The sequence below is a fragment of the Solanum pennellii genome, chromosome 1 (genome assembly GCF_001406875.1).
Source record: "Solanum pennellii chromosome 1, SPENNV200".
In the NCBI taxonomy this organism is placed as follows: Eukaryota; Viridiplantae; Streptophyta; class Magnoliopsida; order Solanales; family Solanaceae; genus Solanum; species Solanum pennellii.
Window position 1 is genome coordinate 5,700,982 of NC_028637.1, and position 72,089 is coordinate 5,773,070.

Genomic DNA, 72,089 nt, shown 5'->3' on the forward strand with positions numbered 1-72,089 from the left:
CCAACATTTACCAATAGTTCAACTATAATTAACAAAAATAATGCGGAAGATCCAAAACTTATTAATGTAACCAAGTAAATAAGCTTCTAAAGTTTAACACTTATTATCCCCAAAATCTGGAAGTCATCACATCAAGAACATCTATCCTCAAATTACCAAGTCTAAGAGTATTTAAGAAACCAAAATAAGTAAAAAGATGGTCCATGTTCGAAATTCAAAGACATCAAGGCGTGAATGAGAGAATCCAGCACGAGCTAGAAATAATAGCTCACCCTGAACTCTGATGTGCTGGAGACTGGCTAGATCTGAGGGAGAGTCGAAGTCGATGGTACACTTGCTGCATTTCATAAAAGGAAAACAAAGAAAAAAACAAGTAGGGCTCAGTACGAGGCAACATGTACTGAGTAAGTATCATCGGTCAACCCAAAATAGTAACTAATATACAATAAATAATAGTATGAACTCAACTATAGCACTTAACAGGTGATAAACAACAAACAACATGAACAAGTATCAACAACATCAAGTAAGCTCGTAATAAGTCAATGATATCAAGATCACACATGAGGACTCATGCCTCCAAACCAAACCATTTTGGGAGTTGAGTTCTTTGAGATTGAGTACCTTCCATTAATTCAACATGTTTTTCCTTTAATATTATCGTGTCGGAACGTGACACTCCGATCCAAGAATACCGTGCCGGAACGTGACACTCCGATCCAAGAATATTGTGTCGGAACGTGACACTCCGATCCAAGAATACCGTGTTGGAACGTGACACTCCGATCCAATTATACTATTAATTTATCCTTTAGTATCACCGCTTTCAATTCATTGTTATATTATTTTCATCAAGCCTTCTTTATTCAAGGCATCACTCCGATAGAGAGGGTTAGAGAATATAAATTCTACGGTCTCAGGATTTCAGACCAATCACAAACCACACAACCAAATCACACAATCACACAGGCAAGTACATAGAGAACTCCACAATATCATTCAAGGCATATCAATCACTATTAAGAGTTTACTATCAAATAGCATAAACCATAACCTACCTCACCGAAGAACCGAAATCAAGCAAGCTACCTCTCCAATGCCTTTGCTTTCCTCAATGCCTATGAATCTTTTCAATCTGAAGTCTAAGTCGCTTGCTTTCTTCTTTCGTTCACGCTCTTTTTACCCTAATTATCATATAATCAATTATAAAAAAAATGATAAAAGTAACCCACTATTTATTTCACTATTATCTTCTTTAACCACCAACTAAATAAATTATTAAAATTACCCCACTAATTTCATAATTATAATTATGAATAGTCCAAAGCACCCATTTAAAATTTAGTGGAAGTCCGACTAAGTGTGGGGTTACGCAGCTTGTGACGGTCCGTCGTATCTATGACGGTCCGTCCTGCAGGTTCGTCATGAAGTTCAGAGAAGTATTCCCAGTACCCAGATTCCAAGAGTTGAAGTGTTTTGGAACAAAGACCCTCGACGGACCGTTGTGCCTATGACGGTTCGTCATAATTGCCGTCGAGGGTAATGAACAGAGCAGCAGAAGAAATTGTACAAGTATGGGACGACGGAGTCCATCACTGTCCGTCGTGACCATGACGGTCCGTCGTGACGGTCCGTCGCGTGGTCCGTCGACCCAGTAAGTATTTATCAAAAATAATTCTACTGCTCAAACCGACTAAATGGGCTGTTACAAAAACACAACTTTAGATACAATTTTTTTGTTACTTAGGTGTCAATATACAAAAAATTATTTGTTTAAGTAAATTTTTTATTCACGTAATTGTATATAGTATATTGCATGTTTAGTAGACACATGTTTTAGTTATTTCTATATATCTTCCATTATTTATTTGTATATTCCTTTAGTTATTGTATGTGTTTGTAGATTTGATTAGTTTATACAAACTTTAAGTTATGTATAATGAATAATATACTAAGTTTTAATAGTGGTAATAGTGGATAGTATATTAAAGGCTCCATATTATTTTTGTTTTTGTATACATATACAAAAAGTAATTGTATTTAGTTATAGAGATGGGAAAATTTCATATATAATTATAATTTGTATATTTTAGTAGTTATATACAAATTATTGAAGTTAGTATATATTAAGTTTATATATTATTGTAGTATATACAAAGTCATTTAGACAGTTGTATATATTGACATGTTTAAGTACTATATTCATGTACACATACTAATATACAAAAAAGGTAAGTTTGTATATATATACAAAAGAAACGCAATTACAAATGTATATTTTATTTATACTTTTTTTTGTTATGTATACAAAAAATGTATTTATATGTATTGGAAGGGGGAAGCCCTGAATCCTATAGTACACCCTGACACCCATGTCAGTGTGTATAACCATTCGTTTATTGTTTTCTTCAACCTTGTACTCAATCTTCAAAATCTTATTATTCATATCAACACCAATCTATGTGGCAATAGTAGTATGAAACTCAAGAAACGTTGATTGTTCCTTAAAAACTACTCCTTTATAGTATAATAAATGTACCTATTTGTATCGTCCCATTTTCCAGAATGCATAACCAAAATAGCAAATGAGGCCATTATCTATAGAGATTTGTTTTTCTGTAGAATTTTCAAACAAAATTTTATTTCAAATCATTCGCAGAAATCATATATACAATTAATACAACACTTTTATACAATCAGATTAATGACAAACTTATGTTTACACTGATCTTCTTTCTAATATATAAATACTACATCAAAAAAAGGTATATAATTGTATCCTATGAATTTTCTTCTTAAAAATTTATATATTTTTGAAACCAGTTTTTAAAAGAAAAACACTTACATTATGGCTATATACAATTATCACCACACTAATGAATGCACATACATCCAAATTTATAAATCCAATAGAACATTGTATAATTATTGCAATAATAAACATGAATTTTCATCCAATGAACGATTACCTGTATTCGATTATACAGAAAAACAAAAAAAATGGATGAACTGTGGTTTCGTCAAACCGCAGAAACAAGTTTATCTTGTCTTTCAATTGCTGTATACTTCTTATTTTTAAAAAAAAAGAATTTGAACGTTTACCTTAAATTATGGCATTATCGAAATTTATTGTTAGCTTATTTAACGCTTCAGTTACAAATCACTTTTTCTAAAATAAAATTGTATAAATAAAAAACAAAAGAAACGTTATATACAAAATTAAAGATACCTAAATAACTAAACTATACTCATAGAATGTAATTAGGTAAACTATACCCATATAATGTTATTTAATCAATAAAATTTGCCATATATGAAATTTTCCCTAATTTTTATACCTTGGCGCAACAGATAAGGGGCATGGAGATGATGTTGGGCCTGAATTTAGTATATGAACCCCAAACACCAAGTTTGGCTAAATGGACCGAGAGGTTCTTGTCAGAAAAAATTGTTAAAATGATCATTTCACAGCATGGTGTTCTTGAGTTCCTTCTATGAAAATATGCGATGGCGGATCCAAAATTTAACGTTATAGTTTTTAAATTGATAGAGTGAATTTTGAAATGTATGTGCAACTCTATATATACTTAGCTTCCAGTATGCGCACACACTTAACTTGATGCGGTAATGAATTATGCAGAACTCTGAATTTATTATATTAAATCCAATATTGAAAATAAATATTATATTGAAAATATCGTCTTTATTTTAGACGATATATATACACCAATGGATACATTCTTTACCTCACATTTTATTTATATGTCATACTTTTCATTTAATGTATCTCAAAAAATATCATACTTTCTGTTTTAATTTATCTAAGACAAGATCATACTTTTTTTTGTTTAGAAACACTTAAGATTTTCATTATGAACTCTTGGGTGATGAATATGTAAAATTGTATCTCACATTAGATACCAAGTTGAATTTAAATGCAAGTTTTATGAATATGTAAAATTGTATCTCACATTAGATATCAAGTTGAATTTAAATGCAAGTTTTCTTAAGAATACTCCTTGTATTAGGAGAGTTGTTCAAATCAAACACTATCAATACTATCTTTAAGACTTTAACTAGTAATTGTGGACTAACATATTAAGTTAGATGTCTATCGAAACCAAATGATAAATCCAAGAAAAATATACTTACTAATCTGAGTAAATTATTTATGTTGGCATCTAATTAATAAAGCAGTCTATGAAGAAGAATACTATAGTTTTGAAAGTGTTGTTAATGAGGTATAAGTTTTTTTCAAGTCACTCAATTACGTTTTGTCTCAGACAAAGAGTTATAGAGTATCCATAAATTGCAAATAGTAAATTAAAGATAAATTGTTGCCATGAAGCACACATAAAATATGTGTGTGTTTTATTCTCGAATAAAGTAACCTAACACCTCGAGTACAATAAGGAGATTAAATTTGTAAAAAAAAAACACAATGAATTATGTGATCTCATATTTCTTTTCATTAAAGTTAATGTTTTTTCAGTCTATTTCATTTTTCCTCTTGTCAATTTGTTCGTTCGTCTTTCTTTTCGATTTGGTTCATTTAAAAAAGAATGTTTTTTTTCTTTTTGTCACCTCTTTAATTCTAATGTTTCACATGACATATTTAAGATTACAAAACTAAAAGTTATTTTGATAAGTTTTTACGTATCTTTAGTTTAAGATTACATGATTAAAAAATATCTTTCATTTTTACTTTTTTTGGACTATGTACCAAGTTAAAAACATAAATAAATTGAAACATAAGAAGTACTATTTTGTACCAAAAATATATTTTATTTATATCGTATATTAACAATATAAAAAAGATATACATTTTCTATATATATTTTTTTTAATTAATGGCTATTTATATCAAAAAAAAAATTGAAAAACAACTATATCATTACTATGCTCTTTCTGAATTTGTTGCAGAAAATTCAACGATGAGGCCAACACTGATGGTCTTAGTCTACGAATATATAATATATCCCAATCTCTAGAATGGGGATTAATTAATTTGAAGCTCTAATTAGTGTTAGTGATCACACATACCTTTAATCATAAAATATATGCACTTACTTAACACACCTACCTTTAATATTGACTGTTAAACTTCCTCTCTTTGTTTCCTTTTTTTATGTGACAAACAGGAAAATGCTTTTCAAAATATATAGAGATACGGAGTTAGGTGGGGTTCGTGTGAACTTGATAGTTTTTCATAGATTTTGTATTTATATTAGAAAATTAAATAAATATATATATGTATATTAAATTATCAATCTCTAACACAATTGATTGATGATTCAGTTTAAAAAAGAGACTGTGAAAAATCTTTTCACGTTAGAGTTGTGGATTTGAAACCCCATCTCTTCTTTTATATTTTTGTAAAGAAAAGTTGAATCCCAAAATTTTACTCATGACTCCTCTATCTATATATATATATATATCAAAATATATACCTCATTTAACAACCGACAGTACTAGAAAAAAATGTGTATCTCATTTTCATAATTTTATGTTATCTTATTTATATTTACTTCAACTACTCTTCAAATAATATATAAAAAGTCTTAAGGAAAATACATTATTATTTGGTACTTTGCTTTAAATGTGTTGTGCCTAGTTCATAAACAAAAGAATGGAGATCAAACATAATATGTATGTTTGCAGCAAATAAAAGAAATGCACATTTTTATAACATGCCTAATAAAAATAATTGCATCTACGATTCTACGTAGTTCATATTTTCACATTACGCTCACATTGTACTACTAATAAGATTCGAATACACGAGCATTGGCTAATTCAAAACGTTTAAATTACTAGGATACAATAGTTTGTTATATCAAAAAAATTCAAAATATTTTATTTAATCACTTTATATATTATTTATTTGTAAATATAATAATTTTTTCCGACAACACATGTCCAACTGAACACCTTGAGTACCTAGTAACCTAGACTTCGATTCTGTCTAGAAAATACATGTGGAAAAGTAAAAGATTAATTAGAGTGAATTTTCCTTTAAAATTACTAGAAAAGAATCTGTCAACTGAGATGTTTTAGCTTGGACATTTTATTAAAGAAAATTATTCATTTCTAGAAAATTGATAATACTTTAATTAATTTACCCTTAAGCAAATATTCTTAAAAAGAAATTAGAACTTTTTAAATATTTTTAAATTATGTAAAAATTTATTTATTTAAATAAGGGCAAAAGTGAGAGAAAAATTCAACACCTTTTTACTTTTCTAAACATCATTTATTTTATTATAAAATAAAAATATCACTTATTTTAAAACGTGCGAGTATCATATTACTATGGAAATTGAAGGAGTATCTTAAGGTTTGACAAAATAAAATAGTCGAACAAAACTATAAAATTCAACTATGATTTAAAAAAGGAAAAAGAGTCTGAAAAATATTGCAATTTTGGTCGAAATTATTGTTATAATATCAAATTTTATGGTGGACCTTTTACCTCTACACTATTTAATATTGTAGTGTGTATTAAAGGTATATATGTGCCCACATATGGACACGTTACTAGTTATAATGATGAAATATTTATAATGTCCGTGTGCGCATATATATAGCTTTAAAATACACTACAATATTATATAGTACAAAAATTAAAGATTCTTTTAAAAGTCCACTATTATTACAGGGGATAATGCACAAGTATCCCCTCAACCTATGCCCGAAATCTCAGAGACACACTTATACTATACTAAGGTCCTGTTACCCCCTGAACTTATTTAAATAATTGTCTACCCCTTTTCGACCTACGTGGCACTATCTTATGGATCCAACGCTGGTTGACTTTTTTTTTCAAGCTAGTACCACGTAAGCCGAAAAGGGGTAGAAAATTACTTATAAAATAAGTTCAGGAATAATAGAACCTTAGTATAGTATAAATGTGTTTCTGAAATTTCGAACATAGGTTGAGAGAGTACTTATACATTTTCCCTTATTACAATAATATAATTTTACTTAAAATTCAGATATACTTCATACTTTTTTTCTCCTTAAAAAAGGAACAACTAAGAGGACTATTTGTAAGCAACTCGTATTAGTAGTCCAAATATTCGACTACAAATACATTGCGCACACAAAGAAAATACGTAGTAACTATCTTGTGATAAAAGCTACTATATATTGATAACGATGGGGACTATTTTGAGGCAAAATTGAACGCGTTAAGTGCAATCACATCATCAATTTTTGTAATATTGGTCATTTTCAATTTTGTATCTTATTATTTATTTTGAAGAAAATATAATTTTTAAAATTTATGATCTCAAATAAAGCTTAGATATTTATGTAGTTGTAAATCATTTTATTAGGGGAGAAAGAACTTTTTTTAAAGTTAAACTATTTCTAATTAGGGCTACTTTCTAATTAAAAAGAATAAAGATATATGATACACTATTCAGATATATTAAGAAGGAATTTAAGATTGTGAATGTCACATAAATTAAGATGGACAATAATAAAATATACCATTAAAAATTTACAATGGTAATTCTCATAGATATTTGGCTAAAATCACTCAAAAAAATAGGTAATGTATTCATATGATAAAATTAGTATGTGTTCCACTATTCCATCTTGTATTTTTTCAGTGAGCTGATTTGATGGAAAATTTTATATTTGAAACAATCTTATTTCACAACATAATTTTTTCACAAATTACAATCAAAAGATATTTATTTCTAATAGTGAAAAGAATTAAGTTACATTTAAAACTAAACTATAACTTATTTATGTCAATTTCATGTCTTTATAACTCAAATAGGTTTCACACTACCAACAAATTTCTTCATTAACCAATTCAATAATTCTTCTTCTTTATTCTTCCTAATTTTAATGACTAATAAAAATTAAAAATAGTAGCTAGAATAAGTCTACCTCGGTTGCTTCTTATTCTAATTTTAAAAAAAATAATGATATATGATACACTTTTCAGATATATTAAGAAGGAAATTAAGGTTGTAAACCTCACATAAATTAAGATGGATGTGTTAAAAATACGTAAATAAAGAGAATAGTTTTTGGTTAATTTTCTGTGTATTGCTCTTGTGAAAATACTATTACATTTATACAGGTAAGATGGAAAGAAATACGGAACCAGATAAGGAAAATGGTTGTACAGAATATATTACTAACATAATTAGTCTATTTTGTTCCTATAATTATTTTGCTAAATATGGATATTTTCTACACTCCCCCTCAAGTTGTGCACTCGGATTTCCAATGCTCAACTTGCGCAAGACATTGCTGAAAGCTTCAGTACTAACAGCCTTGGTTAGGATGTCTGCCAATTGATCTTTTGATCGAACAAATGGAAGTTTGATAACCTTGTCTTCTAACTTGTCTTTGATGAAGTGTCGATCAACCTCAACATGTTTTGTTCTGTCATGTTGGACAGGATTTCCAGAAATACTTATTGCTGCTTTGTTGTCGCAAAATAACTTGCAGGCTGTTTTCTGAGGAAAACCGAGTTCATTTAGCAGTTTCCTAATCCATAGGATTTCAGTTATTCCTTTCACAATTCCTCTGAATTCAGCTTCCGCACTTGACAGGGCTACAACCTTTTGCTTCTTGCTTCTCCAAGTGACCAGATTCCCTCCTACCAAGGTGAAGTATCCAGAAGTGGATTTCCTTTCATCTCGGTCTCCGGCCCAATCTGCATCGGTGTAGGCAGTTATATCGAGGCTATCATTTTTCCCGAAGTAGATCCCGGTGCTGCTTGTACCCTTTAGATATCTCAGAATCCTCATTACTGCTGTCATGTGATGTATTTGGGGTAGATGCATGAATCTACTCACTATCCCCACTGCATATGCAATATCTGGTCTTGTGTGGGCTAGATAAATGAGTTTCCCAACAATCTTCTGATATTGTTCTTTGTCAGTTGCCTTTGCCCCTTCTATGACCTGAAGACCATGATTTGCTATAATTGGAGTGTCAGCCGGTTTACTCCCTAACATTCCTGTTTCAGTTAAAAGATCAAGAATATACTTTCGTTGGTGAATAAAGATCCCTTGCGTGGATCTTAAGACTTCTATACCAAGAAAGTACTTTAAGTTTCCTAGATCTTTCATCTCAAATTCCTGAAACAACTTCCCCTTTAAGGTAACAATTTCTTCTTCATCATTTCCGGTGATGATCATATCATCTACATATATAATTAGACAGGTGATTTTCTGATTTGCCCCTTTTATGAATAAAGTATGATCAGAATTACTCTGTCTGTACCCAAATTTCTTCATAGCCTTAGTGAACCTTCCAAACCAAGCTCTTGGAGACTGCTTTAAGCCATACAGGGCTTTCTTCAATTTACATCCTTCTCCATCTTTAAAGTCATGAGAATATCCTGGAGGGGGTTCCATATAGACTTCTTCTTCAATGCTTCCATGGAGGAAGGCATTTTTAACATCGAACTGATACAAGGGCCAATCTTTGTTTGCTGCTACAGAGAACAATACCCGTATTGTGTCTATCTTGGCTACTGGGGAAAAAGTCTCTGAATAGTCGATCCCAAAGGTCTGAGTGTAACCCTTGGCCACCAATCTTGCCTTGTACCTTTCAATGGTTCCATCTGCCCGGTGCTTAATGGAGAATACCCATCTACACCCTACCTTCTTCTTCCCTTTGGGTAGAATACATTTTTCCCATGTGTGATTCTTTTCCAAGGCAACATATTCATTTTCCATGGCTTGTCTCCACTTCTCATCTTCAAAAGCTTCTTCCACGGTTCTGGGAATGTTTGTTGAGTACAGGGAGGTAGTGAAGGCAACAGCTGTGTTGGACAAGTTTTCATTGCTGATTCTTTCTATGGGGTATCTGGACCGTTGATCTTCATATTCCGGGTCATACCTTTTGGGAGGAACACCTCTCGTGCTTCTGTGAGGAAGCTCATATCTGTTTTGACAATTATCACTAGACACAGAGTCAGTAGGAACAGTACACAATTCAGAATTTACCTCAACTGATGTTGACTCAGGGTGCTCAGTGGTTGTCATTGGAGTGGTTTGAGGAGAGGGAGCTGATACAGATGTTTCAGAGTTGACGTCGGTGGTATTGCTTACTTGCGTTGGAGGATCAAGGTCCATCATTTCTGGATATATTAACCAGCTAAGGTCATCATTCGTAGTCTCCCCCTGAGGACCAGGCTGGGTATAGTAATAGGAGTGTTCAAAAAACTCGCAGTCAAGGCTGGTGTAGATTTTGTTTTGAATGGGATCATAGCATCGGTACCCTTTTTGAGTAACCCCATACCCAATAAAAACACATTTGATGGCTCGTGGTTCAAGTTTATTTCTGATTCTTTTTGGGAGATGAACATAGACAACACATCCGAACACCCGTGGAGGTAGAGAATGATAGGAAGGGATGGACACATGGGAAGAAAGAGTGTCAAGAGGAGTTTGGTATGCAAGAGGTTTGGTAGGTAGTCGGTTGGTTAGATATGTGGCTGTGGCAATGGCTTCTGGCCAAAAATGGACAGGGACATGGGATTCTAACATAATGGCTCTAGTAATCTCAAGAAGGGTTCGGTTTTTCCGTTCAGCTATCCCGTTTTGTTGAGGAGTATCCGGACAGGTAGTCTGGTGAATGAGGCCATGATCAGAAATAAATTGTTTCATATCTAAGTTTATGTATTCTCCTCCGTTATCAGATCGAAGAATTTGAGGTTGGGCAGCAAATTGGGTACAGATCATGTTGTAGAAATTTATAAACACATCATATACTTCAGATTTATTTTTTAGAAAATAAACCCAACTCATACGGGTGCAATCATCCACAAACAAAACAAAATAGGAATATTTATAAAAGGCAAATTCAGGTGCAGGACCCCAGACATCAGAATGAATTAAGGTAAATGGCTTAGAAACATGAGTCGAACTGGGAGAATAAGAGTGTTTATGACTTTTTGCAAGTACACATGCTTCACAATCCAAAACAAAATCAATGTCCTTAAAAGAGGGAAATAATCGTTTAAGATAACTTAAAGACGGATGACCTAGCCGTCGGTGCCACATCCAGATCTGATATTCCGGCGACCCTTGAGCAAGCAAAGCGTTACCCTGTTGAGTCACCTCGTTCACATAGTATAGACCTCCTCGTTCAATACCACGACCAATGATCCGCCCCGTCTGAGCATCCTGTACAATACAATCAGAGGAAGTCATTAGAATTGTACAGTTTAGTTCCTTGGTTAATTGACTAACAGATAAAAGTTTGTGGGTAAGACTTGGAATTAAAAGACAATTTTTTAAATGGATTTCTGATGTAATATCTACATCTCCGGCCTGAGTAATTGGAATAAACTCCCCATTTGCAGTTTGGATCTTAGTACGGGTAGTTGATGTGGAGGAAAGAAAATCGGATGGGTCGTATGACATAGTGTCCGTGGCCCCACAGTCAAAAATCCAATCGGACTTATTGCACATGAGACCCACACTTTGTTTTTCCTTGGGTTTTTTGTATAATTGGGCTTCTGATTTTTTGGGCTTTTGATTAACAAGGGCTAAAGGGTCTGATTTTTTTAGGGCTTCTTGTTTTCCCTCATTTTCATTTCTAGAGGACGGCTCCTCTAGAATTTTCTCTCTTCTTCTTCCCGTCGATTCCTCTGTCTCCATCCATGGTTCACCAGAAACTTTGGTGAACCCATCCTTGCCACTCGTACCTGTTCGCCTGTCAGTAACACTGGTTGACGAAGCCTCGCTGGTACCTGTTCGCCTGTTGGTAACAGTGGTTGACGAAGCCTCGCTGGTCGGTTCTCCTTCTCCGATGGCGGCGTTAGCCTTGCCGCCGGTCTTTGTTACCTTGGTGGCGGCTTTACGCTGTCTCAGGTCCTCCCACCATTCCGGGTAGCCGATGAGCTTAAAACATCCTTCCTTGGTGTGTTTGGTTCCTCCGCAGTGGCTGCATTTGAGGTGAGTTTTGTCCTCTCGCCGGAATGATGAATCTGACCGGCTAAATGAAGAATCTGACCGGCGTTGAGTGACAAGACCACTTCCGATCTCTGAGGGACCTCGTTCCAGTGATGAGTTGCCGGTCATTATGCCACGACGAGCAATTTCTCGTCTGATGGTGGCATATGCGGCATCAATGGTTGGAAGGGGATCTAAATTCAGGATGTCTCGCTTTTCTTTGTCAAGTGAATCATTCACACCAGCCAGAAACTGGTACAGCCTTTGTCGTTGTATAAATGAGTTGAACAGTGTGATGTCTTCTGCGCATTTCATTGGGTTCGGCATTCGTCTATCGATTTCTTTCCAGAGGGTATTTAATTTGCTGAAATACACCTCTATCGTGTCTATCCCTTGTTTCATAGAGGTTGCCTTTGTGTTCAGATCATAGATCTGCAATTCATCTCTGCCGCTACTGAGTAGAGTTTCGATGCCTTTCCATAAATCTCGGGCAGTTTTGTAGTCCAAGAACTGATTCACGAGATCTCCGTCAATATTCTCGATGATCCATGAAATGACCATCGAATCTTTTTGAGCCCATTGCTGGTATTCTGGATCGTCTGGTGAAATGGGGTTGACGATGATGTGATTGAGTCTTCCCCGGCCACCAATTGCTATCTGCATCAGTTTACACCATTTGGTGTAATTGGTGAAGTTCAATTTTTCCGCGACTCGCACTGTTTGTGAAGTCCCTGGTTCGATGTTGGTTGAATTTTTGTTGAGTGTTTGGAACATTTGAAACAGTTGTTGCATATGTTCCATAGAAATAAGCTGGTTTGGATTTTCTGGTGGGTTTTCCGATGGGTCTTCCATTTCGGTAGATCCCGGTAGATGATGAGTACGAAAAACCGTCGAAGATCGACCTTACGGCTCTGATACCATGTTAAAAATACGTAAATAAAGAGAATAGTTTTTGTGTTAATTTTCTGTGTATTGCTCTTGTGAAAATACTATTACATTTATACAGGTAAGATGGAAAGAAATACGGAACCAGATAAGGAAAATGGTTGTACAGAATATATTACTAACATAATTAGTCTATTTTGTTCCTATAATTATTTTGCTAAATATGGATATTTTCTACAGGATGATAATAAAATATGCCATTAAAAATTTACATTGGTGATTTTCATAGATATTTGGCTAAAATCCATGAAAAAAGTAGGTGATGTTTTCATACAAAAAAATTAGAAAGTGTTCCACTATTTCAATCAGAATCCACCATTCATTTTCTCAGTGAACTGTATTGATCAAAAAAATTATATTTGAAGAAAATCTTATTTTTCAACATGATTTTTTCACGAATTACAATAAAATAAAATTTTTATTTCTAATAGTGAAAAGAATTAAGTTACATTCTAAAACTAAATAACTTATTTATGTCAATTTTATGTCTTTATAACTCAAATAGGGTTCACACTCACAACTATAGCTTCCTTGAAATTTCTTCATTAACCAATTGAATAATTCTTCTTCTATATTCTTCCTAATTTCAATGACTAATAAAAATTTAAAATAGTAGCTAGAATAAGTCTACATCGGTTCTATATTTTATAACAACACAATTTCCTATCCTTTTGGAGCCCACACAATTAATAACCTATGATTTAAATATCAAATACTACATTTCCCTTTATATGATATAATTTAAATCGACATAAAATTAAATAAAAATAAAAAATTTAGAATCTATAATCTTAAATATGTCATAGTACTTTTAGAACTATAAAATTGTTCAAAAAATCTAGAAAATAGAAAGACAAAATGAAATTTTGCTTGTTGACTATTATAAGTAATTATTTCTGAATATAAAAATACATTATTATTTTTTAAACGATATAATAAAGAAATAATACCCCATAAACCGTTCAACGAGTGGAGTAACAAACACCAAACCAAATTACTAGTACTATATACTATAATATCCACAAATCTATATACATATATAATATAACATCATGCCCCCACAAGTTGTAATTTTAAACACATTCTTTTCAAAATTTCAACAACATATATCATCCTCTTTTCTATCTATCGATCTAATAATCACTTTAGCAACAATACAAGAAACTATCAAACAAATAAAATCTTTCCCCTTATAATTATCTAATATATGGACATATTCCACAAAGCCAAGGTTGTAACACTCAAGAGCCATATAGATAAGTACTTAGTAGCCGATGATGATCAAGAAACCACCCGTCAAAGCCGGCGCAACGACTCGTCGAGTCGAAAGTCATGATGGCTAGTTGAGCTTGTTAGCGGAACTAGCCACCTTATTCGACTCAAGAGTTGTTATAGTGGCAAATACCTCATGGCTTCTGAAGAACCATTTCTACTTGGCATGACAGGTAATAAAGTGATTCAAAGTTATAGTAATAATGATTTGAGAATCGAATGGGAACCAATAAGAGACGGATTTCAAGTAAAGTTAAAGGCTTTTGGTGGGACGTTTTTACGGGCGAATGGAGGTATGCCACCGTGGACGAATTCGGTTACACATGATAGTCCGTACACCGGTTCGACACATAATTGGATTTTGTGGAACGTGGAAATAGTCGATGTATCGGGAAACGAAATATCGATGATAGGTTATTCATCAGTATCGAGTGTTTCATCAATTTCCGATGAAGTTTCCGGCTTGGAAATGAGATCTCCGGCTATGTCGATACGTTCAAGTTTTTCATCTTCACCTAAAATATCTATGGTATGTTTTTTAATCACGTCAACTTATCTTCTGTCTCAATATATTTAAGAATACGGAAATTAGAGTTGTCAATATGGGCTAGCCTATCCCATTCGGGCTAATCTATGCTTTGACATTTTTTGTGTGGGGCCAGAAAACAGTCGGTCCAACCTACATGTACGTGGGCTATAGGTTGGTCCTGACCAGTCCAACTTTTTAAAAATTATATTTTTTTTAATAACTATAAATTATAATTTAAAAATATTATCATAAATATCGATAAAACAATATTATAATTATATGATGTTAATGTTACTAATTGTTAATCCAATTCACAAATAATTTTTTTTTCATAATATTTATTAAGTTTTTTTTCTAGTAAAAGTTAAATATCTAAATAGAAATATTAACTTAGTTGTTTTGAGTTTGAGCTTTCTTTAATTTTAAATTTTAATATTATATTATATTCTTAAATTAATTTTTACTGGCTCACGGGCCGACCCTACCAGTATTTCTCAAGCTCCTCAAATCAACTGGCTTATCCAGGCTGGGCTAAAAATCCCTTTTTTAAAATGAGCTCCAAAAATCTTAGTCCACCCCTATTAAATTTCGAATTAGACTAGATCGACCCAACAGACCTAGCCCTTATTAACGACTTAAACAAAAATACACAAAAAGTCAATATTGGTAGTAATGTAAAAAAAAAATTAAAGTATAAATATAATCTTATCATAAATTATGACCATAGTAGGAAAGACGTATTAATGTCTTTTTTATTTCCTACTTAGGAAGCAAGTAACTAGGAAAATTAAGAAAAGAGACTTTCTTTGCCAACGTGACAAGGCACCATAATGAAAAATTAATGATAACGTGGACGTAATATAAGAAAATATGAAAATACTATAAAACAAAAAATATATATATATATATATATATAGTTAGAATTACGTCAAGATCACTACTTTGATTCAAAAATAACTAACGGTTTCTCATTTTTCTTTGATTTTTATAACCATAATCACATGTTATTTCAATTACTTTATAGGAAAAAGTTTTAAACAATACGCAATTTATTGATGAAATTTGTACTCTTTTCTTTTTGTTAGATTGGTTGTACTTAAAAAGGTAAATTATATGTGGTTTACACACGTATAACAACATGATTAAAGAGGAATATATTCAAAAGTTGTTAGTTAGATTAATTTAAATTTACGCTAACGATATAAGGCCACTAACAAATTAACAAATTTTCATTTCTAATACTAAAATTTGAAATTTTTAATTAAAAGTAACAGATTATTCATTAATTCCCCCACACTCCTTATATGCTATTTTAATGTCCAACAGTTTTCAATAACTAGCAACAAAGCTAGGACTAAATTGAGGTGAACGATGATAATTCTCCAAGGGTGGAATTTATTTAATACTCTTCCGTCTGTTTTTAGTTGTCGTAGTTTTTTTTAAAAGTTAAATTATAAAAAAATTTACGATATATTTTTTTATCATATACGCAAAAATACAATTTATAGTATTTTTTATTTAAAATATCAAATTACTATAATCTAATTTGACTTTAAACGTCAATTAAACTGACATTCAAAAAACACAATATGAGAACTAAAAATGAATAGAGAAAGTAATAAGTTAGGGATTATATTTAAATAACAAGAATATACTCGTGAGAACAATTAAATTATATAAATTACTAGTGTGAAAATATTTTGTATCGTCAACATGCATATATAGATTTATTACCTTATTATAATTAATTAATTATTATTACCATCTTACAAATTAATGCGTATAAACCATTACGAATATTCATTTGTTATTACTCATAAATTTTCTAATTATGTAAACATTATTAATGTAAAATTGAACCCATGTCATTAATTAATACTCCTATATTAAACTATGATACATTTACCCATTTTATAGACACCAAGGTCAATTTTTTTTTCCAATAGAAGCTTAATCCATCTTTTAGTTCCTCTACTTTTATGGATACCAAAGTCAAAAAAAAATAAAATTCAATAGAAGCCTAATCTATATATAATATTAAACTATGATTATTTTCCTATTCTATTCATATGATACAAATTGAATTAATTAAGATAAAATAAATTATAATAATAATAATAATAATAATATATATATATAAAAAGGGATAGACAATTTTAAAACTTGCAATATATTTTTATTTTATTTAAAAATTTGTGAAACTAATTATTTTAATCGTTTGAGATTGAAGAAGCTCGATGATTAATCTATAATGTGGAGGTCCGGAATTGGATGTCAACATCGCCTATTCCTCTATCACGCAGCCTGGAAATCAACGAAAGAATATATTCTAAAGACTGTTGTTATCAGTCAAGATTCAAGGAGATCATTAGACAAATGAATCAATCGATTTGCTCATGCACATAACTGATATGGACATGACTCCGAAAATCAACCAAGTAAATCAAGGACTTAATTATGTATCCTTGATTTAAACACAATTGGGTTCCGTAAAAGATAAATCCTTTACTCCTATATAAACCCCTTTAGGCATTAGTTGTGAAGTACGCACTTCACTTGAACTTGTACTATTATCTTCTACCATCTTTCATAAAAGCATTGTATTCTCGTGAGTATACAATTGAAAAAAAAAAGAAAAGAAAAAAGAAATTGAGTGTAGGTTATACGAGGTGAGGTTTTGTCAAAGAAGAAGTTCTAATATGCATATCGGATTGATTTACATGTGATATAGCTTGTACTACCCCAAGTTCACTTCAAGCTCTTAAGGGAACCCTTGAAACCCAAGGAGACTGAAAGTAGGCACCACATCGGTGTTCCGAACCAGTGTAAAACTATAAGCGTCATTTACTTACTGAATTTACTATCTTTGTTTATGTAAGTTACTAACTTGCAGGTGAGTAGACTGAAGGAATTTTTAATATTCACTCTCCCCCCCCTCCCCCCACTTTACTTTCATGCAAGTCAATAGGAGTTCGCGTGTTCAAAACCCCATTGAACACAAGCAAGAATTGAGCTCCAAATCAAGAAATTACTCATTTTTCAATTTGGAAAAAAATCTCAAAAACTTACATTTGAAATCTTGATTTTAAGTTTTCTGAAAGATGAAATTTGAAGAAAATGATATAAAATAGATTAATGGACTTACCCACACAATTTTCTCAAGAAAAAGCTTCCAAATCCCAATATGAAAAGAATGGTGAAAAGAAGAGAAATGGGAAGAAATGAGATTATTTTAGCAAAAAAAAAAGGGTTGTTGACTTTCTATTGACCACCTTTTACTTGTTGACTCGACTTAACAAAGTGCTGACTGCAGTCAACAACACCAATTTTTAACCTCTTATTAAAGCCTCCAAAGGAATCCATGGGATTCGTCCGACATCCAATAAAAAAAAACCAATATGTTGTCCTACTAAACTTGATATTCAGTGTCACGACTCAAAGGATACCCTANATAAGTTGATTTTTTCATAAAATAAAAAAAGGCAAAATAATAGCGATGATACAGACCGGTGAAAGCAACTGAAACTATTGCTTCTTACATCGAAGACTCAGATGCCGAGCAAAAATTAGAAGTTTGGGATTTTAAATCTTATGATAAAATACTGATATTAAAGATATTTTTATCATCCTTTTCTTATCACTGAGTTATCAATCAATTGTTAGGAGATTCACAAACTAATATACATATATATTTCATTTAATTTTCTTACATAAAAAGTTAACAAATTCGTCCGAACCACAAAATCCCACCTAAATCCGCCTCTGCTAAAACTGATCTTTCTATTTACCTCACTTTTTTACTTGCATGTATTTCTAAATAAAAAAGTAGGAAATCAACAAGAAATTACACGAGGCATGTTTTTTCAATATAATAATTACTATAAAATTATTTTTACGTGTAAATAATAGGTCTTTGGTAGACCACAATTTTTATATATTTATATAGATAGATTACAGAATTGACCATTTGCATGAGTCAAACCTTTGACTCTGAGTCAGCTGCCTGCTAAGATCTTATCCTTCACATTGTTAAATGCTAATTACTCCCATATTATTTTGAGATTCTTAAAAATAGTTAAATTTTCTAAATTTTAATTAATATTCATTTGGCATAAAAAAAATAGTTGTCAAGGGTTTATTTTATATTATTTTATATAATTCTGTAAATAATATTAAAAAATAATAAATCTTTTTTAATTTGTTAAATGACCAAGTATCTTAAAATTCTTAGCCAGCTATCAAACCCTAATAATTTGTGGGCACCCTGATGTATAATTAATTTCCAATTAATATACTAGCTAAACATTAAAAAAATAAACTTTTTATTGGATTCCTATGGAGTAGAGTATAAAATATTTAAATTTAGTAAACTTCCAATTATTTCAGTAAACTTAATCGGGTCCATTTTTACCAGTCATAACAAAATGACAGCTATAAAAAAGAAATTAAATATAATAATCTCGAGACAAAATAAAAAATTATTTTATTCAGCATATTGGTATTAGATTGTGAGATTTTTTATCTCACTATTTATAATTTAGTAATAAAATAAATTATTTTATTCATATAATATAATATTTATCTCAAAATAATTAATTTTATAATAATTTGTTTCTAATAAAACGAGCGCTTATTTAATTATTATTGCTATGACTATGTTAAAGAGTGTATAATATGAATCCGTGTGGCACATGCTTAAGTTACAATCTAATGGTTGGCGCCGTCTGCCAAATAGCCAATTATTTCAATTCCCTTGAATTATTCAAACACCAATCAATCAAAATGACAAAATAGCCCTTTAAGTTTGAGTTACACTCAAAATAATGCATTAAAAACTATAATCCTTGAATTTATTAATTAAATAATTTGTATTAAATATTTCAGAACTTTAAAAGTAAAATTTGATTGATCTATGTTAATAAAAAGAGTAAATTAGTAAAAATTTATATATATTTTAAAGGTATTTTTGCATATTTTAGAATTTGATGGAACTTTTTTAATTTTATGGTGATGACTAAAATATACTATTACTTGTCCTTCGGAATGACTCAGTTGGTTTGGAGGGTGGTTATTCACACAGATGACCAGAGATTGATCCCCCTCAATGCCTTCTGAATCGAACCTGTTACATAGAATTTGCCCAATGCAGTTTACATTTCCTGTGTGGTTTGCAGGCTATTATACAATCTTAACCCCTGTGACAAAGATTGTAGCAATTATGGGTTATTCTGTGTTCCAAAAAATAAAATAGATTACTTTATCTGTCTTTTTCTTATGTTATACAATTTGACTTTGTAAGATGTTTAAGGAAGAAAAAAAAGAGAAACTTTTAAATTTGTGATCAAAAATAATTCTTAGATATTTATATGACTATAAAATCATTATATAAAACGTAAAAGAGAAAATTTTGATGTTAAATTTTTCCAACTATAACAAGCTAAAAAAAGAATATCACTTAAAATTAAAATAAAAAAAGTAGAGAGTATTAATCTTTAATAAATTTAAAGAATTAAAATTATTCCACCTTGAAACATAGAGGACCATTTTGTCCTTTTTCTTCCAATCCTTTTCCACTTGCTCTATAAATACTACCTACTCTACAACCAAAAAAAAATTAACACCAACCCAATTGCCATTTCTTTTTCTTTCAATTCTCCAATCAAAACATTAATATTATTTTTTGAAATTTTCTTTGATTGATTACATACAATTTTTTACAGAGTTGTTTGAAGAAGAAAGCAGAAGAAATGGATCTATTTTACAAAGCAAAAGCAGTAAGGCTAAGAAGTTATCATGAAAAATATTTAACAGCAGAGGAAGATGAAGAAACAGTGATTCAAGATCGTGATGGAGCTTCAAAAAATGCAACTTGGACTGTTGAATTCGTAAATAATGCTGAAAAATTCAATACCATTAGACTCAAAAGTTGTTATAACAAGTATCTTACTGCTTCAAATCAGAGATTTTTATTAGGTATTTGTTATGGCTTTGCTCTGATTTTGTCTTTGGTTTAATACTCTGTATTTTAGTTTATTGCACTTTTATATTTTGTCAAAGTCAAATAATTTAAGTTTTAACGAAAATTTAAGAAAAAAATAAATTTGTTTGAATCTTAAAATTTGGGAGGAAAGGAGCACAATGTAAATTATTTTTTGTTTACAAAAAGGGATTTTTCAGTCCTTGCGAGTATTCGAAGAAAAAAAAAAGGTTTTATGATATTTGGAAAGTGGAGCTCTGTATTTGATCATGAATATAAATCGGAGTTTTTTTTTAATTTTTATGAGTGATTTAGTGTATTTTTGGTCATGTTTCATCGTATTTTTTTTTAAAAAAAAAAAACAATTTTTGTTGTAAAAATAAAAAATAATATTTGAAAATTAAAGTTGAATTTAGTCATGAATATAAATTAGAGTTGTTTTTAAATTCCGTGAGTAATTTAGTAAGCATTTGATCACGTTTCATTGTGAAATTTAAATATATTTGATCAATTTTTGTTCGCAATTGTATTTGATCATGACTACGAATTTGAATTTTTATAATTGTTAGCTTTCGCATGACACTCTGTTATTTCGATCCTGGCAGGTATGACAGGGAGGAAGGTTCTACAAACTCTGCCACAAAGGCTTGATTCTTCAGTTGAATGGGAACCCATTAGAGAAGGGAACCAAGTGAAGCTTAGGACAAGAAAAGGTCAATTTTTGAGGGCTAATGATAGTATTCCACCATGGAGGAACTCAGTAACACATAATATCCCACATAGAACTTCAACACAAGATTGGGTTTTGTGGGATGTTGATGTTGTTGAAATCTTGGTTCATTCACCAGTTCCTAAAGAACCTCCACCTTTGGTTTATCATGATCAAGAAGAAGAGACTAATTGGGGTTCTGAATCTACTTCACCTTCATCTACTCTTTACTCTGCATCAGCACAAAGCTTTTCTAGACAAGAGGTATGTGTTTTTCTTTGGTGTTATGCTGATTATGGTTTGTTATTCTTTTATACCAATTTATACGACGGAGAGGGGAGTTTTGACGTAACTGGTAAAGTTGTTTTTACATGACTAAGAGGTGTCACGGGGTCGAGCAGTGGAAATAGTCTCTTGCAGAAATGTAAGGTAAGGCTGCATACAATAGATCCTTGTGATCTTGTCATTCCTTGACCCCGTGTATAGTGGGAGATTGGTGCACGGGGCTGCCCTTTTTACAAAGAGAGTTTTGGTGTAACTGGTAAAGTTGGTTTTACATGATTAAGAGGTCACGGGTTCGAGCCGTGGATACAGATGTAGCGTAAGGCTACATACAATAGATCCTGTCATTCCTTGGACCCCGTGTATAGTGGGAGAGCACGGGGCTGCCCTTTTTACAAAGGGAGTTTTGGTGTAACTGGTAAAGTTGGTTTTACATGATTAAGAGGTCACGGATTCGAGCAGTGGATACAAATGTAGGGTAAGGTTACATACAATAGATCCTGTCATTCCTTGGATCCCGTGTATAGTGGGAGATTGGTGCACAGGGCTATCCTTTTTATCATTTTTGAATCTTTGTGGTCTTAAACATGACATAGCGTGGAGTTACGATTGTTGGTGTTTTTGTCAACATATTGAAAAGAGGAAACTTACAGCTTTGAGGAAGTTTCTTGGTGAATCTGAATGTCATTTTTTAAAATATGAATTGATTTAGTCCAATTTAGTTCTGAAAAACCAAGTCAAATTAACTCTTGATAAGCGAAAAGTGTGAGGTAATTTCGTGGATGGTCAATTAGTTTTTATTTTATCACACCAAGGAGATTAAACTATTCTAATGAAAAAAAAAGTCAATAATGTCACCTTGGTTTGAAATTTGTGGTCTTCAACGTGACGTAGCACGGAGTTCCAAATTTATGGTGTTTTTGTCAACATATTGATAAGAGGAAACTTATAGCTTCTAAGAATTTTCTTGTAAATCTGAATATCAACTTTTCAGAAAATAAGTTGATTTAGTCAAACTTACGTGACGTAGTTTGAATCTGCACGGTGATTAAGAAAGAAATGAAAGACTTTAGAATCTTATGTTGTTAAACATGACATAGCATGGAGGTTCCAATTGTTGGTGTTTTTGTTTCATTTGCACATCTTGCATTGGAGTTCTCTATTTTGTAATGGTATTGAATCCTCCGTTGTTGTTTTTTTGGCAGTCGGGTGAGTTTATGGCTAGTTCGTTAATGAAATTTGGAGACGGGAGGCTGATTTATTATCACATTGCTAATGAATATGGAGAAATCAATGATGGAGTAGAAGGTTTATGTATTCCTTTTAAGGGAAATAGTGTTGAGGAGCTGACGAAGACATTGGAAGAAGAAACTGGACTCGAAGACATTACTGTGTGTACAAAGAGTTCTTTGAATGGGAAACTTTACCCTCTTCGTTTGCAGCTTCCTCCCAACAACGCAAATATGGATGTCGTTGTTGTGCCATCCGGCCTCATCTAAAGGTGAGATTTCTTACTTGTCTTGAATTGGTTCTGTTCTGTTAAGTGATATTGAAGATCCCTGTCTGGTGTCCATCATGTCGGAAAATGCTAAGGTTTAGAGAGACTGAGATTCTTGAACGATGAGTATTATCTTCGTATCTGTGTCTTACCATTTAGCTATCTATTCGAGCTTCTTGACTTCTTTGGACTATGATGCAACGATACGTTGTCAATGTGTAAGTGTGTTATATGTCAATGTGCCTTCTGTTGTCACACAGATGATACAAGAGTCAATGAGGTCATAGTTACGCGTATTGCTAAGTTTAAACTATTATGCAACGATACGTTGTCATATGGTAGCATCAAGAACGAGTTTCATGGTACATGTTTTGCTCTGTCACTTAACGAAGACAATCCTTTTATCTTGACGAGTCTTCTTCCTTCTGTTTACTTTATATTCTAGGTGGTTTTTAGCATAAAGTTTGCTAATATTGATCTTTTTTTACATGTCTCTAAACTTCTTGTTTTCGCGTATCAGTAGCTGGAGATTTTGCAAATGCAAGGATGTCAATGTAGAGCAAATTTGATTGCATTATACATCAAAGGGTGCCTACATATGTCTAGTGTTTTGATATTGAGTGAGTTGATATTACAACGAGCCCTCCAACAAGCAGAATAGAAGTTGATCACAAGGCCATCTCGGGGGAGGTCCTGATATCATAAAGCATATTGGACAAACTATACTTATAAAGCATGCATATATATATAGACATATATTTGGTTTGTGAATTCTTTTAATTTTCCCATTGTGGGGTACAAGGGGGGGGGGGGGGGGATTGTTTAATTACTTGAATTGATTCATTTTTGCAGCTATAGTTTGATTGTAAATTATTTATCTAAACTTCCTTTTGATTGCCTTAGAATGAATTGCATAAATGTCAAACTTTTATGTCCTACAAAAAATTTGAAAAATATCTTATCCCCGCATTACTTCTAGGGTTTTCCACTCGATGACCAATGCAGTCCAAGTACGAGGGTCTCCCAGGTCATTCTCTTTTCTAAATGTAGACTCTAATTCATCATCTCCTTCTTCAATCGATCCTACTTCTTACTTTCAATATTTCTGAATTTTGATTTGGGCTTTTACCTTTTGAGTCGTTGCATTTACTTTCTTCTGGAGTTGTAATCGAACTTTAGCCTTATTAATATCGTTGAGAAACTGATTATTGTCACTGTAGCTGAAAGTTGAAGAATTGGTAAAGCAAGAACAAGTTATCACCTCCTGTCTGAAGTAGGCATTGATACAAATCGAACCTTTCACATTTCATATCTGCAGACGCAATATAAAACTAGCAAGTGTTAAGAACGTTCAGAGCCAAACGAAAAAAAAAATCTGCAGGTAACGCTATCTGAAAAAGGCTACTACGGTTCTCTTCTATCTCAAATTGACAATAACCCCAATTCTTTCAACTTAAAATTAGTCTCCGAGATGATGCACGAGCAAGTAGAAAACACTTGCGTGCGTCATCCAATGTGATAGGAAAACACCTTGACGAAACTAGCAAAAGATCTATAATCACCTTAAATCAGCAGAGTAACTGCCAGCTTGATCGCCTGAAGTGTAATGATTATAACCTCCGCCACCACCTGTACCCCTGCCACCTCTTCCCCTATAGTTATTGTAGTTCCTCTGTTGATAATTACCAGATTGGTCATAGTATTGGTTGCGACCATTCTGATAGGACCCTCCTCTGCCACGTCCTCCACGACCATTGGAATATCCACGACGGTCACCCACACTCCCACCACGGTTACCCCTGTAATTCTGATTCTGGTAAGATCTCCGGGGAACAGATTGTTGCTCATTGAAATCTGCATCCTTCATATTGTCAACGCCTTCAACCTCAAACACGACTTCTTCTGGTTCAGCAGGTTGATTGATATCCTGTCCACCCTGCAAAGTGTATAAAAGGGGTAGACATGATGTTATATACAGTGGATGCAACCACTAAACTATAGAAAGTTCTTAGGAAGGACAAGAATACCTGCTGCAGTTCGATATTATTGCTGATGTAATTGTCATTAGTTTCAATTGCTTGAGAACTTACAGCTTCTTCCTGAAAAAAAAAATATGTTCACAGCTTAATGATAATATGAAGGAAATTTACTGTATGGTTCACTAAACAACAATGATATAAGACTGGACAGAGAAGAGCACAGACAAACTTCGATGCATTTTTGACCATGTAAATGCACACAAGGATAGCCCTTTCCAGAGACTAGTAAATTTGAAGCACATAGTCTAATGAGAAAACAGGTTACACACTTCCAATTCCAAAAGCAGTGACTACACTGAAACACACGTAGATGGGGAAGGGTTCTCATATTTAATTTTAAGCTACTGTAAATTAAATTTACTACCGCTATAAATTAAGGATAAAAGAGTCGTGAGAATAAAATGCTTCCTTTGCATAGGTTAAATTTTCTAGTTCTACTGGATGCCAAAAGCAAGCTTAGGTTGCCAAAAGAGTGTAAGAATATATAGACAGAAATTAATGCAAGAAAGGTGAGGAAAGATTGAATGAATCAGGACCCACGGTTAAAAGTTCTTTTTACAAAATTCTTGCTCTCACCAACCAGTGTGTAGCTGGACCTGCGCAAATAGTTTTCAGACTTGAAGCAAAGAGGATGCTAATAAGTTCTTCCATAAAATTATGCTCATACTCTGACCTACTTGTAGCTGGGTCTGCGAAAAAACCTTTCAAACTCGAAGAAGCAGGGCATAAAGACAAATATGCAAGTCCACTTTTTTACCAGGTTTTCAAGCCTCTTCGAATTCGACTCATTAGCAATATGTATCAATCAACCAACTATGCCTCAATCTAAAACTACTGGTTTATTGAATGAATCCTCTCCAGCCAATCCACTCTTTTAGAGGACATTTCATTTCAATACTTAACAAGTCTAAAACTGAAGCTGCTCTAAGTTTCAGATGCAATTCCTCCCCTATAAGTCTCTAACTAGATGAAAAGAAATGTAGACCAGTGCCAACGTAATTATACAACAACTAAGCATCATCTTAACCAGTTGTAGTCTATATGGACCGTTTACTTCCACTAAACTCTGTCATTTGCTATAATTTGGGAAGTGTTGTATCAACATCCAAGTGTAATGGCATTTTCCATGCCTATCAGATTATCTATTGATACTTCATCTGATCACCTAGTTAAACTCTAAGATCAACTACTTTCATCAATCATTTCATGCACGACTCCAAGATCACCCACTTTTAACAATCATTTTAGGTTTTGGTCTTTTGCAAGTTGAAAAACACATCTCATTTTAGTTCCCGCGCAATCCTAAGCATAAAAAATCATAGGAACTAGCAAAGGTTACTCTTCTTACCCCATTCCACCATAATACTATGGCACACTCCCTTATAACCAAAAATGAAAAGTTTCAACAAGCCCCATGGATCTCCGAAAAAAGACTTGGGTTACTACCACTTCTAGATGAAATGTATAAAGTAAAAGGCAACAAATACAGTCTTCTTCTTTTGATGAAGCTAATATACCAGGTAAATCGGAAATCCACAGAAACACTCTATTTTCAATTAAATGGAAGTCTTATTCGACAATTTCAAAGAAAAGACATTGTTCAGAACACAAAATGCAGATTAAGCATTCTCACATGCACATTGCATAGAACCCATCACGAAGAACGAAGACAGATGCCAGGAATTTACCAACTGAGCATCCAGTGACTGGCTCTTCTGCTCCTCCTTTTCAAAAGGAACCCCCGTCCACCCTCAAATATTATTATTAGGTATTGGAACTATAATTAGCACTACATTGTGCCATTGACTTTCTTATCTTTGGATTTACATTTAGATATAAACATTTTGCTGAAATTTATCCACGCAGCCAGGTCATAAGGTTTGTCGTTACTTATCTGTTGGATAGCCTAACAATGTGAACCTCAATCCTTCTACCCCCCCCCCCACACACATGTGGACCCCAGTGGACTTCACCTTCAGGGAGTTTTTCAAATATATAACGAAACACTAACAAGTACCAACCTCTCAAACTCAATTTTTTTCTCATTTCCAACAATTTACTACAAGCCTACTCTGGTTAAGGTTGGGCCATCGGGGTGCCAGAACGCGCATCGGCTAAACTCTTAAGTGCATCACAAGAACAAAATGATGTGGAACTGGAACAAAGGAAAATTGTAAGGCTTATTCACTTTAGAACCAACACATATTGAAAAAAGGCATATTCTAAGTCGCTAACAAGGCTACATCAGTCTTGATAAAATCACAAGTGAATTGCAAAGAAGAATCTTGTAGCCATCTCCTATTCTAATATTGAGAATTTCCTAGACTGCATAGAATACTTTGTTTTGTAGAAATATTAGCATTTTTATTTATGTTCCCGAAGACAGTAAGTTCTAGCCAAGAACTTCGCCAAAGACTCTTCAGTAGGAATAGCAAATTTAAGGGGAATATGATACTCTTGGATGAATTCCTAAGAATTTTTTTTTTCAAAATTACTTATCCAAAAAATTAACAAGCACAAAGGGATGTATTTCTTAATGACATGCATAGCAAGTTAAAATCACTTCTTATTAAGATAATGAAATTAAAGTTGCTTCATTAACACGAATCCTCTCTAATCGTGGATCAACGTCCACTTCCAACTACCTCACACCAGAATCAACAGCGAAACACCCAAACCGGGAAAATACTACAAGACTATTTGTTGTTGAAGCTTCTGCTTAAGTTGGTGTCTTACCTTGCAATTCACTTCTATGGTACTTCAAAAGCAGAAGCGATCCACGATAGAAGTGAATTACAAGGTAAGACACCAACTTAAGCAGAAGCTTCAACAACAAATAGTCTGGAGAGGGTGGTGTATACATAGCCTTAACCCATCCCTTTTGAGGGTAGAGAGGTTGTTTCCGAGACCCTCGGCTCAAGTAAAGCAATTGAAAACAATATGAAAGGAAATACAGTAGTAAAAAAGCCAAGTAGAAAATAATGAAGAAAGATCAATAGCAACAACAAATAATATGGTAACCAAAGCAAAGGACCAGAGCGAAGCAAAGTAGAAGCTTCACTGGGCCTTAACATTACCTCAACAATTACATTAACTATACAGCAATTGCAAACAAGGACATAAAAGATTGATCAATAAGTTAAACCTTACCATTCAGCCTAAAAATATAGAAACAAGCAACTTCATGTGCATCCAACAATCAATCAGATTTCAGTATTTCACACAAGTTTGCAATATGTTTTCAGACCTTACATATAGTAAATAGACTATAGACGCGTAACTTATGTAAGCATTTACCTTCTGCTCATACTGCACACTTGGAGTGTCCACCTGCAAGGGTACATCAACAGGCACAGCCTCCACATGATGCTCTTCTACTGGCACCGAATAAGACACATATTTACCAGCAGCTGCCTCCACTTTAACAGGGTCAGTGGTAAAATATAGTGAAGCAATGATCTTATCGAGCTTTGATCTCAGCCCAGCATCTGCAAATTTGGGACATAACCAGCTATAATCACCCCAGACCCCAATAATTTGACATATCTAGCTAAAAATGCAATTTTTTGTACAACAACAGCTAAACCTCATAACAACCTAGTTAGGGTTAGATACATGAATCTTCTGTATCCTTTAAAATGCAAATGCCCTGATAACAATGACCACGAAAACAACTGAACCTCGATCCAAACTAGTGGGCACACTATTTACATATGCAATTTCAACTCCTGGCAAAGTAAAAAAACAGCTTTTTTCTCAGGAGAAGGAAAATATACTCACAAGTAGCATCGGAATTGGGTTCAATGGGCTGCTCGGACTTCGAAAGCCATAGCTTTGCATGCTCAATACATTTCTGAAGAGCGTGCTTGTGTGACAAGGGAGAGTTAACAGGCCGTGAAACAAGCAATCCACTAAGCATAGAAATCAAATCCAAATCTCTCTCCCCTAACAGATCCATCACGTCCGTTGATTCATCATCCGGCATACAGTCGTAGCTCAAACAACAAGCTCTCTCCATAGTCCTCGTCAACATCGTAGGTGTAAAATCACTCTGCAATGACTTCACGTCAAACATACTACCAAAGTACAATAGATTAAGTAAATCCTCAACCACCAAAACACCCTCGCGTGCAGGTTCTCCCTTGTTAGTAGAATCAATAGCCATATTAACGGCGGATTCTGCTGGAGAAACTTGGTGTTGTCCAGTGGAGAGGTTGATTTCTTCAACCACAGCAGCAGCGAGTGGCTGACGAAGCTTCTCGAGCTCATCAATGGCAGCAATAACAGCGGATTTGGAGCGGAGAGTTTCTTCTTGCTCCTTGTTAAGAGTTTTTCCTTTCGTGCGGGATTCTTCCATTTGGAGAATGCGGCTGTGTTTCTTGCGAAGAGCACGGAGACGCTTGTTGATCACACTCAGGACTGGTCCATCGGAGAGTTCTGACACCGGTGTAGATGCCATTGCTGGTTCGCCGGGGGATGACGGAGAAATAAGGAGTACGCCGCCGTAAACGGCGGTGGATGACAAGGGTTTTGGAGGGTCTGTAGAGTGAAGAGACAAGAATTGAGGCTGCGGAGTGGATTATCTTTCCCAATTTATAAATAAAAAATAAGTACTATTTTTATTAAAAGTAAATTTTACTAATATATTATTGCAATTTGCAAGGGATATTTGATAATCGAATAAGAGTAATTTATATGTTATTTTATTTTTATAATTTATACGATATTTAGTTGATAAAGTATTTATTTAAATTGGACTCAATCCAACGTTAATTTTATTGAAATCAAGGCGCAAATTATTTATTCGATTGAGTATTTGTTTTAGTAAAAACTTAAGGAATCCCATAATGAAACATAATAATTATAACTTGTTCCGACTAATTTAATATTTACAAAAAATTCCTTAAAAATATCGTCGCGTGATACATTAGTACATTATGATGCATGGTAAATGATACACAGTAATTTAATAACTGTTGAGATAAAAAGAGAGAAAAAATGAAATATTTAAGTTTGTTATTTAATTCAGCTTAAGTTACGGTAACAAAACATTAAGAAACAATAATTCAACACGTAATTGAAACACACTTTCAAATTTTGAAAATTCAAGATTATATCATCTAGGTTGAAGACAAGTTTATGAACATCAATTGAAAAGGCGAAAAATACGAATCAGATTTCTGTTATTTTGGATGATACATGATGAATACATCAATTTTGATGAGGCATTCAGGAATTTGGATGAGCGAATTGCAGTATGAAAGTTACAAAATCGACGGAATTGTTGTTGGAGATTCAATTTCATTTTCGAATCTCAAAGCAGCAATTGCAACCGAGTTGGATATTGATGTATCAAGAAAAGATATTAAAATTCGTTACATTGTAGAAGGTAACTCCTGTCCAATGAAGGTTAAGAACGATATGGGTGTTAAAACTATATTTAGAACTGAAAAAAAATGAGCCAAGATTTTCAATGTATTGACACGATTGAAAAGATTGGTGGTACTGTACATAACTTTGATGGAACATGTGGAGAAATTACATGTGTAGAAGGCACAACACAGGATACAGAAGCTTTGGCAATGGTTGAATCTAGTTTATTTGATTCGTATGAAAATCCAGAATTTGGAGTTACAAATATTATAATCGATTCAGAAAGTGTAGAGGTGAAGACAGGTCAGATATATAAGGATAAAGCAACACTTGTAGATGTGATAATGAAATATAAGATAAAGAACAACTTCAATTGCAAAGTAAAGAGATCTGATCAACAAAGGTATGATAGTGTTTGGAATTTATATATATTTACATGCAGATAAAATTAGTACAGGAAACATTACTGTTTTCTATACATGCTGATAAACCTTCATGTATCATTAGTTCGTCGATATTTTGAGTTAAATCTGTTTTAATCTATGATTCACTATTTCGTTAAGTTTATTGATACATTGAATTAGGTGTATTGATACTTTAATATACATTAAATTAACTATATTGATACTTTAATATACTGCTGCTGATATATCAATTTACACAAGCATAGCAAAAAGTTCTGATACGTGTAAAAATAATTTTCTTCGAAAATGGTAGATACTTTCGTGTAATTCATTGTTTGATTACTTCAAACATTATTGTTGTATATATTATAGGGAAAATGCACAAGTACCCCCTCAACCTATGCCCGAAATCCCAGAGACACACTTATACTATACTAAGGTCCTATTACCCCCCTGAACTTATTTTATAAGTAATTTTCTACCCCTTTTTAGCCTACGTGGCACTAGTTTGAAAAAAAAAGTCAACCATCGTTGGGCCCACAAGATAGTGCCACGTAGGTCGAAAAGGGGTAAAATATTATTAATCAAATAAGTTCAGGGGGGTAATAGGACCTTAGTATAGTATAAGTGTGTCTCTGAGATTTCGGGCATAGGTTGAGGGGGTACTTGGGCATTATCCCTATATTATATGATGTAATTGCTATAAGTATTAATATGATAAAAAAAAAAATGTACACAGCTATGTGTTGCTATGCTTTTCAAACAAATGTGGTTGGACTATGAAGGCGTCCTGCAGAAAAAAATCTGATATTTTCATTGTTAGAAGTTTCAATAGTGAACATACGTGTTCGATGAGGGAGAGGGTATTAACCAAAGTCCAAGCAACAGTCGGATTTGTAAGTGGAGTTACTGCTCCAAAATTGGTCAATCATAAACGAATTTATACTCCGAAAGATATAATTGATGATATTAAAGAATTCTATGGGGTTCAAATATCTTACCAGCAAGCATGGTGTGCTAAAGAACGTGCACTCTCCATGATTAGGGGAAAATCATCTGCAGGATATAGACGGTTACCGCATACATACACATGTTAAATACCGTGTATCCAAATACTTATATAAGAATGCAGAAGACTATGAATTTATGTATTCGTTCGTCGCCTTAAGACCATTCATTAGGGGATTCAATTACTGCAGGCCAATAGTTGTTGTGGATGGTGCATATCTGAGTGGAGCTTACAAAGGGACATTTGTATCAGCAAGCACACTTGATGGCGCATGTATGTATCTTTTTGTAATTGTGATGTGTTTGTATATGTTACGTATCAAATGATATAATGTGTGTCTGTAATCAGGTTGCATATTTCTATTGGCATATGGTGTTGTTGACACCGAAAATGATTGTTCGTGGACATGATTTTTTGAACAATTCAAAAATGCATTTGGCGAGAGAAAAGATATGTGTGTTGTTTCAGATAGAAATGAGGGTATTATGAAGAGTGTGAGGATTGTGTTCTCAAATGTACCTCATTATGCATGCATATGGCATCTTTGGAAGAATGTATGTAACAACTTCAAAAGGAGCAGAAAGGCGATAAGTGATCTATTCTACTCTATGACCAAGACATATAGAAAGAAAGATTTTGATAAGTTGATGGTTAAGGTTGATAGAATTGATCAAAGAGTTAAGGAGTACCTTGAAGATGCAGGTTATGAAAAGTGATCAAGAGTTCATGCAACAGTAAATAGAGGTAGAATGATGACTTCGAACATTGCAGAATGTATCAATGATTGTCTTGTTGAAGCACGCCAATTAACTATATTAGAATTCTTGGAAGAAGTAAGAATTCTATTTGGTTCTTGGCATTGCAAAAACAGAGAAGTAGCCTCATATACAAAGAACACATTAGGGAGAAAATTTGAAGAGTTGTTGATTATAAACGCGGCTAAAGTTCAAAGATGGAGGTATGTATCATTATATAATATTTTATACTATATATATCTAATTCATTGTATCATTCTGCAGTTTGAACATGATTTATTTTTATAAAGTTATATATTTAAATTTTTTAATGTACACAGGTTGTTCCATCATCTGAATGTATTTTCTCGGTTTATGAAGCTGGAAGAAGATATATTGCTTGTCTTGAGCGAAAAGTATGTTCTTGTGGTAGATTTCAACTAGATGAGATACCTTGTGCACATGCAATCGCTGTATTGAAAGAAAAGAATGTCACAGATATGCATCCATATTGCTCTGATTACTACAAGCCTGATGCATTGGCAAAAACATAAGAAATTCCAATGGTATCAATGCCAGATAAGGCAGATTGGTCAGATACTAATAATGTGGTAACTGAAACTGTGTATCCACCTAGATACAGAAGATTATCTAGACGACCAAGAAAACGAAGAAGAAAGAATGCAGATGAAAAGATTTCGGTGAACACAAACTGTTGTGGACAATGTGGACAAGAAGGACACAACAGAAGAACTTGTACTTTCTTCCCAAAAGAGAAGTGAATTAGCCATAATGTTTCTAAGATATTAATATTTTTTTTGAATAATTTATAACATAGACATTTATCATTTCAGCATTCATTTCAGTTGCAATTTAAACACTTTTAATTTTGATAAATAAACTTATAAATAACCTGTGTTAATTAAATTTTAAGTTGCACTTTTGATTATAAATACTTTGTTATTATTTGTGTTGAAAAATATATTTGTGTCAATATTTCTTTTTTATATAAATTTTGTAATTATTATGTTACACTATGAGATATAAATTCAGGGATTATTGGGTAACATATCGTACATGATATGTACTTTTAATTCAAAACACAAATGTGTATTTTGGGTAACGTAACACATATGTATCATGTGCTTTGTCCAATGTATCATCTACATTTAATTTAAAAAAACACTTATTGAGGTAACTGTGTACATTACAATGATTATAAATCACGTATCATGTAATTTATATTATTTAACTTGTGTAATGTTTTATTTGATATACTTTACTTGAAATATACAGTAAATAGCTTTACTTTTACAAAACTATCGCACTTCACACAACTATGATATTCATTATAACTAAGTATCATGTAAATTTAGTTTTCAAATAAACTATTTATTACTAACTATGTTCAATTAAAAAAACTTTGACTACACTTTATTAAACCTGTGTGACGCCATAATATGTCTTATATTTATGTTTTTTAAGCAAAAATACTTGTTCCATAATACAACAACAAAAAATAATCTTCAAGGAAATTGACAAAATCATTAAAATAGCATTAAAAATATCAAAATATTTGTTCAATAACGTATCAAAATAAGAAATTTAACATTAAACATTATTTATGATTAGATGCTACACTATGTGAACCAGATCTTCTTCTGGTGGTGGTGTGACTACGCCCTTAGATTTTGATGGATCATCCTTGTCACTAATGTATCCACTTAGCCTTCTTGCTGCCATAACTCCACATCAATGCTCCATATCTTTGACGTAGGTATTCAGGACAAAAATCAGCATATGATATATTGATTTGGTCACTCATATACTCGGCAAATGCAGTAACATATAACCCACAGTCTCTAAAAAAAATGCAGAATATAAATTAAAAATTTAATGATACATGATTAAGAACAAACGAATGAAATTCTTGATACTTACAGGCTATCACTATTTTGTTGAGCAATGTCTTGTGCAAATTCAATCATGAAAGGAACTTGAGGCTCCAAAAGTGAACCAGTAATGTTGTCCTTGTACGCATGACAATCACCAAATTTTGTTCGCTCAGTTTCTTCAAAGAATCCACTGTCCAGTAGGTAAGAAGGAAGCATTTTAGACAACATTTTTATCTCATGAGGAATTACTTTTTTTCCTTGTGCATATTGATGAGTCAAAAACTCTTATCACCCTGTTTTTCAACTCAAACTGCCAGCACCCAATGAAATTCTTGATCCCAGTTAATCGGGATGTAGACCCATCTACAAGATGACATGGTAAAGCAGCTGGGATTACAATACGTTTGAGGATGTTAATTATTGACCTCTCATATACAGACACAACTGAAGCGCGATCAACATGTTCTTTTGTACTAAGACTATCATCATCATTATCCATTTAATACCTACCATAACAATTTTTTACATGTGACATGAACAAGCAGTGGGTTGTTGTGTATCTGTATTGATCCATGCTGCAGAGTTTTGATTTTTTATGAAGATAGTAAAAAATCACATCGATGTGCTATAGAAAAATGGAAACATAATAAAAAATTATATACATCTAAACAATATAGAATAATATAATTATTAAATATTGATCATAAATTTTGCTAATTAAATATTATGATACTTCTACAGAATGTATCATGTTATAATAATATAAGTGTAACTGATACACATTTCATAATTAGTTTAAGAATTTTACCTCATCAGTCCAACATTTGTTTGGCTGTGACATGACATAGAACCAATTCTTGTTCATTGGAAAAGCAACAACAAAGTCCATCATCGTAAATTCAAAAGAAGAAGATTTTAATCTGTATTTATTGTCTGATGGGTTCCTGCATACATGATACATAATGTTTGAGTATATGTACATGATACATAACAGTGACTTAATTACAAAAAATGTAAACAAAGTATCATGAATTAGTTATATAAAAAATAATTAACCCAAACACTTGCAAAAAAATTGTATAAAACTTACTTATTGTTATGATTTTTTAGGAGCCCCCTTGACAACCAATTCATATAATCCCAATAAGTTTCTGCGAAACTTGATCTGTAATGCCATATCCTTCGAATTGAAAATGGAGACGAGTCATATCCTTTAATTTATCTTTTCCCTTCTCGCTTGACCCTAAAGAAGTACAATATGGAGATTGAATATTTCTCGAAGGCATTCTGATTCTATGCGCAGGAGTGACTGAATCGGTTCTAACTCCAGTCTCAGTTATTGGAATGTCAGTGGGTAATTGACTATCGGTCAACAAGTACTAACTGCTAGTTATATTATGTGGATTGTAAGAATATAATGGTCTAGCATTAGTAGGATCTTTCCTCAAATCTTTGATAAGTGCATCTATTGCTGCTTGAGTTAATGGCGATATTGTTGTTGAAGTGAAAGATTCCTGTATAATATGTTGTAATAATTTTTTTAGTAAATTTGTGTGTAATGAAATTGTGTGTCATAAAGAAAAATTGAAAAATCTACACGATGCATTCATTGTTGTTTTATCGGGCAAAACGTGAGGGATGTTGTGTTAAACATTCTCATCACCATCTTGCTCCATGATAGATTCATTTAAATCTTGGTGCGATTGATGTGCGTCACCATCCTGAATATGCAGTTTTTATGTAAAAAGTGTAAATATAATTTGTGTTGATACGTAATAGTGATTGTACTTGCATGATACATAACAATGAGTATATGTGCATGATACATGACATTAACTAAATGAAAAATCGTATACAATGTATCATGAAACATACCTTTGGAGTAGCATTGACTTGCTGTTCACCCTCGTTAACAGAAACACCAACAACATCCTCAGTGACATCCCCTCCATCTTCGGTGACTTGATGTTCACCATAATTACCAGAAACACCAAGACCATCCTCAGCTACACCACCCATATCAGAAAGATCAATCCATATTTGTGGAGATGTTTGTTTCTCAGACTGAAATGTGCTTGTATTAGCCTCAACATTGATTTTTTCTTGCCTCGAGATTGCATCAACTAGGAGTGATTTTCCTTTATCAATATAATCAATTCCTCAAATTTCTTGTCAACCTGTAAATTATAAATACATTTAGGATAAAAATAAATTACATTTGATTGAAAATATCAAAATAATTAATTTACGTAATTTTTCAAATGTCCTTTCAACTCTTCAATATCTGAAATTACATAGTTGACTTTCTGAGAATCTGCAGAACCATGTACATCAGCAGCCTGGTTCGGAGACACGTCTGAAATAGAACCATGTACATCAGCAGCCGAAGTTAGAGGAAGATCTAAAACAGAAACATGTACATCAGGTGTCGGAGACACATTTGATTGATTAGGCTGGCTCGATTCTGAAACCTTTTCTTTTATGTATAACCACTTTTTTTCTTCTTTATGGGGGTGGTGGAGGAGATGTATCAGACACTCTAGAAGATCTCCTCAATAACTGTTCGGGAGGTTTAGTGGAGAAATTATCAAAATCATCTTCCTCATTCGGTTGTACTAAGGGTGGTGAAGAAGGAGGAGCATGTTCAACTTCAACTAGGTCAAAAGCTTCAAGTTCCTCTGCTGTTGGGAAAATGTTTGAACATGCATTCTGAATGTATCACAACACATAAATAATTTAAATGTTAATACAATACATATGTATCAAAACACATTAAATAGTTAAGACATATCATAATGTATCACAAGACATAAATAACGATATTAAATAGACAAACTTAAAATAGTTTATTCTAACAGTAAAAATTGATTCAATTTTACCTCTTGAAGAATGGCAAACATAAGCATTTCAAACTTTGTCTTATCAGACACAACTCTCCAATTGCACATTCTTGGGATGACATTTCGTTCTTTGACAATAATTTCAGGATTTAACTGGGATGCACATACGTATATCCATACGTTAAGAGCATACGGCAGCCCATCTAATCGATACAGTTTTTTGCTAACATCAAAATTCTGTCTAAGTGAACCGATGAGTTTTGAGAATGATAGTTGACCCCAAGGATAATCTTGATATCTACCATCTTCAACCATTAGAAAATCCAAAGTGGATATAGTTGTATTATCAAGAGTAGCCAATACGAATGTATGAATAAAGAACAATATAGACATTTGGAGTGCATCCTGATCGTTCTCCCAGTTACCCATCTTAAATCGTTGAACTAGTTGATACTTGGTAACACTATTCACTGCACCAGGAAAATACTTTTGGAATAGCATACAATTGGTTGATTTTGGGTATTGAAAATAATTGGTATTGCCTTTTACTTTACGTCCAGTTAATATTGCAAATTCATTTATACCAAATTTCAGGATACACCCATTTGAATGTCTAATATGCAACACATTAGGGTTGTCTTGTTCCAACTTTAACAACAGCAAGCACTTAGTGATTTGGCCCTGAAAATTACATTTAGTAATTTCTTAAAAAGGGTCCAAAAATTGTATCCCTAAATAGTTGGATTACATTCTCTCCTATATATTGTTTAAAATCCTTCAGAAAAGTGTTGTTGAAATTGGCAACAAACATTATGGGATGTGTTGGTATCTTTTTTATGTTGTACTTGAGTGGCTTCAATTTTAAAAAAAAAACCCAAATTTTAACGATATTGAAAATAAATACTAAATAAAACAATTAATACTAAATAAACAACTAATGTCTTACTGATACATGATATCAGTTTTAAAAATTCATACTACATAAAAAACATATGATACACATCTAATTCATGTATCAATGCATCGACTAAACACTATAAAACACTAAGTCGATATGTATTAAACTTATTGTCTGATAAATGATAATAATTTTCAAATACTCGTGATACATAGAAAATCATCTGACACGCAATTAATTCATGTATCATGAAATCGAATAAACACTATAACACACTATAACAATATGTATCAAACGTACTATAACTTTAAAAATAATTTTAAAAGAAATAAAAAAAAGACATACCCGAAGCAATGTCGGCCTCGCAATAATGGTTGCTGATGCTTTTCTCTTCTTTTTTTTGTGTGTGTATTTTTGCAACCTTTGATTTAGAGGATTCTGAAATATCTTTGTTTGAATTCTTCCGAACATTCAAAGGATCATGAAAACACTTTTTTCTATTTTCTTTCCAATTTTCATCGTCCGAATCATAAATCATCCTATTTGTAAAAGGATCCATTAATATGATGTAATATAACGATGAACAAGAAGAACAAAAGAACAACGGATGATGGAGTAAGAAGAAGAAGAAGAACCAGAGACAATGGTAGTTTCAATTTTCAGAAATTTCAGATTTTTGAATTTTGAAATTCAAAATTGCATACTAAATGTTGTGAAACGTGTTTGATTAAAAGTAATAATTCAAAATTCAAAATTCAAAAAGTGATTCAGAAGACTGAGTGTCTTAGTGGAGAAAAAATAGGCATGATATTGAGGAAGCGTGTATCATAGGAGAGAGAATGTTATGTATCTCTAAACTTCTATTAAAATTTTTTTAAAAAAAATTATGTAAATTTTTAAAAAAGAAAGGAAAATTAGAGAATAATAATCTTATAGTTGTGTATTTAAGTTATTTTTCCTTTGTTCTATTCACTTGTAAATAATTTCTCTTTTTGAATACATGTATTCTTTTTCTTAATTTCTACATTATCAATATTTATATAACATTAAATAGCTACCAAACAACTCATAAGTGTATATTTATATACTTTTATTGAAAAATTAGAATTAATTACTTTGGAACGTAGTTAGCTCTTACTCTTGATATATTTTGAAGAAATAATGATATGTTTTAAGCCTATTATTTTCTAGGATGGATATTTGTCAAGCAAGTAATTATATCTAAATTTTCCTACAAAATTCATACACGGAATAATAAAGTGCCCTTAAACTGTCTCTTTTTTCTTTAAACTTCATCCACGTGCTCAAAGTTAAAATTCATTCAATTACTATTATTTTACAAGGGCGACATAAGATCTGTACAATTGTTGTTCGACTGTTTTCACCAATGATCTATTGAATTGTTGTTCGAACGTTTTCAACAATTTTCTCATGTTTCTGTTTCATTGCAAATTATGACAAAAGAGTTAAATAATATTTTAGAGGGGTGAATGTCACAAGTCAAACAACTATCTTGAATATTTTTGGTTTTACTAAGATGTCTTTTAGGTACTTAGGTAGTGGTATGCCTCTTAAGTACTAAACGATTATTAATTACTCGATGCAACTCTTGATTGACAAGATACTAGAAAGAATAACATGTTTGGACAACAAAATTCCAATCTTATTTAGGCATAAAATAGCTAATTAAATTAGTAATATTATTCTTTATCTAGATTTATTGATCACAAATTTTTATATTATTTATCAAAGTGATCAAACTTATCGAGAAGAAACTTGCTAGAAGTCTAAATAGCCTTAATATCTATCCATACTTAGCTACAAATTATCATTAGCACATAGATTTTTGATGTCTAGTTTTTTGGTTTGCTGCTATATGAATGTCATACCATTTTCTTTTTTACTATCTTTCTCTATAATAATAATAATTTTTTTAAAAATTTGTATTTATAATACTTTACATTTTTCTTCTCCTTTTTCTCGATGAGGTAATTTGATTTATTTACGAATTTGAGGAATTAAAATGTAGACCCATTTGTTACGCAATTAATATTAAAATAATTTTTGTATTTAATAATATTAGATTATTATTATTATTATAGTACACAATTATTTGCATTTTACAAATAAAATATATTTTTTATTTTGTATGATGACCTGTAATATAAGCTTATAAATATTATTGTTGAGCTTGTAGTAAAACAAATGTTTATTTTAATTTATTTGTATTGAATAAATATAATGAATAATAAATAGTTATAAAAATAAAAGCATTAGTTTATAAATTAAGTGCATAGATAATTAAACAGTGTTGTAAGTTAAGTGCATAGACCGTTAAACAGTGGGATATTTTTCTCTTTTAATTATAAATTACAAATGCTAATGTTTGTAGGATTTCAAATAATATATTTGAAGCTTTGATATGAGCTATAATTAATGGCACTTTTTCTATATTATTTTATAATTCAATTTTTTTAAATTAAATATTTAAATATTTTTTCCTTAAATTTCAACTCGTTTTTTTAATGTTTTGGTTCAATAAATATTTTCTGTTCCAAGCTTTTGACTATTGCAGTACAGTATAAGTTTTATGTTTGATTTCAAATTTTTGACTTGTGCAATTAACTTTTAAAAATATTTTCTTATATGGATATCATCTTTATATAGATCTATTATCAATTTAATATTGGATTTAGAAAAATCATTGCATAATTTAACTTGAATGACTATAATTTAATAGATTTCTAAATTTTCATCATAAACCTAACTTGAATGACTATAATTGAATAGATCTGTGAATTTTCATCATAAACCTAACTTGAATGATTAGAATTGGAATAAATTTACGAATTTTCATGATAAACCTAACTTAAATGACTAGAATTGAAATAGATTTATGAATTTTCATGATATAATAGAAAATTAAATACTTTAACGAATCATCATGAAAAGATAGAGAACTATGGCGTTATAATTTAATTAGAAATTCAAGTTTCATTAAAAAGAAAAAATGACATATTTTTATATTCATTATCAAATTAATTTTAAAATATTTATTTTATACTTAATAGAAAAAATATTACATTATAATTTCACATTATAACGTACACTCTACATGGATAAGAATGTGTTTTTTCAATTCTTCTTCTCCATTGGCCTTAAATGGACAAAACCAAATCTTGAAAACAGGGGCTAGAGACACAAAGCGACTCGCAAACAAAAAGCCTGTAGAAGTGTGTGAATTACATTACTGTATTCATACTCATTCGCTGCGTATAAAAGTATTAATTAAAGTAAATTCAGAATCCAAGTGCATTGTCATTGCTTCACAACAGTATAATTATTTCTTGAGGTGGCCACCAACTGTTTGAAGAAATGCCTGAACGATGGTTTCACTCATTTCGACACCGACCCTTTTGAGTTTTTCACCTATTCCAACTCCAATAGTCAGAAATTCCCAAAAAAGACTTCATTGCAGAAGAAAAGCTGCCATTTTTAATCTTGTATTGGGAAAAAATATGGGGTCTTTTCAGGTTTTCAAGAAGCTTAGCAAGAAAAGAGTTGGAGATAGTTCATATTGCTTGTGTAGGAAAGGGTTGGGAAGTGAAGGGGATATGGAGCTGGAAGAGGAAATTTTGGCTTTCATGGAGATATCTGAGAACCCAAATGTTTTTCCAACAAGGAAAGAATTGGAAAAAGCTGGAAGAGTGGATTTGGTGGAAGCTATAAAGAAAAGAGGAGGATGGTTTTCGTTTGGTTGGGACTCTGAGGATGATGACACTAACACTAACACTGAGAATGTTAATGTTAATGAGGTTGAGACTGTGGAAATGGATTTTTACATTGATGAGTTTCATGAAAGAGTCAAGAGTTGTCAAGAGAGTGATTTATTACATGAGAATGAAGCTCATTTTTCTGGTTCTGGAGATTCTAGTTCTTCTCAGCCCGCCTCGTCCTCTGGTAGATCGATGTGAGGTTCCTTACACCGAAATGTGCTTTCTTTTAGTTATTTTTATTGTTTTGCTTTTGGTATGGACCTTTCCCACGTGAATCCGGATTAGTTGGCAAGTAGACTTTGGATACATGATGCTTAGCTTTTATGTTATGTTTGATATTGTGGATTTGTGCTTGTTCTGCCATTTTGCAATTTTACTAAGTCTTATCTTAATATATGTGATTCTTTATCCGACTCAACTTTCGCCATTAGTCACTGGCTTAACACTTGCCTTCCACATGTAAACAAAAATAAAAGCTTTCCTTCCTTTCTTTCACTACTCCCACCAAGCTCCGAAGGTTGTTTGTTTGACAGGGATATAACCAGAGACTTGGTAAATGGTGTAGTTATAGTTACAATTAACCAACTCAATAGAAAAATGTAGATGGGATTAGAGAGTGAAGTAAAGTCTAACTTGGTAGCTCAGTAGTCAGTACTATTAGTGACAAGAGTACACAAAGACAATACTCAGGATGACCGAAAATCTTAAAAATAAGAAACAAGGAAGCATGTCTCTAAATGATTATCTCCTCCTATTTACTCTCCTAGCTATTCATCGCGGGTTATATTTGGTGTTGTGTGAAAAATCGTTCATTGGTATCTTCTTTACTTTCCTTTCTCAACAGAGAAACTGTAGCAGAGGAAAATAGCGGGATCGAAGGAATATTGAGTCGATTAGAAAAAGAGAGGAACTCATCTCTTGGTATTGATCTGGGAAAGCCTGGACGTACTTCTCATACATCAAGTAGGGACAACATAGATGACAGAAGCTTTGGAACCTCTGATGCAGGTAAATTTTTAATCAGGAAGCAGGATGACATGTTATCAAAAAAATGGTTGAATAATCTTGTAGTTACAGCATTGATTTGCTGTTTGATCATTATAGCCTTTGTGTACTATGTCTTAGATATCTTTAATTTTTCTTTGAACCTGAAACTGTTTTCCTAAGTTTCTGAACTTTAATATTTCTTTGAACCTGAAACTGTTTTCCTAAGTTTCTGAACTAGAAATATTTATTCCTGAGTACTTTGTTTGTAAACAGTTAACTCTTAATCATGAGATGTCATTTCTGTCACTGTAAAAGACAGGACTGACCTACGGAAAAATGATAGCCTGAGTAAAGGTAGCTCCATGAAAGACATTCAAAGTGACGAGGAGATTTACCGCAGCGTTTCACCGGCCAGGTGGAGAAAATGGAGCATACAACGTGCAGGCCTTCAGGATATAGATTTTGAAGGTATTCTCATTATTGTGTCTAATTATGTTTATAGATTGTAACCTTGCTTCACTACTGCTATGAACAGCTGATGAGGTTGCTCTGGGTAAAAGTTGGATTGGAAGTACCAGCGAAGCTTCGGGAGAAGATGTAGTTAATATCACTGCGAGTAGATTTGAAGCTTTACAAAGATCAAAAAATGGCAACAACAATGAGATGAGCACTCGTCTTAAACATTTAGAGCTTGAGCTATCCATGACACTCCGCTCATTGAAATCCAAGAGTGAGGAGTTCAGTTCAAAGGAGGTATTAATCTGTGTCTTCTGTTTTTCTTAATAACTGCGGTGTCTGAGCCAACTTGCGCGCACTTCACCTAATTTTACGGGATACCTGTTACCTCCCGCCAGCACAAGTATCGGGTAACACTGTCCAACAAGGCTTGGACAGATAGGTAAAAATCTGTATCTTTTATTTCCCCTAGCATCATATATTTTTATCTTTCTTATGTAAAATAATGGATTAGTTTAGCTGTGTTTCCCTGGCGATGCAATTATTCCACCAAAAGGAATTGTTTCTTTATTTTGTTGAATAGATGTCAACAGGGAAATTCTCGATAATTTCTTTACCATGATTTGTTTGTGAACATTACATAATTTCTTGTCAAGCTAAACTTTTATATCACATTTCCTATTGCCTTTTAGCACATCAACCTACCCAAAAGTTCTATTAGGAATTTAAATTCAATGCATAAAATTGCTTCTTTCGACTTCACACCCTTTCCCATAGAAAAGCTGAAAATAAAACTGTTAAAGACATTAATGTTAAATAAAGTAAGTATCCCCCTCAATATGAGGTTCACAATCTCATGGTATCCGAGCCAGAGCAGGTAGTGGTCTTGGATTCAAGTCCTACTTCCTGCCATTAACAAAAAGTATTTCCAAGTGCTTGACTCAGGAAAATGAATTAGGTCTATGTGTGAAAGGATGTGTTAAGACGTAATTAAGTAAATACAAGTGTTCCTTCCTTGTAATTTAAACTTTTTGATGTGGTAATAACACAATTCTGTAATAATAAAAAAGGTGAAAAGGACAAAGGGCCTAAACGAAATTACAACAAACAACTTACCCAATATAGTCCTACAAAGTGGGCTCTAGGGAGGGTAGAGTTTATGCATACCTTACCCCTACTTCAAAGGTAGGGTGCTAGTACTGATAGACCCTCGACTCAAGGGAAAATCGTTCAAAGCAGTCTAAAAAAAGAAGTAATGGAAGTAACAAGAATCAACAAATAATAACATAACAAAAACTACACTAGAACAATACCATAATCAAGGTACAAGGATGATACAGATAATAACAAAAATTGGAGAGAAGAAACTACAGGAACCATATGACTACTAATATGAACAAACAACAAGACAACACACTGCTACCTACTAACCTACTATCCTAATCTGAGTCCTCCCCATCCTCTTATAAGGTCATGTCTTGGGTAAGCTAAAACTGCACTATGTCGCATCTAATCACTTCACCCCAATACTTCTTTGCTCTACTGCTGTCTCTCTTGAAACCATCTAGAGCCTACCTCTCACACCTTCACACTGGGCATCAGTGCATCTCTTCTTTCACATGCCCAAACCATCTTAGCCTAGCTTCCCACATTTTCCTCCACTAAAGTCACTCCCACCTTGTCCCAGATATCTTTGTTTCTAATTCTATGTCTCCTAGTATGCACACAGATCCATCGCAATGTCCTTATATCCGCAACTTTCATTTTCTGAACTGAGAGTTCTTGACTGGTCAATACTCCTCCCCATATAACATAGTTGGTCTAACCACCACTCTGTAGAACGTGCCTTTAAGTTTTGATAGTACTTTCTTATCGCACAACATTACAAAGTAGAGCGTCCACTTCATCTACCCTGCACCAATATGGTGATTGACATGCTTGTCAATCTCTCTATTTCTTTAGATAATAGGCCCAAGATACTTGAAATTTCCTCTCTTGCCTGTGTTTCAAGCCTCACTCTCATGTTTGTCTCATGTTGTACATCGCTGAACTTGCACTCCAAGTATTCTATCTTGGTCGTACTCAACCTGAACCTTTTAGATTCCAGGGTTTTGTTTCCAAACCTCCAACTTAACCTTAACTTTCACCACGTGTCTCGTCAATCAGAACTATGTCATTGCAAATAACATATACTATGACACCTCTCCTAGAATTTGTCTAGTTATTGTATCCATCACCAAGGTAAATAAAACGGGCTAAGGACTAATCCCTGCTGCAATCCTATCAAAACTGGAACATGTTTTGAGTTCCTTTCCACAATTTTTACCCACACCTTGCCTCCATCCCGCATTACCCAAGTGTACACCAGAAGTACACCTCTTGCCTCACAGCAACCCATAGGACCTCCCTGTGGACTTTTCGTACACCTTTACATAGTCGATGAACACTATGTGTAAGTCCTACTTTTTTCTTATACTACTACACCAGTCTTCTTACGAGATTAATGACTTCTATAGTTGAGCGTTCTAACATGAATCTAAACTGGTTCACAGAAATATCCACGCCCTCCTCACTCTCAACTCCACCACCCTCTCCAAGACCTTCATAGTGAGGCTTAACAACTAAATACCCTATAGTTGTTGCAATTTTGAATGTCACCCTTACTCTTATACAACAAAATCATTGTACTCCATCTCCATTCTTTGGACATCTTCATCGTCTTGAAAACGACATTAAATAACTCATGCACTCCATGCCTTCCCTGCTTGCGGTCTTCCAAAATTTCACCGGGATATCATTTGGCCTGGTCGCTCTACCCTACATATCCTAGGACTAACACCATTAACCTCCTTAACCTTTATACGCCTACAATACTCATAATTGCGGCGCATCTCTGAGTGCTCCAAATCTCCTAGCACAATGCCTCTATTTCCATCTTTGTTCAAAAGTCTATGGAAGTATGACTTTCTTCTCCTTCTAATGAGTGCCTCCTCCGCCAGTACTTCAACGTCCTAGTGCTTATGCACTTCACTTGGTTCAGGTCACGGGCCCTCCTTTCTTTCCTCTTGGCTAGCATGTACTACTTCTTATCCCCTCCCTTGTCCTTTAATTCTACGTACAAACATTTAAAAGCTGTCATTTTTGCTGCATTGAATGCTACTTTGCTTCCTTCCTCACCTTCTTACACCTCTCTTATTTGTGTGCTTTTACCCTCCACCAATTTCACATACTCACCTTCCGTTGGACTTCACCATTCCACCACTAGTTCACTCGATGTCCACTAAATCAGCCTCTCGAGATCCCCAACAGATCTCTAGTTACTTCCCTAATGCAACTAGCAGTCCTATCCCACATACTGTCCACATTCCCACTATTCCCCAAGACCCCATAGCCATCAACTTTTTCCCCATCTCTAGGGCACTTGTCATAGTCAAGCTAACCCATTTGATCCTTAACCGATTATCCCCAACCTTCTTCCTCCTCTCCCTCTTGATCTCCAAATTCATCACCAGGAGTTTATGTTGGGTCATAAGATTCTTACTTGGGATAAACTTACAGTCATTAGAAAAACCTTAATCACCCTTTGTAAGGAGAAAATAGTCTGTTTGAGTCTTACCAACTGTACTACGGATGTAACCAAGTGCTCTTCCTTCTTGGGGGAACTCGAATTGGCTACCACGACCCAAAATCTCTTTCGTAGTCTATGCCTTAAGGGAACTATTTACAAAATATTTTCTTCAATGATTATGTCTAAAAAAGAAAATGCTTAGATATTTACTATATAGGCATCTCAATTGGAAACAAAGTTCTGCTAACTATTAACTCCTGTCGTCCCAATTCATGTTAGGGTGTTCGTCTCAGCACATAGTTAAAGAAAGAAAAACGATTTTTGAAACTTTTGGTCTTAAAACAAACCATAGATAGTTTTGTGACAATAAATCATCTCACTAAAGGTAAAATAAGAGGTTTAAAGTTAATTGTTTCTAAATATAGAAAGGTAGTCGTTCTTATTGAAATAGATAAAAAAAAAGAAAGAGAATTGGGAGAAAGGGAGTATTGTTTAATGGGATAGTGCTAGTATTCTTATGTAGCTTCACGGCTTCTTCCTTAGGTTTTCGGAAGCTCCCCAAGTGATTCTGATGCATGGGAGTTTCAAGAGAATGAATTCATGAATGCCCGGGAGAGATTGAGGTTGATTCGTGCAAAGCTGGCTGTGCTTGAGGGGAAAATGACTCTTGCAATGATGTCTGGTCATGTCTCATTCATCTTAATATATATATACTTTAGACTAGATATCTTAACCAAAACTGAGTTTCCTACTGTACATTTTCAGTGATGCGCAGAAGATGTTAGACGAGAAGCAGAAGATGATTGATAGGTCTAGTAAAGCTTTGCAGCTTCTTCGTACTGCTCGGATTGTTTGGACCAACTCCGCCTCAGAGGTTCTTCTAGCAGGTTCTTTTGATGGATGGACAACTCAGGTTTCATCTTGCCTCCACATCAATGATAGGAAATAGGAGATACCGCTTTACTGTCAAAACGTCAAGCATAGTTTCGTCTAATGTGATCGTCCAGACCAACTTAATCTTCTTTTTGTTGTTTAAGATGAAGATGATGTGTTACCAATGATTACTGTCAGGACGTCATCTTCTGCTTGGTTTAGTGTAGAAGTGTCACCTATAGAGTCAACATCTAGCTTTTCTTGTGGACAATGTGAGAGAAGTTCACAACTCAGTCATGTTTGGCTAGAGCAGGAAAGTTAAAAGATTCTCCTTTAGGGGGTACACCCAATTAATATCCAGTGCAATATGCTTTTCTGACTCGACTGCTTATTGCCTTCACAATAATTTATTCCCTCTTTTATTTCGTTTGTGGTGGGATCCAAAAAGGGTTTGCAAGAAGAGCTATGGATCTAATCACAACAGTATCTGATCACTTTTTAAGAAGACGGAAGAATATTTAGAACTTGAATATAATCCCTTACAATCAATGTGTCTTACTTTCTTTTTTAGTTTATTTCAAAGTGCCACCTCTTTGTAACTAGAATGTTTTTTCTTTTTCGAACTTTCCCATTTTACCTTTAGTAATATTCCTTCATAGGAATAACATGGTATATTTAATACCACAAGATTTAGGGGTAACTTTGATATCTTATATAGACCTTTATTTAAGACCACAAGTTTCAAAAGTCTTTCTTACATTCTTAAACTTCGTTACACACAAATTATGACACGATAAATGAAATGATAGATAGGAAAACTCAGGATTTTCTCAACTTACTAATCCAAATCAGATACAGAGTGTTAGTGACATGGAGATTTCATAGTCAAGTTGCACTTCTTCAGTCCTTGCTTAGAACTTTATGGGATGGCATACAAAATGTTTTTCCTTTGATTTCCAGAAAGTCACTTGGAAATTAGGAGAGGAACCGGTTTTGTGTGCGCCATCAAGTCGATTTTACTAAGGTTGTTTCTAAAGCATCAAATGTCTTGAACAGTGATGTCTCGGTGGTCTCTTAATAATGAAAACTGCACATCTCTATTTCCCCTTTCCCCTAAAGGCCTTGTACGACCTTCGTGATGTTGATTTCAAGGAGTTTCTTGACCTTGACTAGCAGCATGACACGATGCATTGAAATGCAGAGAAAGATGGAAAAATCGAGCACGGGTGTTTTTTCTGTAAGCCTAAAGCTGTATCCAGGCAGATATGAGGTAGGTTTTAATGATCACAATGAATTTGATATCATACTGTGTTATCCTGTGATGTAACAAGCCTCTCATTTATTTTCATGCAGATCAAGTTCGTTGTTGATGGCATATGGAAGATTGATCCTTTGAGGCCTATTGTTCACAGCGATGGACACGAAAACAATCTTTTCATTGTTACATAAGAGCATGTCCCTACAAAGTTACTTCAGAATGTGAAAGATCAACAGATTCTCTGTGGTTAAGGGACTTCAAATTTTACTCTCTTGGAAGCTCTACCAAGCGGCGATGGTTGCTTCTTGACAATTATTTGATCATTTAGTCTTGGGTTCCATGTAAAATTTTGTAGTCCTTTCCACACCTTTCTTTGACTACTATCCAATACAGGTTCGTTACCTGGCGATACAAAGATGTCTGAGTTAAAACTCGATCATCGTTTTAGTAAAAGAAAGTTGAAATCCTTTGGTACTTTTGGTCTATCTAATATATTCAGTTGGTTTGTTTACATATCTCTCGAAAGAGTTCTTGCCCTTCCTAATTGAAGGGTCATGACTACATTATTCTTTTTCATTGTCCTTCTTTTCCAGGTTTTAGTTCTTGTTTATTCACAATTTTGGTTCTCATTACACTTATGGAAGATGGAATTGTGAGCTAATGTTAAGTGTCTCTTGTTACCAGAATGACACTTACAAATAATCCTTCATGAAAAGTAAGATTCATAATCTTAACATCAAGTAAATGAATATGTAAAGTTGACTTGATAGTGCACAATTCATTTATATTGTTGATGGTATGAGTTAAAACACAAGGAGGAGGTTAAAAATAGTTGTGCCTAATTGATAAAGATTACAATAATAACATTCATTTCAAATCAATTGAGGTAGGACATATGCATCCTCACTAATCATGTCGTTCAGTAATGAGAGCAAACCTACTTACGCGGAGTTGTTTAATTGACGAGATCATTTTGAAGAAATTATGCAGACTCAAAATAATACTATGCATTCAGAATAAACAAATTTAGGTTATGTGCTATACGTGAGAAAATCATCAACGATTTCAAAATTTTAATGCGCCATCACGTTTCTTGAAGACAACAATGCTGGTGAGATGTAATTCCAACCATGAACAATAACTTGTTCAGTGTAATTTCATAGGTCGAATGAAATTGCAACCGTCAAGAAAAAAAAATGACAATAAGTAAAAGTTACTACAAAATGAAAAAATCTCCTAACAACATTAAACAACCAGGGGATGTAGCTCAGATGGTAGAGCGCTCGCTTAGCATGCGAGAGGTACGGGGATCGATACCCCGCATCTCCAAATTGTATAACTTTTTGTTACATATCGCATGTCTGATGCGCGACAGCTTGATCTAGACGTTCACTCCAACGAAATATTTTTTACCTTATTTATAATCTTGTATGTATGCATTTCATCTGGTGCTAACAAGAACAGTGAGGTAGTAACATTTGTAACAGCACAGAAGAAATCTGGAGCTAGTTTGTGCAAGAGCTAGCATGTTCTCACACTCATTGACAACCCTCTCACAGCAACTTTTACAGCTGCAACGACACCACGCTGTCTCAACCCCTGATTTTCCTTGGTCTCGTTACTATCTTCACCCTCAACAGCGACAAAGTATGCAACCTATCGAGCCAAATGAGGATAGAATCAGAAAACATCATGACAAGCAAACATTCATGGTATATAAATTGATACTACGTTATATAACGTTTTGTATGGAGTATGCAACCTTTTGAGCCAAATGGAATAGAATCAGAAACCATTATGACAAGATATCATAACAAGAAAAAAAAGAAAGTCCAGTGCAAAAAGTATCCCACATTCACTTAGGGTCACTCTAAGGGGTGTAATGTAGACAACCTATCCTGACTCAACGGCTTGAATGAGATCTCACGGAGAGAACTTTACCAATGCTCCCTTTAACTAGATATAACAAGATGAGAGCTGAAATTTAGACTAGCCTAAGTGCATATTTTCGTCTGTCTAGGCTGCGTTCATTCAACTATATATGCAGCAAATGACTTCATTTTTTGTTAACAAACTCTTCCAGTAAATTGCCAGTATACGCCTAAAGTCAACAGCATTAGTAGAAAATAACGACTAAAATAAAAATGATCACATTTAAATGTTTGCTGTGACGAATTCCAGAGTTTCAACTGGCTTATACTACGAACAATATTCTTCTTGAGACCGCTGTCTCCTTTCCTATCTATGCAACAAGTGAACATCCATTAAGTCACAAATAAGCTCGCTTCTACTAGGAAAGAGGTCTAAAAGAAATGTGCAAATATATGAAGTTCATTTATTGATACTGAAGAATATCAATATGACAAGAAAAATCTCCATTCGAATAGGCATTTGAAGATTTTGATGATATGCCAAGACATTTAGCGAATTACAACCAAGTAATATTACCTTTCCTGAAGCATTTCGGACAGGTGAGATATGAAGCCTAAATGAGGTTCCGTCTTTTCTGAAAAGAGAATACGTAGCCACAAGACAGTGAGTCTAGAGAAGTAACATTCTGCATCTAAATAACTTACAGGAACATGAACCTACCTGTAATTTAACATACGTAGTGTACACGGTTGTTCATTTTGGATGCATTCTTTTATCTGCAAAGAGTGAAGTAAAAAAGTTGGATTTAGATCACGTGGCATCGAAATTGAGCAAATAAGAGCTAGTTACAAGAGAAAATTACCCGAAATTGTGAGCTTGAATCTGTCTCCGTCCCACTAAAAGATCTACAGTTATAGCCCAACACTTCATTTTTTGAAAAGCCTATAAAAAAGTGAAGGAAAGAATCATTCCAGTTAAACAAGGATGGGAACTTGACGTTGAAACAAACAAAAAACGCGTTAAAAGTTAACTACATCTTTACCACCTGTTAATTTCAGAAAGTTATCGCTTGCAAAGACAATTGGCATGTCAGGTAAGTTAGCATCAGTTCTACAAGTTACAGAAAGACAACACTAGAAGTGTCAAAAACCATCTACAACCGAATCGTATCAATTGTAAAAATGAGAAATATGAAGAACTGCAAAAACAACTCACAATACAAAGCTTTGTTTGATTCTACCAAGAGATATATTTAAGGATGCTCCGAGCAGACCCGTCCCAGGTTGAGAATGTCTCTTTCCATTGACTAGTCTGCCTGTTGATTCACCGTCATGTACCAGCACAGTCAGTATGTTGTTTATAACAGCAGTGGCTTTTCTCTTCTCTAGATCATTTGCATCACACGGCCCCTCTACATCTATTCCTACGACAGACAAGTTTGTGGAAAACATCAATCATTTGCACATTAAGCACCCAGACTAGGATGAATATACATAAGGATATATGAAAAAGAAGCTAGATGTCGTCCTATCTCACAAAACTCTCGTGAAACAAAGTTACACTTCAAAGAGATGAGCCTACATTCTAGTTTTCAATAACTAAGCAAATACCCGACAATCACATGAGCTTGCCACTTTTTATAGTGTGTATAACAATTATGCTAATGCAGTACGAATTGCATGGCTGGCACAATATGAGTACTATGATCACAGTTCCTGTATGTAAAACACAAACTTCACATAACCTTTCTCACCTAATCGATCGTGGTGAAGAGAGGAAACTCTACATATAATATATATATCTACAAGAGCATATACTTCAATCGAAGTGTACCTGTGAAATCCAAGCCTGAACCTGATACAAGAGACAGTGCCCGTTCCACGCTCATGGAGTGAACTTCCCTTCTATAACACCTAAGCACCGACTCTCGACAGCCAGCTACATCTTGGCATAAATTTAGTCCAACTCCAGATGGCTTAGGCCTCCTAAAAATTGGAACTTGAACTCCCAAGAAATGAATCACTCTCCCGTCCTTCTCATCGAAAACAGGACACATATGAAACAACATCCAAAATGGTGTCCCATCCTTCCTATAATTCAACAAACTAATTTGTATATCCCTCTCCTCTCGTATCGCCTCACGAACCTCCAAAACCGATCTACGATTAGTCTTAGGCCCCTGAAATATCCTCCCATTCCTCCCAATCACCTCATACTTCGAATATCCAAACATTTCCAAGAAACCCCGCGAAGCATACACAATAGGGTTACCAGAAATGTAAGGATCAGTTATAGTGAAACAATCAGGCAATTCATCAAGAGATTCTTGAAAACCTGCTGAGAAACAATCAAATGAATGTTCAATCATACTACCCCTTTGTGACAACATAAGTATTTGTTACGCGTTCAACAAAACTCAGTAACTTCAACCAAAACTCTACGTATGAGTTAAAAGAAATAATTTATACAGAACTCAATAAGCTACTTAGTCTAATCAATAACTCATAACTCAAAATTCTGAATCCGCTTCTGATATATGCCCTGCAATTGTTAATCTAAAACTTCAAAAAATTGAAATAAAAACAACAAAAAAGCATAGAGAACAAATTAAAAGAAACTTGCAGCTAAAGAAAACACAAATTATTTTGATTAGAATTTGTTCTACAAAACTAAATTTAGTTATAAATAACTTGTCCTATGTCTACCAATTTAAACTCTTAACACGATAGGGACATATACACCTCCCTTTAACATAAAACCAAAATTTGTGGTTGTATCTCACTATAAATATCAAGATATTTTCATATACTTGTGTGACTTGTTCGATTAAACTTTCAAAATTTGCTTATTTTAAATTTGAGATCAAACAGTTTAAATTTAACTAATCAATATTAAAGCAACAAATTATGATATGGAGAAACAAAGTACTATTTATTTATAGATATTTGATCGTAAATTCAGTTATCATCGTAAGTTAATTTTAAATTACTATAAAAATTCAAAATCTTCAAATATTGAATTCGATATAAATAAAATATTAAGTGGTAATCATAATTAGAGGCTTACATGTCATGTGTGAGAGTGAGGACTAAGAGAAGTAGAGAATCGATAGTGGAAAAATATCTAAAGGGAAGGATTGTTTTGATTGAAGGAGAAGAATTGAGATATGCCCATCAATCGTTTTTAGGTGAATGAATTATTATGGGAAGAAAAAGATGGATGGGAAAGGAAGAAAGCCATCTTCAAACTTACAAATAATAATAATAATAATTTCATTTTGTGGTTTAAACGAAGCACGATGGAAAAAAATATCTACTTAGGATGTAAATGTTTCTTTGAAAAATATTTAAATAAGAACATAATAATTTTTAAACATATTTTTTTTTTGTATTCAATTAGTAAAAAAAATAGTTTTGTAAATATACTTTGGAAAGGACTTTTTACCCATAATATTTAATAGTGATTTTAAAAGTATATATATCCACATGAATATAAAAAATATTGTATAATTATAAATAATAATGTATTCACGTGGATACATATATATATACCTTTAAAGTTTGATATCGTAATAATAATTTCAACTAAAATTAAAATATTTTTCAAACTCTTTTCCGGACGAGAAACTATGGAATGGTAGAAGAGTGTTGGGGGGTGAAAATGAGATAAACGGAGATGAAGATGAAAATAAAAAGCATTGAATAAGGTTTATTGGAGAGGAAAAGAAAACAAAATTAACAGAAAGAAAAAAATAATGAAAAAGAAGAAGAAGAAGGTCTGAGCCCAAAAGTTTCATTTCCTAAAGCATTAAAAAAGGGGGACAAAAAATGTTGCCAATGGGGCATCTCATGAACCACTTATCCATTGAGTCAAATTTGTCATTTATTTTTAGGGGTTCATTTTAATATATATACACGTAAAATTAGAATTTGACATTATATATATAATAACGAAGAATTCGAATGAATCCCTGAATTCCATCTAATCCGCCCCTGATCGGATGCCAACCGTTTGTATTAAAACATATATAATTAATTTTTTCCTTTTAATACAAATCTATAAACTATCTCTCTTTTTCGCATCCACTTAATTTCCTCCTTAAATCTCTCAATGCCCCATCTGGTTGAAGTTTTCAATTTTAGTGGTGCCAGGAATGGGACCCACGTTATGGAGTTGCTAGATATGGGTACTGTTTGGCAGAAGATGATGAATTTGGGTCAATGAACCAAAATTATGGTGAAGAAATTTAGGTATATTGGACAATTTATTTTGTAATTTATATTTATGTAACACATTTTACATTATATTGTATTCGATTTTATGAGTTTAACGTATCAACGTTTATAAGTATTTTATTTTTTTATTTTTTAGACCTTATTTGTATATTTTATCAATTAGATACAATTTTTCGTATTTGTATATTATTAGTAAGTATGTGTTTCAACTATTATTTGTATAATTTCAGCATTATTGAAGAGTTTGTATAATTTGTTTTGTAGATTTTTTGTTATTTGTATTTCTATCCATATATTTCACATTCTATTGTATACGATTCTATGAATCTAGCTTAACAATATTTATTACAGATTTTTTTTTCTTTTTTAGATCTTATACGTATATTTTTCATAAATTATATATAACTATTTTTTTGTATTTGTATATTATCAACAGTATGTGTTTAGGCTATTAATTTTTATATATATATATATATATATATAGACAAAGAGATATTTTTGATATGTTTATTTAGGAAGTTAAATTTATCTTTCTTTATTTGGTAGAAGTCATATTTGATACAAAATTTTAATCACATACAATAACTATGATTTTGTTGGAATGTTTTCCTTTTTAATAAACTAAATTTTCGCCTCATTGATTAAGTTAAGAATCTAATTTGTATAAAAAGTAAATTTCTAGAAAGATGTATAATATCTATTAAAAATTATAACTATTTTACGTAATTAGACAAACTGTTGTATTTATCTTATCTTATTAAAAAGTACTTTTAAGAGTTAAATTACAAAAAATCACAAATATCAATATATTTTTAATAATAATATTATTTTATAGAAAAAACTATTTTAAATATCTTTTACAAAATTTTAAATCAAATTAACATCTAATAATTAAAATGGACAGTTTATTTATCAAATAAAAAGTAAAATTTACTATTGATAATAACTTCAAATGTTAAAATTTAATAACTTGAACAAAAGACAAAAATAACATCATAAAATCTAATCCTTATGAAGTTCAGACTGTCTTTTCAATACATAAATTATAAAATAATAAATAACAATATATAAACTAAACTTACGATATATGCTAATTAATTAATAAAAAATATACTGATAAATATATATAAATGAAGGAAATATTTCAAGTCTTTGAAATAATAATTTTGTGCTTCTGCTTTTCTTAAAAAGGAAAAAAAAATCAACCGTAGAAAAACCCGCTCCTACTTCCATTTAAAAGCAAATTTAAGAAAAATATTTTTTCTAAAAAAAGAAAAAACATTTTTGACCTCTTTACAACAATGCCAACATGCTTTATTGTCAATCAGCTAGTTGCTCTTTTTTTATACATTTATGATAGCCTACTGTGATAACCTACCACGTCATCACACCACATAGGTGCCACATGGCATAAAATTGCAAATCTGAAAACTTACATAGGAAAGAAGACTAGTGGAATAATTAGAGAAACACAGATAGTCTCTGGAACATTATAAACTTGTAGAATATTTTAAAGAATGAACCTAATTGTAAATATGTATGGACTTACGTAATAATTATTATTTATATATTAATCCCTATGATAGTAGTATAAATAAAAGGATAACCATTTGTAAATTCATAAAGCAAAACTCAATAAAGTTCTAAGGTTAGTGAAAGACTAAGGATGTAACACTTCTCTTTACTTCACCACCCTTTGATCTTGATAAATCTTAGGAATGACCACACCAACATGTGTAAAATATGAGCTAACTTAGGAATGTGCAAATGACGAATCTTGAAGTCTATATGAACTTTTTCTTAAATGAAAATGTTATGAATTTTTTTTCAAGCATGATATAAATGAATTTTTTTTAAAGTTTGATAGTATATTTGAACCTTTTTCTTTATTTTAGAGAGAGCAAGAGTACATCATTTTGTGTATTTTAGGGTGAAATTATAATTCAACACAGATTTAACCAAACTCAATAATTTTAACTCAAATTCGCTAAATATGTAAAAAGTCAAATCCAAAAATTACCAAGATTGTTTTTGTAGTAGAATTTAGAATCCATACTAAATCATAGCACACAAATATACACAAATAGAAATACTAGCACACAAAATATACACAAACATAATTACTAGCACAAAAAATATCAACAAACATAACACTAATATGAATAAAGCTCAAAAAGCTCAAACACTAATATGAATAAAGCTCAAATGTGTTTGAGTACATTAGTACAAAATAAAGCTCAAATGTGTTTGAGTACATTAGTTTTTAATATACATAAACTCATTGATGAAATTCGAAATTTTTTGTGCAACCACACTAATTCAAATTCTATTATTGAATTAATGAAATTATTTATTAAAGAAAGAAAAAATCTATTATTGAATTAATGAAATTATTTATTAAAGAAAGAAAAAATAATAATTTTGAGGTTAATTTTTTAAAACTTTATAATACATATAGCAAATCTAATAAAAGAAGTTACAAGAAATGTTTGTAAGCTAATCATGAGAAGAGTTATTGCACTTACACATTTTTCTGATCCATATTAATAATCCTTGAGATGTCTAAGTAAATTCTAAAAGTCATTGCACTTACTTTTCTGATCCATATTAATTAGAAAAAATTACTAAAATACACTACTTTAATTTATTTAATTTCATTAATTCCCTACTGATGTATTAAATTACAAAAATCCCTTTTTTTTTATCTCAAATGATACTAATTAAATTTTATACATTAAAATATTAAAAAGGCAATATTTACCTTACCAAGGTAAAGCAGAAATTACCTTCCCAATGCATGACTCCTTTCCCCCAAAAAATCACCTTCCCAAAATTACCTTACCAAGATTTCCGCCTCCCCCCAAAAACTTCTCCTAATTTTTTCCCACTAATTTTTTCGTTTATATATAGATTCAAATAGTATTTTGTAAGTATCACGTGATAGAATGATTCTTTGTTTTCTTTTTACTTATATTTCGTATATATTAAGGTATCAAATAATAGTATATGTGTATAAAAATTTAAGTATCTAATTTAAATTGTGAATTTGAGTATCTTTTCATGTGTTGGACATGAAATTTAATGTATCAAAGAAATATATTTTAAATTTAATATTTCGTTTATATATATAGCTTCAATTAGTATTTTATAAGTATCATGATAACCTGTTTATTTATATTTTAGTATAAGATGAATTGTATTAAGTATCTTTTTAATGTTATCATGATTTTTGAATAAATTTGTTTGTATGTTCAATTAATTTTATTAAGTATCATTCAATTAATTTTATTAAGTATCATTTTATTAAGTATCATTCTTTGTTTTCTTTTTACTTATATTTCGTATATATTAAGGTATCAAATAATAGTATATGTGTATAAAAATTTAAGTATCTAATTTAAATTGTGAATTTGAGTATCTTTTCATGTGTTGGACATGAAATTTAATGTATCAAAGAAATATATTTTAAATTTAATATTTCGTTTATATATATAGCTTCAATTAGTATTTTATAAGTATCATGTTAACCTGTTTATTTGTATTTTAGTATAAGATGAATTGTATTAAGTATCATTTTAATCTTATCATGATTTTTGAATTTAATTTGTTAGTATGTTCAATTAATTTTATTAAGTATCATTTTTTGGTGCTCATGATAGAATGATTCTTTGTTTTATTTTTACTTATATTTCGTATATATTAAGGTATCAAATAATATTATATGTGTATCATACTGTCATACATCTGTTATTTAAGTATCATATTTATATGAATTATTGATAAGTATATAAAAATTTAAGTATCTAATTTAAATTGTGAATTTGAGTATCTTTTTATGTGTTTGACATGAAATTTAATGTATCAAAAAAATATATTTAAATTTAATATTTCGTTTATATATAGTTTCAAATAGTATTTGTAAGTGTCATGTTAACCTGTTTATTTATATTTAGTATCAGCATTATGCAATTTTTAGTACAATTTAAAACATTAATATTATTATATGCGCTCAATACTTTATAAACTTTTTATATATTTTACAATTTGAAATATTCATATTTGAAAAATCAGAATTGGCCTTTCAGAGTTTTTTTTAAAGCAGAATAGTGTTTTTTTTTTTTTTTGATTTTGAATGACTATTTTAAAAATTTTAAATTGAATAAAATTGAATGTAGTAATTTGGAAGCAGTTTTCACGGTGATTTGGTTTCAAAATTAACTTAAATAAAGGGAAGGAAAATCATTAAATTAAATGATTATTTAATGTAGTAATTTCTGAAGCAATTTTCACGGTCAATTAGTTACAAGATTAACATAAATCAATTGAATGAAAATCAGTTACCCTTGATTTTAGCTATAACAGTTACAGAAAAAAAATTCATTCATTTATATTCATTTATATTTCAGTATCATTTCTGTTTTATAAAGTATCCGGAATTCTTAAAAATAAGGGATTTTTGGTAAATATTGATATTATAGGGATAGAATGTAATTTATCACTTACAGTATGTCATTTGCCTAATTTTTACAATTAATTATAATGGTTGAGATGTCTAAGTAAATTCTAAGAGTAAAGTGTCATTTTTTTTATCCAAATTAATTATAATCCCTGAGATGTCTAAGTAAGTTAAAAGTGTAAAAAGCCCTTGTGTCGTAAATTATTTGAACTTATTATTAATGTAAAGCTGCAACCATTATACCAACAAAACTTAGTATATATAAAACAGAGGTTACACAATAGAACAATTTTTGTTCTTTACAAAGTACTAAATAGAATGTACACTAATTATTTTGTGACATAAAGAAGATAGCTATAGACCTTTTCTATAACAACATCTTGCTATAGAAATCTTAAAATATTCAAACAAATCACCTCGTTGTTATAGAGAAACTTGACTATATTAACGATTATCGTAATTGGTACTTTTTTGCCACCAGACATAGAGGATTCTTCTTGTGCATGGTCATACCGGGCAAAGTATCGATATCAGTATCTTCTTTTACCATCCCATAAGGCAATTCCCAATCAAATGCATAGAGAAGATTGGCGAGCGCGAGTTCCACTGTTGCTACTCCTAGTGAAATCCCTGGACACCCTCTCCTACCACCTCCAAACGGAATCATTTCAAATTCCCCTGACTTGTAATCGACAATATCATTGTTGTTCACATTACAAAATCTCTCAGGAATAAACTCGTCTGGATTTTCCCAACATTCAGGATCTCTACCTATTGCCCACGCGTTGATAGAAACTGGAGTGTTCTGTTTGATTTCATATCCATCTATGATGCATTTTTCGATTGTTTCTCTTGGTATTAATGGAGCGGGTGGATACAATCTCAATGTCTCTTTTATAACTGCCCTGAGATACGGAAGATTTTGGATATCATCTTCGTATACTCTTCCTTTTTTTCCAACCAATTCTCTTATACCTTGTTGTAATTTTCTCATCGCGCTTCCCCCCTCTTTCATCAAAGCTGTCATTGCCCACACCAATGCAGCAGCATTCGTGTCCGTTCCAGCAATAAATATGTCCTGAAAAAAAAGCAAAAATCGCGATACATTTAGTTAAACTCTGCATACTATGTATCATCAAATGTTCTGATTAATTCTCATAACTAACTAGGTTGAGAAGTGAGAAAACCATTAGCACAGCTTTGATATGATCCCAAGTGAGATACAGAGACGATGATGATTGATTTTGATCTCGTAAGGCAATTAACATATCAATAATATCACCATTCATTGATTTTGGCCGAGTTGGACTAAGGTGTTCCTCTATGAGTTCTTGATAAAACAAGTCTAACTCATTGTAAATCTTTTCGAGTCGATTAGCCTTTCTTGTGACTATACAATCAATCCAACGTCCGAAAATTGGGAAGTAATCAGAGAGAAAGAAACCTCCAATCATAGCTTGAGCTTCACATAAAAGTTTGCTAAACCTCTTACTTTCATACCCTTTCTCATCATATCTCTTACCAAATCCAACAATACACGATATGTTGCTCGATAGAGACGACATAATCTCACTTAGATTAACCAGTTTTGACGATGATGCAAGTTGTGTTACGCGATTGATCATCCTGGATACTTCATCTTCACGAATTGGACGGAAAGATTGTACCTTTTTGGGACTAAAGAGATGTAAGGTACAAATCTTTTTCATCTCCTTCCAATAATTGTTGTAAGGCGAAAAGGCGACATCCAAGCCGTTGTATGATAACTTTCTTTGGCCAAGAAATGATGGTCTACTAGAAAATGCAAAGTCATGAGTTTTTAGAACTTCTTTAGCAATTCTTGAAGATGAAATAACAACTAGTTGGGAAAAGCCAAGCTTCATGAACATTAAGGGACCATATTTCTTTGAAAGTTGCCATAGGTATTTATGAGGGGATTCTTGATTTAGTTGATACAAGTTTCCAAGAAGTGGAAGTCCAGGGGGACTTGGTGGATGATTATGTGTGTATCTAAGTTTTACAAGGAAAATTACAATGAAAGGTATAGCTACTAGGAAGAGAAGCAACATTTCCATTTTCCTTCTTGACTTGCAATGAATTACAATATATATCGCTATGTATTATAATCTTTGCATAACTAGCATGTGAATCAAACGATATATCATGAAAGGTGGAGTTAGAATATAAGTTACGAGTTTGACAGAATTCAATAGCTTTGATTTAAATTTTATATTTCTCTAAAGAAATCTATTGGACATGCACAATATCAAACAGGTAAACTTCAAATTTTGGCTCGGCCTGTGGCTTATATGTGATCGATGGCCTAAGATGGATGACTAATACTTATCTTGAAAAGGCATAATACATGAACAAACAACTCAAACTTGGTCTCAACTGACAAGTAAGCACTCTATATGTACATTCTAGACACCTCAACTCATCTCAACTATTACTTAAATAGTCCAACTCATAATGAACATCTAAACACCTTCAAAATATACATAGTCATTACAGTACGTATCGGATACCTATACGACATTGTAGGTACGGGTTGACATATTTACTCTATAGTTGGTGTCAAATTGAGGTGTCTCAATATACATTTTTAAAGTTAGAATGCTTACTTGACAGATAACTTTAAGAAGTCTAGAATAGAGGCATTGTTGTTATGCTTGTTTGTCTTTACGTATTTTTTTGTTATTTTGGCTTTCTTATCTGCATACATCATTTATGACAAAACTTAAGCCTAATGCCAACAACAGTCATATCCGCTGCATAAGTTAAAATTCCTGATGGACTACGTTATTATCATTTATCCAAAACTATATTTGTCCAAAATATTCAAACTCTGCCGTATATGATATTTCCCCCTTTTTACTTAATTTTTTTTAAATAAAACATTTAAATATTTAGTTAGTCTTTTATTTTAGAAAAAACTATGTAAATGGGCTATATAACTCAAAATAATTATATGTTCATACTCCAATGCAAAATAATTCAAGAAATATCTATTCTCTCAAAAAAGTTTACAGCTCATATCTTCATTCATTAAGGCAGATAATTTTCGTATTGATATCATTAAAACTGATAATTTCACTAAACGGATACTAATATAAGTATATATTGTTGTGATATCATTAAGGTTTTAGTGATATGCATAAGTATATATATTATATACTGTATGGTATCATTAAGGTTTCTTGTTCAAAAATTACTCATTCGTCTCATACACACAACAAGATTTAGTATCAATTAAGCGAAATTATCATGCTTAATGATACCAATACAATATATGACAATTAAGCGAAATTATCAGCATTAATGATATCATACAATATATGACACTAATTAGAGCAGTTAAACAAAATTATTTGGGGGGGGGGGGGTTATATAGTTTCATTATTTAGTGGGGCATGAATGTAAAGTGATATATGTTTATAATCATTTAACTTTTATGGAGTATTTGCTTAATTTTTCCATTTTATTTTTCGTGAGTTGATTTATATCAAAGATGTAAATATGAGTTGCCCACCCCATTCCGCTTAGCCTATATAGGCTTTGGAATTTAACAGGCCAGGTTAGACTGGCCTATTTGTTTTGTGGCCCAAAAATCAGCCAGTCCAACCCACTAATAGGTTGATAGCAGGCCACGTCGGATTAACTCATTTTTTTTAAAAGTGTATATATATATATATATATATATATATATTTTAAAATTAAATTCTAATTTAAAATATTTACATAAATATTGACAAAATATCTTTATTTTCATCAATTTATATACAATATTAATTAGTTAAACATTAATAAAATATGACTTAATTTAGCAACTACAAATAATATTTAAATGTACACAAAAAAATATTATCATTTTGAGAAAAATCATGCAACTAGCTTTGAGTAGCAACAAGTGATTGGATATTTTGCATGATGGATGCAACTTCTATACTTGGTGAGAATACGTCCACCAATGATGAATGATGATTATGATGATACAGTAATAGTATGAATATTAAGTATATTACGTCTGATGATTATAACTTAAAATAGACTTTGAGTTGGATTTTTGTTATTTTTAAGGGACCCTGTTTTTAATAGGGCAAATGACAGAAATCATATATTTTTACGGCAAAATTATCATTTATCCCCTATAAATTCATAATTACATAAATCCCTCAAACTGACACAATAATATAAGAGCTGATACATTAATCTTATGTGCGGGATTAAGTAAGATATGTTACATTTTATACATGATACACTAATCTGATATATGCGCGAGATACATTAATTTGATGCGCGAGATACATTAATATGATGCGCGAGATACATTAATTTGATGCGCTAATACATTAATCTGATGCATGAAAATGAAAGATTTTTGGAATTTATAAAAATAATAAGAGATAATGATAATAAGAGAACTTAAATATGAAATTTCTGTCATTTTTCATTTTTAATACTCTATTCTATTTTTATTTTTTTATTCAACCTAGGACTGGGCCAACCCATATTGCTTTAACCCCATAGACCAGTGGACTTATCCAAGCCAAGCAAAAAAAAAGGGCAACTTTCACATATAGCAAACAAAAAATTCATATTTGTATGCTATAGCAAACTTTGCATAATTGCGCTCCATAGCAAACATAAAAACTGTATAATTCGCTATACATATACAAGTGTATAATTCGCTGGCCTAAATTGTATAATTCGCTGGCCTAATTCGCTGCAATTGTATAATTAGTTTTGCATACAGTTGAATCGAATTAAAATGTATGTATATTGCATAATTATAAGTGTATAGCAAGAAGATATATGTTTTTCTCGCTTTATACAAAAACAGAAACACAATTTATACACTTCTGTTGCATAAAGCTAGAAAAAATTGTATTTCACTGCAATTGTATAATTCACAATTGTATAATTCTTTGGCCTTTTTTTCTGCAATATTTGAAGTAAAATGTTTGTAAATTATATAATTAAGTGTATAACACGAAGATATACATTTTTGCATGTGTATATACAATTTTCTCTCGCTTTATACAAAACAGAAACAGAAATTATACACTTCTGTATATAAAGCGAGAGAGGCGAGAATGGGAGAGTGGTGAGCGAGACTTCTGGGAGAGAGACGCCTGGCAAATTTTTGCCAACGTTTCCTATGGAGCACAATTAAATCAAACCCTAGCTATTCCATTTAATTTAGGTTATTAGTTTGCTATTATATACAATTTTCCCACAAAAAAAAGGGCAAATTTTATATATAGCAAAGAAAAAATTGTTAATTTTATATTTTAGCAAATAATACAAAATTGCATTCCGTAGCAAACTAAAAGTTTGCTACTGGTCTTCTTTTGTGTATAACTGAGCCATTTATACAGTTTCAATTTTTTTTTTAAAAAAAACGCGGCAGATAAATAAGGAAAAAATCCCACAATTCACGCGAAATCAATTTCAGTTTCAGTCTCCCTTCTTCTCCTTCGATCGAAGCAGCTCCATTGTTGACAATTCAAAAAATTGATCAAGCTATTGAAGGGTTTAAGCAATCAAGCAAGATAAATTTGTTTTTAGAGATAGAAATAAGAGATAATTCTGATTGTGTTTTTGATTTTGTCGACAATGGTGTTTAAAATTCAACTTTTGTTTATCAATTTCATCAAATCAGTGAACATCAATATTTGTGTAACACTGCATGTGCGGAATTCTTGTTGGTTCTCTTTGACCTAAATACTTAACATTCTGAAAAAAAGCATATACATTTTACTAAAAAAAAATAGTGGTATTAGACACAAATATATATTAATTATACACTTATACACACAGTTGTATAATGAGGCAGTAAATTAGTCAGAATAAATTATAAACTTATACACGCAGTTGTATAATAAGGCAGTAAATCAGACAGACTAAATTATACACTTTTAAAACAATTGTATAATGAGGCAGTAAATTAGTCATAATAAATTATACACTTATACACACAGTTGTACAATAGGGCAGTAAATTAGTTAGAATAAATTATACACTTATACACACAGTTATATAATGGGCCAGTAAATTAGTTAGAATAAATTATACACTTTTAAAACAATTGTATAATGAGGCAGTAAATTAGACAGACTAAATTACACACTTATAGACACAGTTGTATAATGAGGCAGTAATTTAGGCATTATAAGACATGAATAGAAATTAAGTATTAAGATATTATACAATTTATAAAAAAAAATTGTATAATGCACAAATCAACAGAAACACAAAAACATGTACGAATATATATTATACATTTATAATTGTATACAGACATGAATCAACATAAAAACTAAACATATGAACAATTATTATACACATACCTTATGCTCAATTGACCCAGAACCAACGCCTTCATTTTTATCATTGTGAGAGGTATAAACATCAGTTTTATGTTTTCTTTTCATTTTAGACCCAGTAACAACATCAACAGTATTCTTCAGACTTCCATCAACAAAACTAATTGGGTCATTATTGGAATTGGATCTAATATCTTGCATTTTAGTAGATTTAGACAATGAACCTGAAATCTCCCCAAATTCCTGAGTTAGACCCAATGAAAACGATGGATTTTCAACATCAATTTGAACATGCAATGATATACCTCTTGTAAATCTCTTCGATGGAGATTGGGCATCCATTAATCAAACCAAAATTCTGAAGCAATTAACACTTGAAGTGAAAATTAGTTTTAAAAAATTCATAAAAAAATAAACAAAATCTGACAATGTAAGTAGGTTTTAAGCGATACCTTGATATTTTTGAAATATTTTGGAAAACCGCTCTAATGTGCGTGCTAGGAGAAGTTGGAAGTTTCAACTTGCAATTGTGGAGAAAAGTGTGGAGCAATTGAAGGAAGAAGACGAAATTGTATAAAATGGACGGACGGAGAGAGGAAAAAGGAGGGTTTTGTTTTGGGGAAACTTTTTTATACAAAAGGTGGACCTAGTATATCAAATTAACTTTAAGTTTGTCATTTAAAGGAAATAAACGAAAGGGGATTTAATTAGTATAATTACCTTCCTTAGTTTGCCATTCTCCACAATTTTCCCAAATAAAATTCTTATATTAAATGAGCTCCAAAAATCTTAGCCCTATTAAATAATAGTTAAGCGTGGCCAGCCTAATTTAACAGGCCTAACCCATATAGACGACATTGCATATAGTTTTATTTTCAGGCATAGAAGTATATATAAGTCGAATAGTACATGTATCATTAAATTTATTATTTGCAATACAAATATTGTATCAAGTAGTTTGAGGTAAATGTGCAATGTACGTTCCCATAAACTAGTATTACTTAAAGTGACAAGAGCTTAAGCCCAAAGTTAGATTTATCATTTTGCCCCAAAACTATTACTAAAATACAAATTAAAGTGCAAAGGGGTTGATATACCCATCTATTTTATATTTAGAGCTGATATACCCTAATTATATGAAAGTAACTCATATATATCCTTGATGTTATACAAATGACTCACATATACCCTTAGCGTTACAAAAGTAACTCACATATACCATTCATCTTACAGAATTGAAAAAATAATTCTAAATTTATATTTTTAATTTTTAATTTTAAAATTTTTGATGTAGGATTATATATGATTCTTCTAGCAAAGTTAAAAATATAATTAACTTTTTTCATACATCAATTATTTTTTGACTTCTTTGGTTATAATTGTTTGAGTTTCTTATTCTTATTTTTCTCTCATTCTTTAGTGCAAAGAAAAAAATAATTAAAACTAATCTTTTTGTGGCTATATTATAATTTAAACTAATCCTTTTTAGTTTCTATATTTGTAAAAAAAGATTTAGGGTATCTATAATAAATTTGAAAAGAAAATTAGTGAAACACAAATAAATAGGATCATCAAAATAATAAATTTGAATTAGTCCTTGAAACAAAAAAAAGCATAAGAAAAAACGTGTGAGGAGGACCAAATATACAATATGAATCATATGTTTTTTTTAAAATTAATTATAAAATTAAATTAAAATTAATTTTTTCACTTCGGTTAGAGGAAAATGTTGTGAGATTTTGTACAATATTACCTTGCATCCACCTTATGAGTGTGAACATTTTGGCTCAAAAATAAATGGTGTGCAGTATATAACACATCATGTTTTTCTATATAACTTCCTACATTATAACATTATCCTTCCTAATTCCCTAAGAAAAATGGAGCCATGGAAAGACCTGAAAGGGAAAGTTGTGATGGTTACAGGGGCGTCGTCTGGAATTGGGCGAGAGTTGTGTCTCGACTTGGCCAAAGTCGGTTCCAGCATCATCGCTGCTGCTCATCGTATAGACAGGTTGAAATCTCTCTGCAACCACATTAATTCAAAGGGTTTCCAGCGAGCATTCGCCCTCGAGCTTGATGTCACATCCAATGGTGCTAACATTGAGGTCGCTGAGCTTGGAATGCCTTTGGACGTATCGATACCTTGATTAACAACACCGGCATTAGATGTATGGTCGAAGATTGTAATCTCTTAAAAAAGATAAACTAAGCTTCATATAGAAAAGTGTGAATTACATGGGGATTTTCCTGGGGATTAGTATGAACATTCGTATCAAACTTATTTTTCTGCAAATTTTCATACTAATTCCAGGAAAATCCCCTTGTAATTCACACTTTTCTCTTCGTTATAAGATCCATGATTATCACGTCAACACAGTAAGTGTGAGCTTTTCACTATAATTGTCAGAGGAGGAATGGGAACATACCTTTAAGACGAATCTTAGAGGGGCATGGTTGGTGTCAAAATACGTCTGTAGACGCATACATGATGCTAAATAGAGCGGAGGATCTGTTATTAATATATCTTCGATTTCTGGCTGGACTATTGCTTATGCTTCTTCAAAGATGACTCTTAACATGTTCACTAGGGTACGTTATGAGCTAGGTATTGACGTTTTATCAAATTTTCCATTTATTTTCTTCGAATTGTTGCAGTTCAAGAGATAAAAAGTAAAACTAAAATGTGAGCAAGGATTCAAACTCGGGTAGGCTGGGAAAATTAAGCCCTCTTCATCACTGGGCCATGGGTCACACTTGTGTTAGTGGGGTCAAAAGTTAATATATACATATAAATTTTAAAAAGGGATAATTGTATATAATAGCGAACTAATAACCTAAAATAAATGGAGTAGCTACTGTTTGATTTAATTGTGCCTCATAGCAAACGTTTGCCAAAGTTTGCCAGTCGTCTCTTTCCCAAAACTATCGCTTGCCACTCTTCCATTCTCGCTCTCCACTCTCCCTCTGCTCGCCTCTCTCTCTTTATGCAACAGAAGTGTATAAATTGTGTTTCTATTTTGTATAAAGCCAGAGAAAATTGTATATACACATGCAAAAACATATATCTTTGTGCTATACACTTAATTATACAATTTATAAACATTTTAATTCGATTCAATTGTATACAAATGCAAATTTTATACAAATATTGCAGCGAAAAAGGCCAGCGAATTATACAATTGCAAATTATACAATTGCAGTGAAATACAATTTTCTCTCGCTTTATACAACAGAAGTGTATAAATTATGTTTCTGTTTTTGTATAAAGCGAGAGAAAAACATTTGTCTTCTTCCTATACACTTATAATTATACAATATACGAATATTTTACTTCGATTCAATTGTGTGCAAAGCAAATTTTATACACATATTGCAGCGAAATAGGCCAACGAGTCATACAATTGCCATTATACAATTGCAGTGAAATAGGCCAACAAATTATACAATTGTAGCGAAATAGGCCAGCGAATTATACAATTTAGGCCAGCGAATCATACAATTGTATATGTACAGCGAGACCAGCAATTATACAATTTAGGCCAGCGAATTATACAGTTGTATATGTATAGCGAATTATACAGTTATATGTTTGTTATGGAGCGCAATTATGCAAACTTTGCTACAGCATAAATTTTTTGATTTGCTACATGTAAAAGTTGCCCTTAAAAGAATTATGGACTTAGCCCACTAACTAATGAATATATTAATTAGTTTAATATATATATATAATTTACAAAGCATCTTGATTAAAACTTAACCTGAATCACTCGAATTTTCCTATTGCTTTGTTTTCAGTCACACGGTTAGCTAGGTTAGGTTTTCTTCCGGCTCATTCTATTCTTTTTCTAAATTTATTATAAATAATAAAAGTAATAATTCTCACTAACCTATTTTAACATTACAGATTTGATCCATTACTTTTAATAATAAACAAATTACTCGCAAATTAATTAAATATAGATAAATGACTATTTAAAATTATCAAAAATGACTTTTTTTGATTCGGGTCATTACATGCGTATTTGTATTTTTCTATAGATATTTATTGAAATACACAAGAAACACGCGAATATCACGACCTTTATTGGAATGATAGATTTATTAAAAAAATAACTGATTCATTTTTTATATGATGAATTATTTGGGTTTAATTTGTTTGTTCCACTCTTAATTTTTTATTTTGATGTTATTATTTTTCGCTACATAACACAATTGACATGAGAATAGCACATAAAAATTGCAATGTCATTATTTTAGATTTAAATTATAAGTAAATTATTTTGGTTGTTTCTTTATTCAAATTAAATAACGTTTATAAGTAATGCTTTTACCCACTATTTTCATATGCTTTTACTCACTATTTTCATATGTCAATTAGTAACAACAGCTGTGTCTTTATATACGTAAAGTAATGATTCAGTACGATTAAAGAAATAGTTAATTATAGCAAATACAATTACAATTTTTTATATGTAGAGTTATAATACGCTCATAAAAATAGTTACTCACAATTACTATAATTATAATTATGATTTTTTATATGTGGAGTTATGATTTGTACGATCGTAAGAAAATAATTAATTACAGTAACTATAATTTTGACTTTTGATTGAAAGAATAAGCTCGTAAAAAATAATTAATGACATTAACTTCAACTACAACTTTTTATTGAATGAATAAATTCGTAAAAAATAATTAATGCATTATTCACACGATATTTATTTCGATTAAATCTATAAGTTCAATTCCTTTTTATTGGTATTTTATTTTGCAATATGTATATTTATTGATTATTCACAATCATAAAATAAATGATAGTATGTTAATTAGCAATTATAATTATGACTTTTTATATGTGGAGTTATTATTTGTATGATCGTCAAAAAGTTAGTCAATCACAGTAACTATATCTATGACTTTTGACTGAAAGAATAAATGCATAAAAAATAATTAATATCTGATTAATACGATATTTAATTTGATTATTTGTCAGTTCAATTCATTTTTATTGATATTTTAATTTGCAATATGTATTTGTTGATTAATCACAATCATCAAAAAAGAAAATAATGGTATGTTAATTAGTAATTATAATTACGACTTTTTACATGTGGAGTTATGATTTGTACAATCGTCAAAAATATAGTTAACTATAGTAATTATAATTATGTCTTTTGGCTGAAAGAATAAATTCGTAGAAAATAATTAATTACATTAACTTCAATTACGAATTTTTACTGAAAAATAAAGTCGTAAAAAATAATTAATGCCTTATCAGTACAATATTTATTTCGATTAAATCTGTTAGTTCAATTCATTTTTATTGATATTCTATTTTGCAATATATATTTGCTGATTATATCAAAATCATAAATAAATGATATTATGTTAATTAATAATTATAATTATGACTTTTTATACGTGGAGTTATAATTTGTATGATCGTCAAAAAGTTAGTTAATTACATGAATCATAATTATGACTTTTGATTGAAATAATAAACTTGTAAAACAACTACGAAATTTTTACTTAAAGAATAAACTCTAAAAAATAATTTATGTCTCATTAGTACGATGTTTATATCGATTAAATCTGTTAGTTCAATTCATTTTTTATTGATAATTTATTTTGCAATATATATTATATATGTTGATTACAGAATCATAAAATAAATAATATTATGTAAATTAGTAATTATAATTACAATTTTTTATAAATTGAGTTATGATTTGTACGATCGTCAAAAAAATTGTTAATTATTGTAAATATTATTATGATTTTTGTCAGAAAGAATAATGTCACGACCCAAAACCGAGCCGCGACTGGCACCCACATTTACCCTCCTATGTGAGCGAACCAACCAATCTAAACCTTAACATTTCAATTTAATATCAACATAAAGCAATGCGGAAGACTTAAACTCATTAATAAAAGACAAT

The 72,089-nt window shown here is 31.9% G+C and overlaps 5 protein-coding genes, 1 non-coding gene and 2 pseudogenes across 10 annotated transcripts; 4 read left to right on the forward strand and 4 right to left on the reverse strand.

Moving 5' to 3' along the window:
• The first annotated feature begins 14,002 nt into the window (after positions 1 to 14,002).
• LOC107007957 lies at positions 14,003 to 24,081 on the forward strand. Its single transcript, XM_027913970.1, has 5 exons — positions 14,003 to 14,679; positions 20,400 to 20,652; positions 21,262 to 21,629; positions 22,853 to 23,148; positions 23,666 to 24,081. Exons 1-4 carry the CDS (start codon positions 14,287 to 14,289, stop codon positions 23,144 to 23,146), a joined length of 1,308 nt encoding a protein of 435 aa, XP_027769771.1. The 5' UTR covers positions 14,003 to 14,286; the 3' UTR covers positions 23,147 to 23,148; positions 23,666 to 24,081.
• LOC107007956 lies at positions 24,034 to 29,771 on the reverse strand. The gene is made up of 5 exons (XM_015206818.2): positions 28,965 to 29,771; positions 28,482 to 28,672; positions 25,173 to 25,244; positions 24,708 to 25,081; positions 24,034 to 24,457 (listed from the first exon to the last, which is right to left on the reverse strand). The coding sequence occupies exons 1-5, from the start codon at positions 29,641 to 29,643 to the stop codon at positions 24,445 to 24,447; spliced, it is 1,329 nt and encodes a 442-aa protein (XP_015062304.1). The 5' UTR covers positions 29,644 to 29,771; the 3' UTR covers positions 24,034 to 24,444.
• Positions 29,772 to 30,386: 615 nt separating this feature from the next.
• LOC114075654 lies at positions 30,387 to 33,258 on the forward strand (annotated as a pseudogene).
• A 1,081-nt stretch (positions 33,259 to 34,339) lies between these two features.
• LOC107016751 lies at positions 34,340 to 34,878 on the reverse strand (annotated as a pseudogene).
• A 6,575-nt stretch (positions 34,879 to 41,453) lies between these two features.
• On the forward strand, positions 41,454 to 49,770 carry LOC107004606 (protein PTST homolog 2, chloroplastic-like). 4 transcript variants are annotated; one of them, XR_003575943.1, is made up of 8 exons: positions 41,454 to 42,307; positions 42,958 to 43,121; positions 43,416 to 43,568; positions 43,636 to 43,853; positions 47,668 to 47,801; positions 47,890 to 48,037; positions 48,958 to 49,267; positions 49,351 to 49,770. XR_003575943.1 is itself a non-coding variant. In XM_015202875.2 (8 exons), the coding sequence occupies exons 1-8, from the start codon at positions 41,724 to 41,726 to the stop codon at positions 49,444 to 49,446; spliced, it is 1,566 nt and encodes a 521-aa protein (XP_015058361.1). In that variant the 5' UTR covers positions 41,455 to 41,723; the 3' UTR covers positions 49,447 to 49,770. The 4 variants fall into 4 exon arrangements, 2 of the variants coding, with proteins under 2 accessions (XP_015058377.1, XP_015058361.1); XR_001454760.2 differs by having other exon boundaries at positions 49,174 to 49,267; positions 49,351 to 49,428; XM_015202875.2 differs by having other exon boundaries at positions 41,455 to 42,307; positions 49,199 to 49,267.
• A 548-nt stretch (positions 49,771 to 50,318) lies between these two features.
• On the reverse strand, positions 50,319 to 54,177 carry LOC107008256 (protein TWIN LOV 1-like). 2 transcript variants are annotated; one of them, XM_015207210.2, is made up of 7 exons: positions 52,961 to 54,177; positions 52,343 to 52,544; positions 52,173 to 52,237; positions 51,990 to 52,069; positions 51,848 to 51,903; positions 51,704 to 51,761; positions 50,319 to 50,911 (listed from the first exon to the last, which is right to left on the reverse strand). In XM_015207210.2, exons 1-7 carry the CDS (start codon positions 53,514 to 53,516, stop codon positions 50,777 to 50,779), a joined length of 1,152 nt encoding a protein of 383 aa, XP_015062696.1. In that variant the 5' UTR covers positions 53,517 to 54,177; the 3' UTR covers positions 50,319 to 50,776. The 2 variants fall into 2 exon arrangements, with proteins under 2 accessions (XP_015062696.1, XP_015062695.1); XM_015207209.2 differs by having other exon boundaries at positions 52,343 to 52,550.
• TRNAA-AGC lies at positions 50,512 to 50,584 on the forward strand. Its single transcript has one exon. It is a non-coding gene; the product is annotated as a tRNA-Ala (tRNA).
• Positions 54,178 to 60,143: 5,966 nt separating the features above from the next.
• On the reverse strand, positions 60,144 to 62,026 carry LOC107031061 (cytochrome P450 71A1-like). The gene is made up of 2 exons (XM_015232265.2): positions 61,006 to 62,026; positions 60,144 to 60,896 (listed from the first exon to the last, which is right to left on the reverse strand). The coding sequence occupies exons 1-2, from the start codon at positions 61,891 to 61,893 to the stop codon at positions 60,270 to 60,272; spliced, it is 1,515 nt and encodes a 504-aa protein (XP_015087751.1). The 5' UTR covers positions 61,894 to 62,026; the 3' UTR covers positions 60,144 to 60,269.
• Between the last annotated feature and the right edge of the window lie 10,063 nt (positions 62,027 to 72,089).

Bases quoted from the DNA above. Each gene is read 5' to 3' on its own strand.
- LOC107007957 (XM_027913970.1), top strand. From the start codon at position 14,287: ATGGCTTCTGAAGAACCATTTCTACTTGGCATGACAGGTAATAAAGTG. The intron at 20,653-21,261 runs GTATTTGTTATG...CGATCCTGGCAG, and splicing joins AAATCAGAGATTTTTATTAG to GTATGACAGGGAGGAAGGTT. The intron at 21,630-22,852 runs GTATGTGTTTTT...TTTTTTTGGCAG, and splicing joins AAAGCTTTTCTAGACAAGAG to TCGGGTGAGTTTATGGCTAG.
- LOC107007956 (XM_015206818.2), bottom strand. From the start codon at position 29,643: ATGGCATCTACACCGGTGTCAGAACTCTCCGATGGACCAGTCCTGAGT. The intron at 25,245-28,481 runs GTAAATGCTTAC...TTTTTTTTTCAG, and splicing joins GTGTGCAGTATGAGCAGAAG to GAAGAAGCTGTAAGTTCTCA. The intron at 25,082-25,172 runs GTATTCTTGTCC...TACACTTTGCAG, and splicing joins ATAATATCGAACTGCAGCAG to GGTGGACAGGATATCAATCA.
- LOC107004606 (XM_015202875.2), top strand. From the start codon at position 41,724: ATGGTTTCACTCATTTCGACACCGACCCTTTTGAGTTTTTCACCTATT. The intron at 43,569-43,635 runs GTATTCTCATTA...TGCTATGAACAG, and splicing joins TCAGGATATAGATTTTGAAG to CTGATGAGGTTGCTCTGGGT. The intron at 49,268-49,350 runs GTAGGTTTTAAT...ATTTTCATGCAG, and splicing joins TGTATCCAGGCAGATATGAG to ATCAAGTTCGTTGTTGATGG.
- LOC107008256 (XM_015207209.2), bottom strand. From the start codon at position 53,516: ATGTTGTCACAAAGGGGTAGTATGATTGAACATTCATTTGATTGTTTC. The intron at 52,070-52,172 runs GTGGTAAAGATG...ACTTTTTTATAG, and splicing joins TAACTTTCTGAAATTAACAG to GCTTTTCAAAAAATGAAGTG. The intron at 51,904-51,989 runs GTAATTTTCTCT...CACTCTTTGCAG, and splicing joins ATTCAAGCTCACAATTTCGG to ATAAAAGAATGCATCCAAAA.
- LOC107031061 (XM_015232265.2), bottom strand. From the start codon at position 61,893: ATGGAAATGTTGCTTCTCTTCCTAGTAGCTATACCTTTCATTGTAATT. The intron at 60,897-61,005 runs GTTTTCTCACTT...CTTTTTTTTCAG, and splicing joins ATATCAAAGCTGTGCTAATG to GACATATTTATTGCTGGAAC.